Below are 61322 nucleotides of genomic sequence, written 5' to 3' on the forward strand. Positions count from 1 at the left end.
ATCATTAACAGAGGTGATCATGAATTTTCACAAGAAAATTTCATCCCCTGTTTTTATAATTTCAATTTTTAGCACTTTCTCCCCCTTTTGTCATCAAAGGGCACTGCTAAATAAATGAAAACAACATACAAAAGGCAGAATATTTGTTTTTCATCAAAACACAATGGTCCAGTCAACATACATGCATTTGAGCAAATGACAATCAAAGCTCAACTCGAAATTAATCCACTAACACAAAGTACTCAAAATAGAGCCAGATCAAAGCACAAAATAGAGCAAAACAGATCTGCAAAACAGTGCAACAAATTAATGAAACATAACAATTTCAATTCAGCCCCTTTTTTTTTCTTTTTGTCATCAAGGAAGGACCCTGCAAAAAATGAGGAAAAAACAATGCAGTCCATACTAATTCAAGACAAGTGAAAATAGTTCCTAGAATCAAGGGATGAGAGAAGAATAAAGATTTGATTTGACAATAACCACTTCCAATAAGATTTGATAAGATAACAAAAAGATTTTGATCATCATAAAATGAGAGACCAATCAAAAGGTCAAGGTGGGGTCAAAGAGATTTTGTGGGACCCATGAGAGATAAATTCTGCGCAGCCTCCCCCTTAATTACAGCTTCTCCAATACGCTTGCATTTTTATCTCGTCCATTCCTACGAGATAAAACTGAGCAGAGTTAGAATTTCACAGATTTTCAATAGAACTTAAATCAAACATTCCCAAACTTTTTCTTAGTGAACAGAATCTGTCTTTACAGAGGGGTTTTGTAAAAATGTCAGCAAATTGATCTTCAGATTTTACAAATTGAATATCAATAGTATCCTTTTGCACATGTTCTCTAATAAAAGTGATATTTGATCTCAATGTGCTTTGTTCTTGAGTGCAAAACAAGATTTTTTGAAATATTTATTGCACTCATGTTATCACAAAATAATGGTATACTATTGATCTTTAATTTGTAATCTTCCAACTGCGTTTTTAACCAAATTAATTATGAGCAACATGCAGATGCGGATATATATTCAGCTTCAGCTGTGGATAGAGCTACTGTGGCTTATTTTTTGCTTGACCACATGTTGAGTGAGCTTCCAAGGAAGCAACACATGCTTGAGGTTCTTCTTCTATCCACTCTATCTTCCGCATAATCTGCATCACAAAACCCTACTGCACAAAAATAATCAGATTTTGGATACCATAAGCCATAATCACATGTTCCCTTAATATATCTAATGATGCGCTTAACAGCCGAAAGATGGAATTCTTTTGGGTGAGATTGAAATCTTGAACATACACCCACACTTTGAACAATATCCAGTCTAGAGGAGGTAAGATACATTAATGAACTAATCATTCCCCTATACCGTGTTTCATCCACATCTTTTCCATTATCATCTTTTTCAAGTTTATTGTTTGGATGCATTGGTGTTCCCATTGGTTTAGAATTTTCTAGGCCAAACTTTTTGATAAGTTCTTTTACATACTTTCCTTGGTGAATAAAAGTACCACTAGGAGTTTGTTTAATTTGGAGGCCAAGAAAGAAAGTAAGCTCTCCCATTAAACTCATCTCAAACTCACTAGTCATGAGTTTTCCAAACTCTTCACACAAGGATTCATTGGCCGAACCAAACACAATGTCATCCACATAAACTTGAACTAGAAGAATATCATCATTAGATGCTTTAATAAATAAAGATGTGTCCCTGGTACCCCTTTGAAATTGATTTTCCAATAGGAAGGCACTAAGCCTTTCATACCAAGCTCTTGGAGCTTGTCTAAGACCATAAGGAGCCTTAGTTAGTTTGAAAACATGATTTGGAAAATTTTTATGCTCAAAATCGGGGGGTTGTGCCACATACACTTCTCTATCAATAAAGCCATTAAGGAAAGCACATTTAACATCCATTTGAAACATTTTGAAACCATTATGGGCAGCATAGGCAAGAAGCAATCTAATTGCTTCCATTCTAGCTACCGGAGCAAAAGACTCATCAAAATCTATTCCCTCTTCTTGATCGTAACCTTGGGCCACTAATCTAGCCTTGTTACGAACAACTTGTCCATCCTCACAAAGTTTATTTTTAAACACCCACTTAGTACCCGTAACTTTCTTACCATCTGGATGAGGTACTAATATTCAAACCTCATTCTTGTCGAATTGAACAAGCTCCTCTTCCATGGCCTTGACCCATGATGGGTCTTCAAGAGCTTCTTTCACATTATTAGGCTCCATTTGTGACAAAAATGCAAAGTTGCTTAGTTCGGATTGTCTTTTGGTTGAGGATCTTGTTGTCACTCTTTGGGAGGGATCACCAATGATGAAGTCATGAGGATAACCCCTCATAGACTTCCATTCTCTAGGCTTCCTTTGTGGTGTTGAGCTTTGATGAGTTTCTGTTGGTCTCACTGTTTCAGTTTCTCGTGCTGTCTCAGGAGACAAAATGGAAATGTCTCCTCCAATCTGACGAGACAATTCTAGACTGACAGATTCTTCAATTTGGGCAGATTTAGAATTTTCTTTGCTTGTTCCAGCTCCTTCACAATCTGAATCACTATATATCACAGTATTGGGAATTAAGTTAGAATCACAAAAAGTAACATGTATGGATTCCTCTATGGTTCTATGTTCTTTAAGGTAAATCCTATAGGCCTTGCTAGTGGTGGAGTATCTAACAAACATTCCTTCATAAGATTTTGGATCAAACTTACCAAGATTTTCTTTGTTGTTAAGCACAAAATATTTGCATCCAAAAACATGAAAGTACTTAAGATTTGGAGGGGTTCCTTTCCATAGCTCATAAGGAGTTCTTTTCAACCCTTTTCTAATTATTGTCCTATTCAAAATATAACATGCTGTATTTACAGGTTCAGCCCATAGAAATTTTGGAACCTCATTCTTACATAACATAGCCCTAGTCATTTCTTGAAGGCTTCTATTTCTTCTTTCAACAACCCCATTTTGTTGAGGTGTTCTAGGGCATGAAAAATTATGAGAGATTCCAAAGTCATCACAGAATTTTTCAAAGTCTTGGTTTTTAAATTCTTTTCCGTGATCACTTCTCAAATGGGCTACTTTTAAATCTTTTTCATTTTGAATTTTCTTGCAAATGGTTGAGAAAGCATGGAAAGCATCATTTTTATGAGCAAGAAAAAGTACCCAACTAAATATAGAGTAATCATCTACCACTACCAAACCATAGTGTTTACCTCCTAGACTTTATGTTCTAGTTGGACCAAAAAGATCAATGTGTAACATCTCTAATGGCCTTTTGGTTGAGATTCCATCTTTTGGTTTAAAAGAGGATTTGACTTGTTTGCCTAATTGACAAGCATCACAAGTAAGATCCTTATCAAATTTAATTTTAGGAATTCCTCTAACCAGATTTTTCTTCACTAGCTTAGAAATTTGGTACATGCTAGCATGAACCAACTTTCTATGCCATAGCCATTTTTCAGATTCAAGAGATGTAAAACATGTTACATTTTGTTCTTTCAAGTCCTCAAGAGTTAATCCATACACATTGTTGCATCTCTTAGCTTCAAAAAGAATATCCCCAGTTTTTTCACAAACAACCAAGCACACAAATTTTCTAAAAATTACTTCAAGTCCTAAATCACACAATTGACTTACACTAAGTAAATTATGTTTCAAACCATTTGACAAGAAGAACATCATTTATACAAGATGAAAAGTTTTTACCAACTTTTCCAACGGCCACTATCTTTCCTTTTCCATCATCACCGAAAGTGACAAGTCCTCCATCATATTCATCAAGCTTTATGAAGAAGGTTGTCTTTCCGGTCATATGCCTAGAGCATCCGCTGTCCATGTACCACATATTTTCTTTCCTCTTGGATGCTAGGCATACCTACAAAATAAGCTCAAGTGACCTTAGGTATCCAAATTTTCTTAGATCCTTTCATGTTAAATCATCTTCTATGTCCCAAATTATTGTAATAAAAAACAACTTTGTAAACTTTTTCACCAATCATTCTTTCACCAAAGAAACACTGAACAGGAAAATGACCGCTTCGGTTGCATAACCTACAAAACCTTGGAGTTGCTATTTTATTAAAGTAGGTGGGATCTTGAAACCTTGTGTCATTGGATGAAGAAGCTTTATCTTTGAAAGAAGGTTTCCTATCAGATTTATAAAACCCCAAACTAGCTTTATCAAAGAGTGGTTTTTGACTAGCCAAAATTTGATTTAAATTTTCAGAACTTTGAGTAAATTTGGCCAAGTCATTTTCAAGACTTTTAACCCTTTTTAGCAACTCTTCATTTTCCTTAAAACAGTTTACATATGCAACTACCGAGTGATCACTTTCACAACTTCTAAGTTGAGCTTTCAACTGCTTATTTTCTTGCACAAGATCACAAGCAGTTTCGGCCTCCCTTAGCTTATCTTTGAGAAAATTATTTTCAGCTTTAAGAATGAAATTTGTTGTTCAAGATCTTGATTATCAGTCAGAAAATATCTTATTTTTTTAGAAAGGTGATCTATCATAAGATGAAGGTCTTCATTGTCAGGGTTTTGAAAAAATACCTGATCTACATGATTTGCCATGAGACAAGGCTGTGATTTGGTCTCAGATTCTTCATCACTTTCTGAGTCATTTTTCAAGTCTTCCCATGATGCCATCAGACCCTTCTTCTTCTTTTCCCCTTTTTGCTTCTCCTCTTTCCTTAACTTGGGACAATCAGATTTGAAGTGTCTCATTTCCTTGCAGTTGTAACAAGTTACTTTGCTAAGGTCTTTCTTCATTTTCCTTGAGCTGCTCCCTTTGCCATTGAATTTCATCATTTTCCTGAATTTTTTGGCAAACAACACAAATTCATTTTCAGAGGAGTTATCACTGGATTCATCATCCAGGGGGTTAGTTACAGAAGAAAAAGAAATTCCTTTCTTTTTTGACTCTCTTTTTAAATAAGTGTTTTCAAAAGCAAGAAGGTTTCCTCTCAAATCATCAAGTGTCATGGAATCAAGGTTACTGCTCTCAGAAATAATTAACGCTTTTGTTTCCCACTCTTTAGTGAGACATCTCAGCACTCTTCTCACAAGTACAGAATCAGAATGTGTTATTCCCATAGCATCCAAGCCAACAGTGATGGTGTTGAACCGTTCGAACAGTTCATCAATGGATTCTCCTTCCTTCATTGTAAACATTTCATACTCCCTGTTTAACATGTCTATCCGAGTCTTCTTTACAATGGTGGTTTCTTCATGAGTGATTTGCAATTTATCCCATATTTTCTTTGCCGTTGTGCATCGTGATATCCGTCGGTACTGCTCAAAGATGATAGCACAGTTGAGTAGATTAACAGCCTTGGCATTTAGCTCTATTTTCTTTCTATCTTCTTCGGTCCAGCTTGCTTCAGGCTTAAGAGTGACTACTCCTTCAGCACTTGTGTTGGTAGGAAATTGAGGACCCTCTAGGATGATCTTCCATAGTTTGTAGTCCATTGCTTGCACAAAGATCTTCATTCTCCCCTTCCAATGGGTGTAGTTTTTCCCATTGAAAAGAGGCGGTCTGTTGCTTGACTGTCCTTCTGTAAGGTTATAGGATACCATGTTTGAGCCACTATTTTCTGCCATGAGGATCTTTTCTGCAAGCTCCAAAGTTTGATCTCTTTGAGACCAAGCTCTGATACCAATTGATGGTTTCAGTGGCTAAGAGAAGGGGGGTTGAATCTTAGCCCCTTTTTGCTTGATTACACTTTCTGGTCTTGGAGGAGATTTTTCTGTTTTTGTCTCGTCTCTAGCCACGAGACTTTTTATTTTTGTCTCGTCACTTGGCACGAGATATTTTTGGTTTTAGCTCCTGTGCAGTAGAAACAGAAATGGAGTAGTAGAGAAAGAAGATTACACCCAAATATATCCTGGTTCAGCTGTTAAGTGCAACGCAGCCTACATCCAGTCTCCATCACAACTATGATGGAATTTCACTATAATCATTCTGATTACAAACTGTAAAGTGCTAACCCAACTAACAAGGGGATTCCCACAGAATCATGAAACACAACATAGATGAACAAAGGAACTCTAAGACATCTATGGCTTTTTCTTTTAATTTTGCACTCTCTGCCTTTTTTCGCTCTATGGCTTTTTTATACAAACCTCACTGTTTGCCTTTTTTCCATGAGACTCAAGACATGACAAAATTAAACAGAAAAATTACAAAACAGAATACATTGAAGGAGAAGAAAATCTGTAAGCTTAGGTAGCTATGAGACTTCTGTGCCTTGCACTCTCACTTTCTTCCCTTGAATCAAACTGTGACTGTTCACTCCTTTTATATAGAAGAGAAGCCTTCACAGTTGAAACAAAAACAAGCTTAACCTATTTTCCTTCAAAATAGATCCGGTTCGGCCACAGAGAGAGAAGAGGTAACTCATGCAAGACCCAACATGCAAGTACCTCTAGTTCTTCCTTGGTCATTACTCTTCATCAATCCGAGCGCTCTATCCTTGGGTTGCTCTCCAAGATGGATTTCTGGCCCTTGATGCTTCATGATGATGATGGCTTCATCTGCTCCAATCTCTGCCTCTTCCATCACTTCGCCACTCTAGCTACTTTCTGTGGTGGTTGAGTAGAATCAGATACAAGCCATGTCTCCAAGGCTCTCCTTCTTGCTGGCCGAATCTTCTTCTTTCTTTTTTTGGTATGGAGAGCTCGAGATTACCTCACCAAATCTTACCACTTTTGGTGATAATCTTAGCCACAGCATACTTTTATTGTGTTATGTTTTCTTGCCATCATCATGATGGTCTTGAGACGTGCTCCATCTCCTTTTCGGTGAGTAGGTGTAGCTCCCATGGCTTCCATTGTTTTCTGGTTAATGACCAAAGAGAAGAAAGAGATGAGAGAGAAGAAACAATCTTGGAAGTAAAACAATTTAATGAAATAAACAAAATTAATTGAGAAGATGTTGCTTTTACTTTCCTTAGGTGGAGTAGCGTGAAGCATAATGATTTCCATCAAATCAAAGTCATATTCTCTCTCATGTTTCCAATGCTTAGCAAATTAAATTTGAAATCCATCCAAAGAGTGTGATGGAATCCGTTTGAAACATTTGAAGCTTTGTTTTCTTTGCTTCATGGTTTCGGACCATGCATGAGGATTTTTGGGCTTGTATCAATAATGGATAAAGCTGGCCCAATTAATGAAAGTGATTTCATCCATGAGCAAATGATAACATTTGCTTTCCTGATAAATTTTGGATCACTCATTGTGGATCACTAGGCATGGAACTTAGTTGGGCTTTGGAGCAATGAACTTCATTCTGGCCCAATAAGTATCACAACAATTCAGCTACACTCATCATAAGCATTAAACCAAAGTTAAATGTAATTGGACTTTCACCAGAATTTTGTTTTCGGCCCAATGTTAAAACCTGCAACAAAATTATTAATTAATATATGTTAAGTGAGAATCAAATTAATAATTTTGTATTTATTTTTTTTAAAATAATATTTAGTCATCACAAATATTAATTTAGAGTTTCCAAACTCATCAACTACAATTTCAAATAGGTATGACTTAGCACATGAAGTTGTCTTATGTATTGAGCAGGAATAAATATGAACACGAGTTTATTGGGAAGATCGTTGAAGTAGTGTTTAGGGAGATTAAACGTGTCTCTTTACATGCTGATTATCCAATTGGATTAGAGTCTCAAGTGTCAGAAGTAAAGTCGCTACTATTCTCCGATGGCTATGATGGTGTCCACATGGTAGGGATTTATGGAAATGCCGGATCAGGCAAAACAACCATAGCTCATGCAATTTATCATTTGATTGCTAATGGTTTTGAAAGTATATGTTTTCTTGAAAATGTGAGAGAAAATTCATATAAGCATGGTTTAGTACATCTTCAAAACATACTTCTTTCCAACATTTTCGAAAGGAAGAATCTCAAATCAAGAAACATTGAACATGGAATTTCAACAATACAGCACTGGCTCCAACAAAAGAAGAAGACCCTTTTGATTCTAGATGATGTTGACAAGATAGAACAATTACAAGCTCTTGCTGGAAAACCTGATTGGTTTGGCAGTGGAACTAGAGTCATCGTTACAACCCGGGACAAACATTTACTAGAAAGCCATGGGATTAAAAGAATATATGTGATGGAGAATTCAAATTCGGTAAATATTCTTGAATTACCTAGTATGATGTTTAAATGGACCAACTTGCTTGGTAGAAGCATATAGAAGTGGCAATCTTTTATCTTACCATCTCATTTCCTACTCTCAGGAGTCAAATATCAGTGCATCAGCTGGAAAGGACAACAGAGAACAACTGGGTGAAAAAAGCACTTTCGGTGATCAAATCAATGGTTCGTTGGAGCCTCTAGTTTCTGAAGATATTAGTCTTGAAAGGAGAAAACAAGCTTCTGTAATTCAAGCAGAATCAAATACAGAAGTCATAGGTTGTAATGAAAATCAAGCAGACATTTGTCATACTCATTTCCCAGAAAGAATTGATAATGGTCGAAAGGAAGTGCCAAATGAAGACAGGGATGTCGATATGGTTGAGAAGTCTTTGTCCGCTCAGTTAGAATCTTTGGAGGAAAAGAAAAGAGAACTTAAGAGCAAATCCGCGCCACAAAAGCTGAGATTGCAGGTTTTCACAACAAAGACACAGTTGGTAAGAGCCTAAGAGAAAAAGAGAAGTGTTTGACAGCGTAAAATCCTGACCGTTGAAAGGGCTAATTTGCAGAACCATGTGCAAGTCATTGGAGGGCGTTAGCATTATTCAGGTTCATGTTAACTAAAATAGGGTGGTTATTAAAGTGTATTTGTAGAAGCATATCGTGTACTATATTTACGATTATTGAGTTTCATTGACACCTGTATTTTTCATTTCTTGTTCACTTGACTGAAACAAGCCAAGATGTTGTTTTCCCTACACTATTAGCTAAATATTTTCCCAATGTAGTTGAGCTCTTGGAAAATCTTCATGATTCGCACGACTATGCTGAGGAGTTAGAACTAGATAGTGAAACTAACAACCAGTACATGGAAGAGGAACAACATTCAGCTTCCATCAATCACAAATAGTTATATGAATTTACCAATTGAGTGAGATATTCTGGATCATTTTGTTGTCGCAATTTGTACCAAAATATCATGAATCACATAAAAATTGGCAATAAGGATAGTGACGGTAATAATCTCCAACTAAAACTTGATGTAGAGAAAGAGAAAAACTAGTGTCATAAAATATGAGTTGCAAAAGAGGTAAATCAAATAAGGGAGCTACTTAGATAAAGATGTCAAAAACGTCTTTTTTAAAAGATGTTTTTTAAAAATTAAAATTTAACACATATAATCAATTAAATTGTATTATTTTTATTAAAATTAGACTAGACAAATCAGTTTAGCAAAAAAATTAATAAATTAAATTTTAAATCAGTATAAATTAATATTTTTTATAAAAAAATTACTACAATTATATATATATATATATATATATATATATATATATATATATATTAGTTTTGAAAATTTAAATTCTAACTCTATAATGATAGAGAAGAAAATGGCTAGAATTTAGAATTCTCAAAATTAATATATATATAATAAGAGTATTTAAGTCATTTTTTATAAAAAATAATATTAATTTAGACGAATTTAAAATTTGATTCACTATTTTTCGGTCAAACTAATTTGTCTTATCTAATTTTAACAAAAATAATATAATTTAAATGATTATATGTGTTAAATTTTAATTATTAAAAAATATCTTTAAAAAAAGACGTTTTCTACGTGTTTATGGGAGCATCTATTAAAAATTAAAAGAAGAAAAGTCAAGAGAGGAAAAGATAGAAGGATAGAGCCAACTAAGAAAATAAGTTATATTTATGTAAGAATGTACTAACTATTACGTTAGATTATTAGAATGTATCAAATATCTAAACCGCGTGGAAGGGCCTACCTTCTATCGACAATATATTTGACCTGTAGTTTATAGGATACCTATATAAGTTTCCATGTCAAACTTGTGTTCCATGTAATTATGTTGAAAGTCGAAACTAATTAGGAATGAAAAATGACAAGATAATAGTAAGATTGACTAACTTTTACTGAATTTGCCATAAAAAAAATCATAGAGATTTAATTGACATATTTTACCTTTTAAAAGATCACGCTAAATTGCATTCGAAATTTTAGTGACTAAGTTGAACCTTTATTAAAATATGAATGAAGAATACATCATCCGTACAAGGAAAACCACCACGAAGGTGAGGAGCAGTGTGATCTGTGAAGTGTAAAAACCTCTGATTCTTTATATATATTTTCTGCCGCTAAGTTGGACTAAGCACAAATATTGTATATTAAAAGATTCCAAGTTGCATGATGACTAAACAAGAAACGAGAAGGTAGCTTCCCTAAACCAATTGTTTTACATGGTGCATTATAAAACGAACCTTATTTTAAAAATGATTCCATTGATTTGAGACCCAGACACCCGAAAACCAAACTAACATTAAAACAGCTCCAATGGCTACTCTGCAAGAATCTGGCAACTCTTCTTCTACCTTGAAGGAATGGGAATTCGATGTGTTCCTCAGCTTCAGAGGCCCTGAAACTCGCTACGGTTTCACCGGCTATCTCCACAAAGCTCTCTGTGAAAAAGGAATCCGCACCTTCATGGATCTTGAGGATCTTATCAGTGGCAACAAAATCCAGCAAACATTTGCTCGGGCAATTGAAAGCTCCAGGATTGCCATCGTTGTGTTCTCAGAGCATTATGCTGACACTTCTTTCTTGTTGAGGGAACTTGTGAAGCTACTGGAGTGCTCTCAACGTTATGGCCAGTTTGTTCTTCCGATTTTCTATTTGGTGGATCCCGGTGACGTGCGGCATCAGAGAGGTAGCTATGAGAAAGCAATGGCGGTGCACGAGGAGCGGTTCAAGGATAAAGCACCAATATGGAGAGCCGCTCTTCGTGACGCAGCCAACTTATCCGGCTTGCATTACAAAGGGTAACTTCATTATTATTTTCTTACTTGGCATTGTTATACAGTAAATGCTAATTTAGTTCTTGAAATTGTTTCTTGATTTAGCACTAAATAGGACAAGGATACAATTTTATATTTTTTGGTCATTGAATCTAATATCGGTGGAAATTTAGGTGCAGTTAACTTAGTTTAACTTAATGTGAAGTTGATAGTTGAGAGATGATCGATAATAAATTAGTTATCATCGTGAGAGTAGATAGCTCGTTAAATAATTTCACAAGTTTGACTAACTTATCATCGATCAGCTCTCAACTATCAATTTCATATCTACTTGAGTTTTCACCTCTAATATCACATCATGAAACTATTTCACTTAATAGTTAAAGTGATTAGGTAGAATAACATGGTTAGTTTATATCTAATAATGGGCATCTTGTGCATTAGCCTGGTTGAGCACAAGTGCTCTTATATTGTGCAGGGATGAATTTGAGTATGAATTTATTGAAAAGATCACTAAACAGGTGTTAGCAATTATTAAAGAGGACATGTTACCTGTTGTTGCTGATTACCCAGTCAGACCAGAGTCCCAAGTGCAAGCTTCCTTTGATTCAGCATCATCTTTTTCTGTCTCAAGGCAATACCAATACCATGTTTTTCTCAGCTTCAGAGGCTGTGATACTCGCTATCGTTTCACTGGCAGTCTCTTTAAAGCTCTCCTTGACAACAAAATTCACACCTTCATGGATGATGTAGGCCTTCACAGAGGGAATGATATATCAAGAACACTCATTGAGGCAATTAAAGGCTCCAGGATTGCCATCATTGTGTTCTCTGAGAACTATGCTGATTCTACTTACTGCTTAGATGAACTTGTCAAGATCTTGGAGTGCCATGAGTCAGATGACCAGTTTGTTTTGCCAGTTTTCTATGAGGTAGATACCAATGACGTGCGACGACAGACAGGTAGTTATGGGGAAGCGATGGCTAAACATGAGGAAAAGTTCAAGGATGACAAATCAAAAGTCGAAAAATGGAAGCGTGCTTTGCATGAAGCAGCTAACTTTACTGGCTTTTGTTTCAAAGGGTACCTCACCATATTTTCTTTCATTGTTCTTTTATTTGTCCAGTTACTAAAATTTAAAATAGAAAATATTGGCATGACATACAGTTGTCTTATATATTGGGCAGAAAAAAATATGAACATGAGTTTATTGCGAAGATTGTTGGAGTGGTTTCAAAGGAGATTAAACGTGTTGCTTTACCTGTTGCTGACTATCCAATTGGACTAGAGTCTCAAGTGTCGAAAGTAAAATCGCTTATATTCTCTGATGGCTATGATGGTGTCCACATGATAGGGATTCATGGAAATGGTGGATCAGGAAAAACAACAATAGCTCATGCAATTTATCATTTGATTGCTAATGGTTTTGAAAGTATATGTTTTCTGGAAAATGTGAGAGAAAATTCATATAAGCATGGTTTAGTACATCTTCAAGATATACTTCTTTCCAACATATTCGAAAGGAAGAATCTCAAATCAACAAGCGTTGAACAAGGAATTTCAAATATAAAGCACTGGCTCCAACAAAAGAAGATCCTTTTGATTCTAGATGATGTTGACAAGATAGAGCAGTTACAAGCTCTTGCTGGAAAACCTGATTGGTTCGGCCGTGGAACTAGAGTCATCATTACGACACGAGACAAAGATTTGCTAGTATGCCATGGCATTCAAAGAATATATCAGCTGGAGAATTCAAATCCGGTAAATGTTCTTGAATTAGTTGGAGAGCTTTTAAAACTATCCATTTTAGTCCAAGTAATTTGAATGTCTTGTATAGTAAATAGTTCTTGTGGAGTTATGTTAATCATATTACTTACCATCTCTTTTTTCTCCTTGCAGGAGTCAAATATCACTGCATCTGCAAGAAAAGACAACACAGAACAAGTGGTTGAAAAAATCATCAGTGGCCAAGTCAATGGTTCATTAGAGCCTCCATTTTCAGAAGATACTAATGTTGATAGAAGCAAACAAGTGTCGGTTATTCAAGCTCAATCAAATGCACAAGTCATATGTCAGTTTAATGAAAACCAAGCAGAGTTTTGTCATACACGTTTTCTAGAAAGAATAGAAAGTGCCAACATCAGTTTGAAAGTGAAGGAGGAACTTGAAGTTAAAGACTTGTCTTTGTGTGCTAAGTTGGCATCTTTGGAGGAAAAGAAAAGAGAACTTGAAGAGCAAATTCGTGCAGTAAAAGCTGAGATTTCAGATTCTACAGCAGAGAGACAGTTGCTAAGAGAAAAAGAGTTGGCAATGGAAAAAAGCTGAAAGGTGAAAGAGATGATTTGAGGAACCAAGTGCCAAGGTTGAAAGTTGAGCAAGAATGGGAAAAGGTGAGAAGCTAGTATTGAAGCATAGTGATCATGGCTTGGAGAAAAAGTCATTGGAGATTTTTGGCAATATTAAGGTTTATGTTAATCAAAATAGGGTGGTCATCAAAGAGTTTTACAACTACTTTAATTTCACTGTAGTGTATTTTTAGGAGCATATCATGCACTATACATGTTGAGTGGCACTGTGGTGTATGTATGTTTCATTTCTCTTTCAGACAAAAACAAAAAAGAATGTTTCATTTCTTATTCTTTGGACTCTGACATTTCTTTCTTCAAATGAATGATTGGTCTAATGATCACATATGTGATATATGGCCTTCTATTATGTGTACTTGCGATCAGTTTTACTTAGACTTTTTCTAATATGGGGAATTTTTAGGTGGTTGTCTCTTGTTTATTGTCTTATAAACACTACTTTGGATTGTTTGGTTAAAGAAAAACGGTATCTTTTTTTTTTTTTTTCTAATTAATCATGTGTTGATAAAAAATATTACAGTATACTGTTATAGAAAAATACTGAGAATCTTAACTTATTTTCTTAATTTTTTAATTTCTAATATACATATTTAAATTTTTACTCATTTTTAATTATTAAAAAGATAATTAAGAAGATGAATTGAGATTCTCAACCATATTCTTCACTTATGTATTTTTGTACATTCCAATTTAGAGTTATATTTTAAATATGAATTGATGATATAGAGTTTAGTCTATGATGCACGGAGACACGGATACGAGACACGCGACACGCGAATTTTAAAATCTTACATGACACGGGAACACGTATACATATAAAATATAAAGTATTTTTTAGATAAACCGTAATGATATTTTAATATTTTATTGATATTAAAATATAAATTAATTTTTTAAATTACTTTTATTGTTTTATTTTAATTATATTAAGTATTTAAAATATTTTTTATTTTAATAAATAATAATGTATACTATATTTAAATTTATTTTAAGAATATATATTAAGAATAAGATCGGACACGCTGACATGTGATGGTATTTAGGTATGTCCAAGTGTGTCCAGAGAAGAATTTTTTTTTTTATTGAGACACGGTTTGGACACAGCAGACACACGTGTCGGATGAGTGTCGGTGAGTGTCGTGTCCGAAATGTGTCCGACATGCAGACACGACAACTCAACAAAGTGTCTATGCTTCGTAGAGTTTAGTCAATCTGTATACTTTTAAATTTAAAAGGATTATTTTAATAATTTTAAGTTCAAAAATGAAAGTACATATGATCTAAAGTTCAAGAAATAAAGTACAATTAATTCTGAAAATTAATAGTTTCTTATTTTTTTTTTTCAAAGTTAGGAATGAAATTCAAACCCGAAACTTTTAGGTGAGGATGAGAAGATTATGTCATCTGAGTTATAATTCGTTAGTTTGGAAATTAATAGTTGCAAATAAAATAACTAATCAAAATTATTTACAACAATAATTAGTTTTAAAGGAATACATATTTGTGGTTGATATTTGATATTTAAAATATTTATAGTTGTAAAAATATTGACAATATATAGAATATTGATTTTTTGTTTGAAATTTTGATATTGCTTGTTAACACCATAAAAATACTGGAATTTTTTATATTTAATGTATTTCTTTTTTTTTTTTTTTGGGTCTTGGATATTCAATTTTAATGTTTTTTTTTTTTGGAAACTAATTTCAATGTATTTGACTAAACATATTCTAGTCCCCAAAAACACATATTCTACCTAACTGGGCACTTAGATATTGGGCTTTCTTGTTAGTCTTGAGTCAGAACCCCCTTGATTCTCACCTCTTTGAACTATGAGGGCTTCGTGGGCCCAATGCTTCCACAGATATACTTTTGAGTTTTGAGTCATAACCTTTTTCTTTTTGGTATTTATATTAGTTTATATAAGGCATTTTCAAAATTTTTGACAAATTTTAAAATTTTTTGTTTAGATATTTTGTCATTTTAATTTTTAAAATTATTTTTGTTAGCATCTAACCTCTTTATTGTATTTTTGTACTCTTTGGATAGACTTAAAATCAGCTTTTAAAAACATTATAAAAAAAGTTTTGCCACTTGACGGATTTTAGAATATTTTCATTTCTTTATACTTTAAAAAGTAAAATTAATTATCAAATTAATTATCTGTGTAAAATATATATTAAAAGATACATTAAAAATATGTAAAACAATATGTATATATATAAAAAAGTTGATTTAATAATTATTTTTTAATACACATTGTTCTTACCGAGATGAGCCGAGGTATGGGTCGTCTTCCTTAGAAGGTAGGTCGGCCTCCAAGGCTTGATACGAATCACACCGTCGAGGAAAGAACCGGGGAGGTGGGTACCTGCAAAGGCACTCCGACGCTCAAGTCAGTAGTAGAATATATGTATGGAGGTTTTTCTCAGAAAGATAGATTACCTTTTTGTTCCTGCTCCTCTTGTTTTTATACTCGCTCGGATAGAGCCGATTATTTTCCGTAGCCGTAACTTCGGGGAAAGCATTAACTGTTTGTCTGGCGTTATGGAAATAAACGTCTGGCCAAAATAAATGCCGATTATTACAAATGCTCGGTTAAGATCATGGGCGCGTTACCGAGCTATAACTCGTAACCGTTCTTCCGGGTCATATCACAGCCCCCAAGCTTGGCCTGTCCTTGAGGAGACGGGTTGAGCTTTTGTCGAGTTATAGATCGGTATACGGAGCCCCCAGGTCAACTCGGATCACTCCGTTTTTACACTTTATAGTTAAGTTTTGGAAAATTTTATTTAATTGGGTGTTGTGCGTTGTCATCATTGTGACTTGGTTCAACTTCCAATGATCCCTTTTAACCGTTATAAGTGACATTAAATGAATGGCTCAGATTAAGTTATGGAACTGAAAGGTTTATTAAATTAGTGGCTTGGGTTCAAAACCAAACTTCTGCATAGCGTGTTTAAGTGGGGGGTAGCAGTTTTCACAGAGACATGAGTGCAAGAGGTCAGTAAATCTTCTTTGTTTCTTCCATCTGCTAGTGTTTGTTTTTTGGTTTTTCTTGAGAATGAGTGAGGCTAAGAAAAAATTGTTACCTCAAATTGGTAACGATGAGGATTACAACTGGGTTGATAAAGATGTTCATATTCGGGCTTCGTTGTTTTCGGATACTGAGAGTGTGAGCAGGGTGAACTTGGGTAGGGTTGCGAGGAGCGGCTTTCGGTTGGAACTACTGCCGTGCAGCCGTTCTGATCGTGTTTTCCACAGAAAAAATGATTTTCAAAGTTTTTATATGTATAGTTGTGTCATCGAGGAACTGCGCGTAAAACTTCCCTTTACTAGCTTTGAATGTAATGTGTTGAGGCAAATGAACTGCGCCCCTTCCCAAGTACACCCGAATGGCTGGGCTTTTATCAGATGTTTTCAAGCTTTAATGAATTTTCTTGAGATTGAGGCAGAAGTGGAATTGTTTTTTTCCTTGTTCCAAGCCAAAGGGGTGTGGAAGGGTTTGTGGATCAACCTGAATAGTACTCCTGGTTTTTGCATTTTCAAACTTTATAAATCATCCTTTAAAGACTTTAAAGAAATGTTTCTGAAGGTGAAATCTGTTGATGATGAATTTCCGTTTTATCTTGATGAGAATTTAGGGGAAAAATTCCCTATGTATTGGTGTTGCCATCCGCAACACATACTGGGTGTCGAATTCATTAACAGTCGAAATGAATGCATTATTTCATTTCTGCTTGAAATGGTTGGTAGGGGTGGTTTAATATCTGTTTCTGATTTGCTTTGCTGGGAAGAGGATAAGTCTGCTGTGATAAAGTATTTTGGTAAGGAAAGTTTGTTGACATATTCCGATCCTTAATACTTTTGATTTGCTGGTTAATTCTGTTTTTGTGTTGCAGCTGGTAGCTTTCCTGGGGTAACGGCATCTAGCTTGAGGTCCCGGTTTAAAATTAAGAATTTAGAGGGGTCCTCGTCGAACGCGGACAAGGCGGATGGTGGTGCCGAAGTAAATCAGCCCCCACCGAGGAAAAAGGCTATTGTTTTCAAAAAAAGAAAGTCGGAATTGTCCTTGCCAGATGAGGCGCAAGGTAAGGATGAAAACGTGCGACTGGAAGATTTAGCTAGTTTTTTAACAAAGCAGGAGAGATTACATGCTTTTGAGGAAAACGAGGAGGGTTCTTCAGTGTGGAGTAAGAAGTTTCCTTTTAGCGTCGTTGCCGACGAGGTGGTTCAGGCTATGACAGATATTAAACGGGTGGAAGAGGTTGGGGATATAGGGGTCGACCAGTTTTTACAGGTTCATTACTTTCTTTGTGTTTTTTTTTTTTAAATAAAATGCCTGATCAGAGATTTACTAATCTTTATTTGTTAGGTATTGGGTTTCCGATTGGCTAGTATTGGTCGTAGCCAAGAGAAAAGGCATAGGAAGGCCCTTAGCGAGGCTTCCCAAGTTTCCGAGTTAAAGGATCAGTTAGCGTTAAAAGAGACAAGTTTGACCGATTTAAAGAAGAAAATGTCTGACGTTGAAGCCGAGTTGAAGGTGGAGAAGGAATGTCATGAGAGGATTTCTGATTTGCTTAAAAAGAAGGAAGATGACTTGTCAAGTTTAAGTGAACAGGTTATCGAAGTTTCGGCCAAAATGAAAGAGATCGAGAGTAGCCGAGAATCGGATATTCTGGATGCTTTCACAGAGGGGTTTCAGCGGGCGGTAATTCAGGCGAGGTTTCTTGTTCCGGATAGAGATTTTGCTGCCATGGATCCCAGCAAAATAGTTCGTGACGGCAAGCTTGTTGATGATGAAGAAGCTGCCGAGGAAGAAGACGATAATCTGGTTGACTAATGTATTGGCGTAGGTAGCCTTTTGTTACTGTGTTTTGAAGGGTTTATACCCTGTTGTTTGGACTGATCTTTTGTTCTATTTTTTGGAAAAAACTGTTTAGATTAGGGGTTTCGTTTTCCTAATCATGTACTTCGTAGCCTCTGTTTTGGCTTATATGACAGTGATAATTATCTGAATTTGCGCATTCGTATTATAATGCGACTTTTTTGTTTTTATATTACTGATTAATCCATTAAGTTGCATAGAACAGGCCCTTTCATGAGGGAGTTTAAATATGCATAAATGAGAAAAAGTTGGTTTTCATTAAAAGCAGTACCTGTACAATGTTGTTTAGGTAAGCCAGCCTCATTAAAACCTCCACAAGCAAAAACCCTTTTGGGAAAAAATTCTTGTGGTAGGAAAAAGAGTACTGGCATGCTGCTTTATTAGCTGTAGTATTGCTTCAAAGAGTTGATGTTCCATGTGTTAGGAAGCTTGGTTCCGTCTATCTCTTCCAGCCTATAAGCTCCTTTGCCCAAGACTTCATGTATTCTATATGGACCTTCCCAAGTTGCTGCGAGTTTTCCATGGGAAGGAGGTCGGCGAGCTTGCTCTATTTTTCTGAGTACTAGATCACCAATGTTGAAGGACCTTGGGATTACCTTCCGTGCATATCGTCGGCTGAGTTGTTGTTGTAATGCGCGGTGCCTAACAGCTGCTGTTTCTCTAATTTCTTCGATCAGGTCGAGCTCTGCCTGCCGAGCTTGATCATGTTGCTCGGCCAATGTTCTTATTGAGCCTTGGGACACCTCTATAGGAATCATCGCTTCTGATCCATAGACCAAACGAAATGGGGTTTCTTTGGTCACCGAATGAGCCGTGGTATTATAGGCCCATAATACTTCGGGAACGAGCTCGGCCCACAATCCCTTGGCATTGTCAAGCTTTTTACGCAGCGCCTGTAGGATCACTTTGTTAGCGGCTTCTGCTAGTCCGTTTGACTGTGGATGTTCCACTGAGGCGAAGTGTTGCTTTATTTTCAAATTCTGCAAAAAAGTCTTGAAATTTTGGTCAATGAACTGCCGACCATTGTCGGTTACAATGTGACCTGGGATACCAAATCTGCAAATTATGCTTTTCCAAACAAAGCTTATCATCTGTGTGGATGTGATCCTTGCCAGAGGTTGTGCCTCAATCCATTTTGAAAAATAATCGATTGCAACTACCAAATATTTTACCTGTCTCGGGGCGATGGGGAATGGCCCGAGGATATCGATTCCCCATCTATCAAATGGCCAGCTTACCACCGAGTTGTGAAGATGCTCTGCGGGCATATTGATGATCGGCGAATGCTTCTGACAATTGTCACAGCTTCGAACTTTATGTTTGCTATCTTCCCATATTGTTGGCCAATAAAAGCCGGCCCGAAGTATCTTCTGGGCGAGGCTTCGAGCCCCAGAATGTATTCCGCAAATGCCCTCGTGGGCCTCGGACAAAACAAGGTCGGCTTCCCACCTGTCCAAACATTTTAATAGAGGTCGAGAGTAACCTCGCCTATACAAAGTGTTATTTAACAAAGTAAAAAACGTGGCTTGTCGCCGAAATTTGCTCTTATCCTCAATTTCCTCGGGAATGAACCCAAAACGGAGATATTGAATGTAAGGGTGTTGCCAACTGTCTTTATTGACTATGTTTAATATGTTGAATGTCTCAGTGCTGGGTTTGTCTAGGATTGACTGTAAAAGGGTGGCAGTGTGGGCTTGTGTTGTTGCTAATTTTGACAGGACATCAGCTCTGTGATTTTGCTCTCTAGGTATATGAATAATCTCGATTTTAGAAAAATTGTGTAATAATTGTTGTACGATGTCCAAATATTTTAATAAAATCGGGTCCTTTGTTTGAAAACTGTGGTTCACTTGCTGAACTACTAACAATGAATCACAATAAACTTTTAAATTATCAACACGTAAATCGGCAGCTAACCTGAGCCCGGCTATGAGGGCTTCATACTCGGCCTGGTTGTTGCTGGCCTTGAATGAAAATCTGAGAGAATGCTCGAGAGCTATGCCCTCCGAGTTCTCGAGTAACATTCCAGCGCCGGCCCCGTGAGGGTTCGAAGCACCATCTACAAATAAGGACCATTCCGGGTTAGATGTGGTTGAACATGGCTCTGTGAGTTCGGCAACAAAATCCACTAAGTGTTGGGACTTGATTGATCCTCGCGGTTGATATTGGATGTCGAATTCCGAGAGCTCAATGGCCCATTTGATCAGCCTTCCTGCTAGCTCGGGCTTCGAAAGGATCTGCCGTAGAGGTTGTCCGGTCTTGACAATGATTGTGTGACTTTGGAAATATGGTCGGAGACGTCTGGAGGAAAAAACTAAGGCCATGGCTACTTTTTCCAACATCGGGTAGCGAAGTTCGGCATTCTGTAATGACTTGCTCACAAAATATACTGGCTGTTGGTTCTTATCTGTTTCTATCACAAGAGCAGAACTAATTGTCATATCAGTAATAGACAGATATATATATACAATGGCTCACCGAGCTTTGGTTTTTGTAGAATAGGAGGCTTTGAGAGGATTTCCTTTAGATTTGTGAAAGCCATTTCACACTGTTGATTCCATTCAAAATGCTTTGTACTCTTCCTTAAACATTGAAAGAAATTTAAGGATTTGGGTGCTAAACATGGTAAGAATCTGGATAAGGCCGCTAACCGTCCCGTTAGTCTTTGAACTTCCTTTATTGTCGTTGGACTCTTCATGTCAAGTATTGCTTGACATTTCTCCGGGTTTGCCTCAATACCCCTGCTGGTGAGGATGAACCCGAGGAATTTTCCTCCTTGTACCCCGAAGGCACACTTTTCTGGATTTAATCGCATCCTGTATCGTCGGATTTGTTCGAAGATCTCGGCCAGGTCCTGGATATGGGGGTCGCCGAGCTTTGTTTTGGCAACCATATCATCAACGTAAACTTCTATATTCCGGCCTATTTGCTGCTCGAAGATCTTGTTCATAAGGCGTTGATATGTTGCACCTGCATTCTTTAGACCAAAAGGCATAACATTATAGCAGTAATTACCAGCCTCGGTTATGAAAGCTGTTTTTTCTTGATCTGTTGGATGCATTAGAATCTGGTTATAACCAGAATAAGCGTCCATGAAGCTTAAAGTACCGTAACCGCAAGAATTATCAACCAGAGTATCAATGCAAGGTAAGGGATAAGCATCTTTAGGGCATGCTCTATTTAAGTCAGTAAAATCGACGCACATGCGCCACTTACCATTGTTTTTTCTTACCATAACAACGTTGGCTAGCCACGTTGTGAACCTAATTTCTCTGATGAATTTGGCGTCGATTAGCTTTTTTACCTCGGCTATTGATGCTTGTCTTTTTTCAGTGCCGAGGTTTCTCTTTTTCTGGGAGACCGGCCGAGCTGCTGGATTGATATTCAACTTGTGTGTTATAACAGACGGATCTATTCCAGGCATATCAGCGGAGGTCCATGCAAATAAGTCGACGTTTTGTCGCAGGAAGCTTTCAAGGCTTTTCCTTTCTTCGTCAGTCATTGAGGTGCCCACAAAAGTGAATTGCATCGGATCACCAGTTAGAGAGATCTTTGTCAATTCCTCATTTGGCATAGGCCGATCTTCAAAATCGGCCCGAGGGTCGAGTTCAGCCAATACTATATTTTCTGATTTGATGGAGTTGACTTGTGGTTGTCCGGTCTTTTTGATGGGCTTTAAGCTGGTGTTGTAGCATCGCCGAGCTTCCTGGAGGTCACCATGGACTGTAGCCACGACGTTATCCGAGTGTGGTCTGTAACCACACCGATCCGAGCACAGGAACTCGTTCTCCTGAGAATCCGACCAGGTCTCCAAGATACGGTTGCAGAATATTGTTGCTCAGCTTCATTTTTTCGAAGGTGGTGAAAAATAAAACATCCGCACTGCTTCCTGGGTCGAGTAAAACTTTTCGTACTATCAGATCTCCTAACTGAATAGAAATGACGACAGGGTCATCTAGATTGGCGTCAACACCATTTAAGTCGGTTGATTTGAAGACCACTTCTGGGGTGTTTATCGTCGGCCGAGGATTGCTGGGAGCGTCTGTTACTGCTAACATGGCCCGATAAGTTCGTTTTCTGGCTGAGCTTGTGTGTCCACCTCCAGCATAACCTCTTGAAATGCAATTTATTACCCCTCTAGGTTGTGCCGGAGCTTTCTCCTTTCCTTTCGAGGATGTGCCTGCTGCTGATGTATCAGGTGTTGGGATGGTGTTTCTCTGCATGTGTCCTGTAATGAACTTGTCGAGATGTCCTTGTCTTGCCAGTCGTTCTAGGAGATCCTTAGCAATAACGCATTCATCGGTTGTGTGTCCGTGCTTTTGGTGGAAAGTGCAGTATTTTGATTTGTCAACTCCCTTTGATTCCGGATAGTTGTCAGCTTTTCGAGGAGGCCTTATTAATTTAGAGTTTAGTATCTCCTTGATGATATCATCCCTTTTTGCGTTGAACTGGGTGTATGAGTCATAACGAGGGACTGGCTTGAATGCTTTCTTGTTATCTTGGGATTTATCGTCATCCTTGCTTGCAGGCGATCTTTCTGTCTTTCGTGCTTGCCTGAGCTCTTCAACATCAATCTGACCTTTAGCCTTCTCCCGAAATTCAGCCAAGGTTTTAGGCTTTGCTACGGCGATAGTTTCTTGAAACTTGCCGGGGCGGAGGCCGCTCTTAATGACATGAAGGTGAACCTCTGGGTGGAGATCGGGAATTCTCATGGCGACCTTGGTGAATCGCGTGATGTAATCCTTCAAGCTTTCTTGCGGCCCCTGTTTAATGGTTGTCAAATAGTCCGAATCGTGCAAGTAGATTGCTGATGCGGCAAAATGATCTTCAAATTGCCTCGCCAGCTCCTGGAATCGCGATATAGAATCTGCAGGCAAAGAGCAAAACCAGTCAAGTGCAGGACCATCTAAAAATGACGGAAAACAGCGACATAAAATTGGGTCGGATGCACCGTTGACGATCATAATAGATCGGAATTTTTTGACGTGCTGCTTCGGGTCTCCTAGTCCATCGTATGGTGTCAGGGTCGTCGGCAGGGTGAATTGCCTTGGCAATTGAAAATTCATTATATCGGCCGTAAATGGTCCGGCAGAGTTGTCTCATTGTTCCTCTTCGTCATCAGGTTGACCTTCCTCGTTGTTGTTGCCTCCTCCCTCATTACTCTGAGGTGTTTCCGAGACATGAGTCGGATTCGACCGTCGCTCGTCGTTTTCTTGATGGTCGTTGTTGTGCTCTATTCGGGCGTTAACCAGCTGCGCGATTTGATTTTGCATCCTTTGATTCTCCTCCGCCATCCGTTGGTTCGCCTGTTGAAGCTCGGTCACCATCCTCATGAGTTCGAGGGTGGTGGGGGAAGGAACATCAGCCATGTTCAAATGCTAGAGTACTTTAGGGCCTTCAGCAGATGATATCTTTAAGCTTCTGCCCCACGGTGGGCGCCAATGTTCTTACCGAGATGAGCCGAGGTATGGGTCGTCTTCCTTAGAAGGTAGGTCGGCCTCCAAGGCTTGATACGAATCACACCGTCGAGGAAAGAACCGGGGAGGTGGGTACCTACAAAGGCACTCCGACGCTCAAGTCAGTAGTAGAATATATGTATGGAGGTTTTTCTCAGAAAGATAGATTACCTTTTTATTCCTGCTCCTCTTGTTTTTATACTCGCTCGGATAGAGCCGATTATTTTCCGTAGCCGTAACGTCGGGGAAAGCATTAACTGTTTGTCTGGCGTTATGGAAATAAACGTCTGGCCAAAATAAATGCCGATTATTACAAATGCTCGGTTAAGATCATGGGCGCATTACCGAGCTATAACTCGTAACCGTTCTTCCGGGTCATATCACACATAAATTGTTTATTTATTTTTTTTAGGAAAACACTCACAAAATTGCTGTGCTTTACAGTATACAGTATAAAACCGTTCACTTTTTTTCAGTACCATACCCTTAAGATTGTGCTCTGTGAATTGGCCAGAAATTTTCTCTAACAAACAAAGCTATAATTCTTCCTTGTTAGCACCTAAGTAAGCCATCTCAGTATCTCAAAGTCTATTTCCATTTTTCAAAAGGAGGTTGATCTTTTGATTTTCAGGTTTCTTCCTTTCACAAGATTTTTGCATCTTACTTGCTTGATAAAATTCCCTGTTATTGGAAGTTTCTTTGTTTTATACTATAGCTTCATATTCTAATTTTATACTGAGACATTTTGCTTATTTTTGTTTCTATCTCTGAACAAAATTGTATCATGATGCCGTTGTATTTTTGTCATGGATAATTGCCAAACAATGTTGAAGGGTATATACGATCAACCATGCTTCTTACATGTACATAAAAAATTAGCTACTTGTATAGAATGTTGAAATACAAAATACATATTGAAAAACGAGTTAAATATTACATGTGTTTATACACAATTACACGGTGGCTGATTTTTCATATGCACATAGCATTTTTAACACAATTTACCCATAATTACTCATGCATGTAGTGAATGATAAAAGCATTTTCCTAATATGTGCATTCAATTTCTTAAAAAGGATTGCTCTGAATATGGTTGAGAGTGCCAAGAATGAAGAAAACAATGCTTCCATTGAAGCAGAAAACGCTCCTTTGTTACATCTACATGAATATCTCAGAACTAGGCCAAGTGAAAAAACCCTGAAAGCTTGGAAGATTCTAAGAGACCTTGTGAGGAGAAACTTCTCTATTGTGTATCACCCTGCACGTCATGGACTGATGAGAGATGCTTTAAAACACCTCCTCAATTTGCCACCGGAAGAAGGAGTATCTTTGAGAACAATGTCAATATTACAGCAACTTTCAAAAAGTTTTGCTCAGTGGAGTTTGGACTATGACAATGTCATTCTAAAAATCAAGTCACCGGACGAGAAAGCAAAAGAGGATCTCATTAGAGAGGTCAAGGAAATAGTGACGGATGAGAAGGCTCTGTGCACTAAGTTGGCCACTTTGGAGCAAAAGAAGAGAGAGCTTGAAGAGCAAATCAATGCAGTAAAAGCTGAGAGGGACACTCTTGCTAAGAGAAAGCGAGTAGTGCTTAAGAGTGGAAAAGTGCTAAGTGAAAGGGATGGTTTGAAGAATCAAGTGCCAAGGTTGAAAGCTGAGAAAGAATTGACAAAGGTAACAGAAGCTAATATTGAAGCTGAATGGTCAAAGCTTGGAAAACAAGTCCTTGAAAGCACAAGTTTTGTTGAAGATTGGATCTAGCCATACAGCCAGGAACATGGAAATATTGCACCTTTGTGTTAGCCAATGAAGCAATACTTGTCTTCTTTTTAGGGGTAAGATAACCTTAGGAGTCATTTTAGAGACACCATTGCATTGAAACTTGAACGCAAAGAATATTTCTCCATTTGATAATATATTTTTTTAAAGAAATATATAAGAATGAAAATATCAGTACTCATGGTCAATAAAGCCTGTGAGTTTCAGCTTTCAATCTATTAGTCCATATATTATGTATCATGTATGATGTAACTGAAAATAGAATACTACTTGTGATGTAAAAAGCTAAATGCGCGACTATTAGAGTTCCTTCATACAAGAAAACAAAAAATATAAATAAAATGACCTTCAATAACTCTGCTTTTATTAGCACTATAACCATCTAGCATCATGTCAGGCTTTACTCTTAATAAACCTGACTTGTCATATAGTTAATTGGTTTGAGTTTGGTTTGTATTTTGCTATAGGCTTTTTTTAAAGTACTAAATTTAACCTGTTATTTAATCTAATATGGCTTGAAACTTGTTAAAAATCTGATAAATTTTTTTTATAAAAATAAAAATATTTATATGTAATATGTCATATTTAATATTTATAAAAATTTTTAAATTTAACAAATATGTAAAATATACAAAAGTATTTATATATTTAATTAGTAAACTTAAGTCTGACTTATTAGCATATTAAGATTTTTATAAGAGCTGGTTTGGGCCTATTTTATAATAAGCCAAGTCAAATCAGACTAAACACAGCCAAACTGCAAGCCCTTGACAGACATGACATTTTTCCACCCCTAACCACAAACTCCCTGAAACCTCTAACAAAATTTTAAAGTTTAAATTAATTGCTGTGCGTTACAGTGTAGCATAAAAACCCTTCACTAAGATATTCTAAAGATTGTACTCGATGCACTGGCCAAAAATTTTCGGAACAAACAAAGCTATTGTTCTTCTTTGTTAGCAGGTAAGGTAAGCCATCTCACCCTCTACTTCTATTTTTTAAAAGGCAGTTAATCTTTTCAAGTTTCTTCCTTTCACAAGTTTTGTATGTTAATAGCTAGATAAAATACCCTAAAAGTTTCTTTGTTTTATACTATAGCTTGATATTCTAATTTTATGCTTCTGAATTTCGATCCTCTTGAATCGCTAGATATATCATCAGGTAACATGCCATTTTATTATCTCGATACATGCATTACTTGCTTATTTAATCATTTGGTTTTTCAATAACAATGAAGATGCTTATAATCCTACTATGACTAGTGACATACATGTAATTGTAATTGATGTTAAAACCACTAAGGCTATGTTTGGCCATGGGAAACACTATCATCTACGTTTTTCTAGCTTGAAACACTTTTCTCTTTTGTATTTGTGTCCTGTTTCAACATAAGTATTTGAGGACAATATCTAGGGTGACAAGATGAAAGAGTTTTGCTTATTTTGTAAGTTTTAATATAGTTTCTAGGGTACATTAGAAGGATCTTGAAATTCATGATTCTCACAAATAGAAAGAGGTAGAGTTACTAACCTTGATGGATGGGTAAGTGTTAATATGGAGAATTCAATCATGTCTTTGCATTTTTGTCCTGAGATAATTACTCATGCTTATAGTCAACGATAAAGGCATTTTCCTAATATGTGCATTCAATTTCTTGAAAAGGATTGGACTGAATATGGTTGGGACTGCCAAGAAGGAAGATATGGAAGCATTTTATGCTTCCATTGAAGCAGAAACCACTCCTTTGTCACATCTACGTGAACCTCCTAGAACTAGGCCAAGTAAAAAAACCCTGAAAGCATGGCAGCTTCTGCGAGACCTTGTGAGTAAAAAATTCTCTCTTTTGCATCACCCTGCAACTCATGGACTGATGAGAGACACTCTCAAACACCTGCTCAATTTGCGACGGGGTGAAAGAGTTTCTTCAAGAACAATGGCAATATTACAGCAACTTTCAAAAAGTTTTGGTCACTGGAGTTTGGACTATGACAATGCCAACAATAAAATCAAGTCAGTGGACAAAAGCATTTCGAAAGCAGAGAAAGCAAACCAGGGTCTCGAAGCTAATGTAAGAAAATTCAAGGAAATAGTGACGGATGAGAAGGCTTTGTGCACTAAGTTGGCCACTTTGGAGCAAAAGAAGAGAGAGCTTGAAGATCAAATCAAAACAATGAAAGCTGAGATTGCAGAATTTACTAAGAGGAGGGACAAAGTTGCTAAGAGAAAGAGAGAAGTGTTTGAGAATGGAAAACTGCTGAGAAGTAAATGCGATGGTTTGAGGAATAAGCTGCCAAGGTTGAAAGCTGGGACAGAATGGGCATTTGTAACAGAAACTAATATTGAAGCTGAATGGTCAAAGCTTGCAAAACGAGTCCTTCAAAGCACAAGTTTTGTTGAAGATTGGATCTAGCCATCTAGGAACAAGGAAATATTACAGCTTTATGTTAGTTAATGAAGCAACACTTGTCTGCTTTTTAGGGGTAAGTTAATCTTAGGAATCATTTAGAGTCAGTCAATTTACACCATCACTGCATTGAAGGCAAAGGAAAGGATCATAGTTTTGTATATTCCTCCATTTTGGGTTTAAACTTTAAATATATTTCTCCATTTGATAGCATATTGTTTTAAAGAAATATATAAGCAGTTCTCATAGTCCATATATTATGCATTATGTAGTAATTAATTTTTTATAGTGTCTTATGTATTAATTAATTAAATTCGCACCTGAAATGGATATATAGATGGTCACCTCTTTAAAGTTTTATTCCAAACACAATGGTGGAACGATGTGATGTAACTGAAAATAGAATATTACTTGTGATGTGAAAGCTAAATAATACATGAATATTAGAGTTTCTTCATACAAGAAAACAAATAAAATAAATGGAACATTGGAATAGCCGAAGAGCTGTTCCTTTTAGGCCACAAATTCAAACAATGGCTTAGTGAGTGGTCCTACTATTTGTTTATTCGTTGACTAAAGATATATAACGCGTTAGGCATGTGACCATGCTTTAAGTCTCTATCCACAACTTTGGTTCCTCAACAAAGTCAATAGTAACTTGAGAGCTTCAACATCTGATGATAACTATCATTGTTGAAGTCTGTTCGGTTAATCAATTCATAGCCTATTGTTGCTTGTTTCTACTGTTACTTTCCGGTTGTTGATAGATAATTTATCATTTCTTTTTTCTTTTGCAATAAGCATCACTTTTGGTTCTAACTTGTGGCCATGATGCTGTATGGAGGGACTTCATCCTATGGCCGTGGATGGTCCTATGATGTATTCTTGAGTTTCAGGGGTGAAGACACAAGGAGGAGTTTCACAGGCTCACTTTACCACAGTTTACACAAAAAGGGTATCAATGTTTTCATAGATGATGATAAGCTTAGGAGAGGGGAAGAGATTTCCCCAGCTCTTCTTAGAGCTATTGAAGAGTCAAGGATTTCCATCATTGTGTTCTCTCAAAACTATGCATCTTCCAAATGGTGTCTTGATGAGCTTGTTAAGATTCTTGAGTGCATGAAAACAAGGGGGCAATTGGTTTTTCCGGTTTTCTTCAATGTCGATGCTTCCATGGTGCGGTATCAGAAAGACAGTTTCGGCAGAGCAATGTCTGCCCATGAAGTCAGATACAAGGGTAATGAGGAGAAGTTGCAGAAATGGAAGCAGGCCTTGTTTGAAGCAGCTAATTTGTCTGGTTGGAGCTTTAAAAACGGGTATGTAAACTATGTTTCTTCCCCAGTTTTTCCTTTCTCTGAATGCATTTGCTTTTTGCCATATCATGAATCAATGAAATCTGGACCAAACTCGCTAATGTTTTGATTTACCAATTTTATCCAAGTGACAATTATTAGTGGATGAACAAAATAACATGTTTTGAAGGAAGTAAATTTGTCTAAAATGGTACATGCTTAGCTTTCAATTTAATATCGTGGTGAACAAAATAAAACATGAGACATTTACTATGTAGTTATAGGGGAACTTGTGACTTGGCAGGTATGAGTATGAGCTTATTGAAAAGATTGCTGAGGAGGTCTCAAAGAAAATCAATCAAACCCCTTTGCACATAGCTGAATACCCTGTTGGACTAGAAACTCGAATATCAGAAGTGAAAACTCTGCTGCAAATTGGACCTGGTGAAGATATTCGTGTGATCGGAATCTATGGACTTGGAGGTATAGGTAAAACAACGATTGCACGAGCTTTGTACAACTTGATTGCAGATCAGTTTGAAGCTGCAAGTTTCCTTGCTGACATAAGAGAAAGTTCAAATCAACGTCAAGGTTTAGTACAACTTCAAGAATCACTTCTGTTCGATATAGTTGGGGACAAGAACATTAAGTTGGGAAATATTTATAAAGGAATTCCTATTATAAAGAAAAGATTATGCTGCAAGAAAGTTCTTTTGATTCTTGATGATGTTGACAAATTGGAGCAGCTACAAGCATTAGCTGGAGGACGAGATTGGTTCGGTTTTGGCAGTGTAATAATTATAACAACAAGAGATAAGCATTTGCTAGCTGCTCATCAGGTTGATAAAACATATGAAGTAAAGAAACTAAATCATGGAGAAGCTTTTGAGCTGTTCATTTGGAATGCTTTCAAAAGAAAAGAACCTGAGGCAGGTTATATGGAGATTTCAAACCGTGTTGTGCTCCATGCCGAGGGGCTTCCGCTGGCACTGAAAGTAATGGGCTCAAATTTGATTGGAAAAACTGTGGATGAGTGGACATCTGCACTAGAAAAATATGAAAAGATTCCTAATAAAGAGGTTCAAAATGTACTTAGAGTAACCTATGATAATCTTGAGGAGAATGAGAAAGAAATTTTTCTGGATATAGCATGTTTCTTCAAAGGGGAGACAATGGAATATGTTGAAAAGACACTAAAAGCATGTGGTTTCCATCCGAAATTCGGTATTGGTGTACTTATTGATAGATCTTTAGTAAGTATTGATGAGTACAACAGATTGAGAATGCATGATCTGATTCAAGACATGGGTAGAGAGATTGTAAGAGAAGATTCGCCTTTGGAGCCCGGTAAGCGAAGTAGAATATGGTATCATGAAGATGTTATTGAAATACTTACTGAAAGCACGGTAAGGGCCATCTATGTGACGCTATTCATATTCTTTTGTTTGAAAGAATTTACTAACATAATTCTCAGATTCATTATTCTAAAACTAGCTTACTTGTGCTTTGATACAAAAGGGGACTTACAGAATTCAAGGCATGATGGTGGACCTTCCAGATCAATACATGGTACACTTGAAGAATGATTCCTTCAAAAAAATGAAAAATCTTAAAATTCTCATAGTTCGAAATGGACAATTTTTTGGAAGCCCTCAAGATCTTCCAAACAATTTAAGGCTGCTTGATTGGATGGAGTATCCTTCATCATCTTTCCCATCTAGTTTCCTTCCAAAGAAACTTGCTGTGCTCAACTTGTCGCGCAGCCGTTTCGCAATGCAAGAGCCATTCAAGGTGAGGTTTCTTCACTCGAGTTTTCCTATGTTTCTTTCTCTCTGAGCATAGAACTTGAAGTTGCATTCTAATTTATTTATTTCGCTTTGCAGCATTTGGACACACTGACATCTTTGGATTTGAGTTACTGCGAAGTTTTAACAAAACTACCTGACTTTTCCGGAGTCCCAAATTTAACAGAACTAAATCTTGATTACTGTACAAATTTGGCAGAGGTTCATGACTCTGTTGGATTCCTTGAGAAGCTTGTTGAGTTGAGGGCCTATGGATGCACCAAGCTTAAGGTTTTTCCATCTTCGATCAAGATGACATCACTGCAAAGTCTTATCCTTAATTGGTGCTCAAGTCTCCAAAGTTTCCCATCTATTTTGGGAAAAATGGACAATCTGATGTCCATTTCTATAGAAGGAACTGGTATTGAACAATTGCCTCCTTCCATTGGAAACCTTGTTGGGCTTCAAGAATTTAGCATGACATCTTGCTTGAGTCTCAAGGAACTGCCAGAAAGCTTTGATATGTTGCAAAATCTTAGGAACCTTGATATCGAAGGATGTCCCCAATTACGAAGCTTCTTGATGAAATTGAGAGAATCAGGAAAGTCTAGTCCTACCTTTGATAATGTGAAGTCTCTTAATCTCGAGAACTGTGGCCTTAGAGATGAAGATCTTCCCACAATTTTCTATTGTTTCCCAAAACTATCTTTATTAGTCCTTTCAGGAAACTATTTTGTAACTCTTCCAAGTTGCATTCAAGAAATTCAAAGCTTGGAACTACTTCACTTGGACAGCTGCAACCTACTCCAAGAAATCCCTAGCATTCCTCCCAATATACAATACATTAATGCAAGAAATTGCACATCATTGAGTCCAAGGTCATCAAACTTATTATTGAGCCAGGTTTTCCACTTTATTAAATCTTTTACATTTTCTTTTCTGTTGTCACCCATTTACACTTTCTTTTGTGTTTTTTCCCCCTCTGTTGTAGGAAATCTTTGAGGCTTGTGAGTTACAGGTTATGGTGCCTGGAAGAAGAGTTCCAGAATGGTTTGATTACTGTGCCAAAGGAGAATATCTGACGTTTTGGGCACACCAAAAATTTCCTGTGCTTATTTTTTGCTTTGTTATTGAAGTAGAGGGTGGTGCAACAGAGGATACTTTAAATTGTGAAGTCCAGTTCTCTATAAATGGTGAAGACATTTATGAAATGGAAATGCCACAATGCTTCTCAAAAATGGTCACAGATCATGTGTGGATATATGACTTACGAACGCATCCAACCATCCAGTGGCACAGTCTTGATTCATATCTAGTAGATGACTGGAATCAGCTTGAGATTTCATGTGAGAAAATAAGTGGATCATCAAATATGAGTGTGAGCTGGTGTGGAGTTCATATATGCAAACAAGAAGTTAACATGGAGAATATACTATTCACAGACCCTGAACTTGATTTAGATTCAAACACATACTCTGAGGAGATCGAGGCTGATTCGAATGCTACCAGTGAAGAAAGCACAAAATCAGTACAAGATTTCTCCAAGAATTTGAATGATAACTGCTGTGATTTTGAAAACACGGAAAGTTGTGACACGATCAGTAGACAAGAAGAGGAATGGGGGGAAAGAAGTAAAGGAAAAGAAAATAGTGAAACTGCATCCCACAATGACATTGATCAGAGTGACAAGAAGATTTTAATGCATATGCAACCATTGGAAAGTGTTACTGAAGATCCAATTGCTCCTGTGTGTCTTGAGGTCATTGATACTGTCAAAGGTAAGCCTGAATTCATCACAAATATGCAATGTGTGAATAAGTAATGATATTTTCGTATGTCTTGGGAAGCTTGCCTTTTAGAGATATGAAAACTAGTTCATATTTGCATTAGATTTATATACCAATAATCTACCATAACTCCTATCCATTGATTGTTTTACCAATTCCTTTTTAACTTTCTCATGCAGTAGTAGATTATGGATCAAATACAATAGTTGTTGATCATGCAGAAAAAGTTCAACCGAGATCCCAAGTCAAAAGTTTTGTAGAGATACCAACTGTAGATGATGTAGAAATGGAAGCATTTTATGCATCTCTAGAAGCTGAGACTTCTGTTCTTCGTCTCTCCAACACCACCATTGATGTTTCCAAATTTGCCAACAGAGTGCCAAGTGAAGCGACACAAAATGCATTAAAGACACTACAAGACTTTCTCACTAGAGACTTTTCTCTTCTTTTGGGCCCGGATGAGTACAATGCCATGAAAGCTACCTTAGAGTACCTCACAAATTTACCTCCAGGAGATGGGATTTCATTGGAATTAAGATCATTGGTTATAGAAGTTTCAAGGCACTTCAACCATTGGAGTTTGGATTACACCAATGAGAGCAAGAAAATAGAGGCTGCCACAGCTAAGCTGTTGAAAGTTGATGAACTAGAAGAGAGTCTTGAAGCTAACAAGGCGCATTTTAGAGAAGTCGTGTGCTTAGAAAATGAGTTGAGAAATGAGTTGGAATATTTGGAGGAGAGAAAGAAGGAGCTTGAAGAACAAATACATGCCATTAAAGCTAGCATATCTGCTTCTGAATCAGCAAGGAAGATGGTTACTTATAGAAAGAGAGAAATCTTTGGGGAAGCAAAGATATTAAAAAATCAAAGGGATGAATTGAAGGAGCAAGTGTCATGGTTGAAAGATGAGAAGGAATTGGCAAGGAAAATTCAGACAAATATCAGAGCTGAATGGTCAAAGCTTGGAGAAAAATTTAACAGAAAGTTAAAGTCTGAACTCTGATTTCACATACAAGTTGGATGTTTTGATAGGACACTTCACACTATTATCTGTCTATAAACTAACTATAATAAATTATTTATTGACTAGATCAAATCAAAATCAGATTTCTAATTCTTTTCATAAATATTTTATTAAATAAAATTAATTATAATTTTTTTTAATTTAGCTTAATTTTAGAGATTTTTTTATTAGAAATTTTTCTTTTATTTTAGGTTAGTATTTTTTCTTTCTTTCTTATTTTCTAGTTATTTCTATTTATCTATTTGTAATATATAAAAGTAGATAGATAAGTTTATCCACATTACTTTTAAGACATGTTTCTTCTCCTACTAATGTTATATTAGTAACATTACTTACTTAGCAAAATTTAAGAATCAACCACTCAATTTTTGCCAATCAACTATTATTTTTAAATCAACAAAAAAAATATACAAAAAAAACTAAAAACATTGAATTCATATTCCTATATTTATTATATCTTACCGTTATAAACAATACAATAAATTTATAACTCTAATAATTAATTTCTATAAATAACTCATTAAATGTAATAAACATCCATATTAAAAATGTCATAATAATATTATTAATTATAATAAATTTTACGTTACAAATATTCAAATTCCATGTTATTTGAGTCTCTTATCACTATTCCTTCAAATAACATCAAATTTAGTACAAAAAATTTATTTTCGATCTACACAACATCTCAAACTTACTCAATGGAGCATCATTTTTTGGACAATATCACCAAACAAACAGATAATTGGTTTATCAAAGTTTGCGTAGTTCGTCTATATAAAATATTAACACCAAATGAATAGGAGCCTCTTTGCTTAAAAATGATTATATTAGATGAAAATGAGACAACTACATTCATGGCACATGTAAAACACCACAATATCTAACAATAAGGTAACTCTATATACTTTTCATAATCTCATCTATTAAATTATTAATTATTAATCCAATATTTATTTTAGATCAAAGTGCTACAACAATTTTTGTACTATTTGATGGCAAAAAAAAAAATTATTCTGCACAACTGATTCAAATCTAATGACACTCCAGAAAAGTAATGATATTGAAGCACCACCCCAATTAAAAAATTTGTGCAACCTCACACTTATATTTGAAGTCAAAGTAAATGATTTTAATCTTAAAGAAGGTTGTCAACAATATATTGTTACCAAAATATTTGTTCCAATAAAAAATACTGAAACTCAACACTCATTATAACAAATAAAACAGGTAATACTAAAAAAATCACTAATTTAAGACATCATTTTTATTTATAATTTAAATTATTTATTGATTATAGGAACCAACTTTGCCAACACTAATATCATCATACGGAGATCACATACCCATTAAGAGAAGACATACATGCAAAGATGGAATAAACAACACAATAGAAAGTGCATACAACTCAATAATTCATAAATAACATGCCTTCACAAAAACCTACGACAGAAAGAAGAAAGCAACAACTCTAACAACAACCAATAAAGAAAAAGGAGGACGAGCGCCATATAAGAAGACTAAGTCCATCCATTAAAACAAATGCAAAAATCAAATCGCCAAATAAAAATGTCACTTTGTACAACTCTAACATCCAAATCTTTTGTACTACAAATTATTTTAAATAAAATACCTTTCAAGTTTAACTTTAGTTTACACATATTTAATTTAATTCTACAAAATATAGCAATTTTTAATATTTAGTATATACTATCATTAATTTACCGCCTCGCACGATGCGGGTCTCATTCTAGTTTCTGTAATTCCTCTACAAAGAGGATGATTCCCTGTACATTTGATAGAATAATATATTCAAATACTTTAACTTGGTATTAGAGCAGGATCTCTGTACTGTGCCTCTGATTTATAGTTATGGCTGACAGCTCAGTCATTAATCCTGAACAGAAGAAAAACATCACTCCTACTCCATTAGATTTAAAATCTGAGCAATGGGTACTAGTTAGTGGTGACTCCCATTTAGTTCAGATCACCTCATTTCGACTCAATGGGTCAAAACTACATTAGGTGGTCTCAATCAGTTCAGATGTATATTCGAGGAAGAGGGAAGATTGGATATCTCACCGGTGAGCAAAACCAGCCTAACATCACTGACCCACAATATAATGTGTAGGTTACCGAAATTTCCATGGTGATGACATGGCTGGCGAACTTAACGGAGGAGGATATTAGTAGTAACTACATGTACTATACCATTGCCAAAGAATTGTGGGATAGTGTCAAGAAGATGTACTCTAATCTTGGGAATAAATTCTAGATTTAGAAACTTACTTTAAAAGCTAGAGAAATTCAACAAGGGAGTGACAATGTCACCAAATATTTTCACACATTGAAGCGGGTGTGGTAGGATCTTGACCACTTCAATAACTATAAGTGGAATTCAGCCGCTGATGCCAAACACCACCAACAAACAGTGGAAGAAGAGAGGATATTCCAATTTCTTGTAGGCCTCAACGTGGAGCTAGATGAAGTTCGTGGCAGAATTATTGGAAGAGCAATCCTACCCTCAATTGGAGAAGTATTTGCTGAAGTTAAAAAAGAGAAAACTCGTAGAGTTGTGATGATGGGAAAAGGTAAGACTGAACATGCTTCTTTAGAGTCTAATACATTCTTAGTGGCACATGTTGCACTTAAAAGTTCATCAAATCAGAAGCACACTTCCAATCTTTGGCGTGACCACTGCAATAAACCTCGTCACACCCGAAAAATCTGCTAAAAGATTCATGGAAAATCAGCACATCTTAAAGACAGCAAATATGGTCCCAAAATACATTCTACCACAACTGCTCATAAGGCTGAAAAATTATCATTGAGTAAGGAACAGGTTTAGCAGTTCATAAGGATGTTAAATTTCAGTTTTGTGTCTAGTACTCCTAGTGGTTCTTTGACTCAAACAGGTAATTTTAGAATTCGTATGCCCCTTAACTGCACCTCAAACTTGAATGCACCATGGATTGTCAATTCAAGTGCATTTGACCATATGACCAGCCTCTCTCCTTTATTTAAAACTTATTCTCCTTGCTTTGAAAATGAGAAAATTAGAGTTGCTGATGGTAGTTTTTCATCTATTGCTGGAAAAGGTACAATTAATTTGTCCAAAAATATTGACCTAAGAAATGTCCTACATGTACCAAAATTTTCTTGTAATCTTCTCTCTATTAGTAAAATCTGTAAGGATTCCAATTGTGCTGTGACATTTTTTGACACTCATAGTATTTTTCAAGACCGGATCTCGGGAAAGATGATTGGAAGTGATAAGATGATGGATGGACTTTATCATTTTGAGGATATTTTGGAGGATAAAATAGCTCAAGGATTTAGTGGTATAAGTTCTATATCTATAAAAGATCAAATAATGCTCTGGCATAAAAGACTAGGACACCCTAGTTTTTCATATCTCAAATATTTGTTTTCAAGTTTATTTAAGAATATTGGTTCTTCCTTACTTAAATGTGAAAGTTGTATTCGTTCAAAGAATCGTAGAGTTCTTTATTACTCTCGGTCTTATTATGCATCTAAACCTTTTCACTTGATTCATAGTGATGTATGGAGTCCATCAAAAATAACAATTCAATTAAAAAAAATTATTTGTAATTTTTATCGATGACCATACACGACTATGTTGATTTATATATATTTTTATATTTAAAAATTTAAATATTTATAAATTTGAATAATTATGTTAATATAGCAGTAGGGTTTTAAGCAAATATAGCACAACTTTAAAATAAGCTAAATTCTAAATTATTTAGCTTAACTTTTTTCAACGAAAATTATTTGGTTAAATTTTTAAAATATATTAGTAAGTATTATATTATTTACAAATATTTTTACATATTTCATATAAATTCATAGTGTTACTTGTTTCATTCTCATTTTCTATCCAGATATTTACTTAAAACTAATTTCAAATATCTATGAACTTACTTAGATTTTATAGCATTTTTATTATGATAAAATTATATATATGTTTACAAATAAAAAGGAGATTAAAAAAAATTTACCAACAAACTATAACTCAAATGTCATAATTTTCTCATATTCACTTTTAGAGATTGCAGATATTAAGTTAGAAGTGTCAAAAGTGGGATTACTTTTAGAGATTGCAGATATTAAGTTAGAAGTGTCAAAAGTGGGAACCCACGCCCTCTTTCGAAGACCAGAACTTGAGTCTGGCGCCTTAGACCACTCGGCCATCCTGACACATGTTTTTAAATAATAATAATAATAATAATAATAATAATAATAATAATAATAATATTATTATTATTATTATTATTATTATTATTATTATTATTATTATTATTATTATTATTATTATTATTATTATTATTAAAATCAAAGTACACAAGTAATGTTAGAGATGTTAATTAACATGAAATATTAGAGTTTAGATAAATAAGCTATGTTAGAGATGTCGAATTTCAATTATATCTATAAAATATTATGTGCTTAGTTTTGAAGTTAGTCGAATTAAATCCTTTTTTATTATGATAATGTAAAAATAATTATTATTATTATAATAGTATAACACTACTTTTTATTATTATTATTATTATTATTATTATTATTATTATTATTATTATTATTATTATTGTGGGATATTGTTTTTCACTATCATAATTATCCTAAAAGATAAATAATACAATATAATTAATAGAGAATGTAAACTATTATTTATTTTTTATATAAAATATGTTTATCAATTAGTTATTTAGTTAGATATAAGATGTTCTAAAAAAATAAAAAAAAAATGTATTCGTATGTTTTTTTTTTCTCAAACAAGCAAAGACAAAAATCAAAATATCAAATATGATTTCCATCTCACATTTATAGAGAGAAGGGGATATAACTGTAATTGGTCTGTTAGAGGTTACTTCTTACTCATAACTCCTCTCATGATAACTTACTCTCAACATACCTTGTTATGCTTCTTCCTCAATTCTTATTCAATCTTCCCTTTTTCAAGTTTGGTGCTTTGATAGTTATGTGATTGTAGGAAGAATATAGAGTAATAGATGGAATTTGAGGAAGCTCATAAAAATCTTCGTGCCATAAGACTTTTGTATAGTCTTCTTCATAATAATACCGTACAATTACAACATCAATTTTCAGATGATGTAAGTGCTTTTTTTTCCTCTATTCTTTTGTATGTCATAGTTATACGGTAGCATTGCTTTTTTTTTTTAATTGTGGTTTCTTATTCATCACTTTCAATTGTCATAAAAGTTGATATTCTTCTGTACTAATTTCATTGTTATTTTATTTTTGCAGTTGATTGAGAGAGCTCGTGGTTTGTTAAAGAGTTTGCTAGATGTTGCTGTTGTAAGTGTTTTTCAGACACATTTAAAGGTGAAGTTAAGATAGACTGCATCACAAACTGCACCATGACAGGATGATTTTGTTAGTTTAATTTTGTTTTCTTCATACTTATTTTTTTCAGATAATAACAACACAATCAAATGTCTCAGAAACATCACTCGATCAAGGAAAAGATGTGACACCACATAAGGAGGAAGACTTACAGAAGAAGTTGATATCTGAGATAGAAGAAAAAGATAGCATCTCTAATAATGGAGGAGAAAATAATCCAACACAAATTAGCTTATGTGAGAAAATTGATTTGGTTAGTGCAACAACAACTATGCCTATTGAGTATAGCAAAGAGAGTACTGGTGAAGACCATCATAATAATGGTGATGAGTCCAATGAAGACAAGAATATACCACTGCTGAGTACAATTGATGAGCTTCAATACAATTCTAGTGATACCGAACATGTTGAATCCTCAAATCAGAAGGACTTTTGCGATGATTTGCTTAGTGCAATGAAAAGAATTGAATCTCGTATGTTTGCTTTGCAACTTTGCTCAAATCTTGTAAGTTCCACAAAGAACAATGCAGATAAGCAAAATTTGGTCCAAGTAACAAATCTAGATAGGCCTCGCTGTATCAACTGGCCACAGAAATGGGGAAAATGTGGTAAGAAACAATCCAATGGCTCGGTCAGAAGCTGATCAAAATCATGAGAAAAAGAGTCTTGAACATTCTTATAGACATCTGCCAGTGAAATCCACAGCTTCCAGCATTGCAAGGAAACAACCACAACCACATCAGATGGTGATAAGACCAACACTACTGGATCAAAGGTACAGTGGAATTAAGGTATTCTCCCATAAAAATAGAGAAGGGTCTGCATTACACAGAAAAGGATCCCATAAGGAAAGGGATGAACCACAAGACAAGGATGATGATGAAGTTGAGGAGTCTAGTTCAAATAACTATCAATCTTCTTCTAGCTGGACCTCACAAGAAGTAAGTGCCAATGGTAGTGGTGGTAACAGTTCTGAGGACCACTCCTTGCAAGGTGAGATAGAAGTTTCCACATCAGGAACTATGGTTGATGCATCATATGAATATAGTTCAGAGGAGTGTGATAATAATTCTTATACATCTAATGATAATTATAATTATAACTCTTTGAATAGCTCTGATAGCCTCAAGTCTGGTAGATACTACAACAAAATAAAACCTGAGAAAAAAGTTGGAGGACTAAGGAAGCTGAAGAACAAGTTGGGACTAATCTTTCACCACCACCACCATCATCATCACTATCACCATGATAATGATGATAATTATGATGATGATGGAAGCATTGACTCAAAGAGGAGGCAAAGACACTCTATGTGGAGTAACTTGCAGAATGTCTTCCACCATAAGAACAAGCATCATGGGATGATAACGAATGGAAGCGATGAGAAGCCAAGGAGAGGAAGTGTTGTTGCAAGAGTGACTCACAAGAACCAGGTTGGACAGTTTCACAGGCTTGTGGAAGGGCTCATGGGACACATGCGGCATGCAAAGAAGCCCAAGAAACCTCACAAGGTTGCTGTGAAAGGTTCAAGGAATGCCCCACATGGACATAGAAAGAAGAATCCAAATTGGTGGAAAATGCTACAACAACACCGGGGAGTGAAGGTGAAGAATAGAGGTAGAGTTAGAAAAGAGTTCATAGGCCAAAAATCACCAAAGATGCTTACTTAGTGTGAGTTTGTATGCACATTTGGATTTTATTTTAGTGTATATAGAATTTGAATATGGTGATACAAAATTTTGTTTTAGTGTATGTGTATGTACTCATGGGATGGTTGTTGAAAGCGGTTTCTGTCCCTTTTACTGGTTTCTTGAATTGAAGTTGGTCTTGTTATAATGTATGTGCAATGTAGTTCTGTATTTTGGCTACTAATGTTTTGGTAATTGAAGATTTGTAATGGTTGGTTCTTGCTCTTGCTCTCTCACCTATGGTGCAATTTGTGTGATATGGAAAACACTGTTAGCAACACTATTACATGTATTATATGGTTAAGACTTAAGACCTTGAAAATTCATTTCATTTTTGTTTGTTCTAATACTAGTAATTGTAATCATTTACAAATTCATATTTAAGTACTATGAATATTATTTAAAGAGAAGTACTAGGGCATCAAGTTTTATAATTTATAACTATTAAGTAGTTATTATTAATATTTTTAATGGTGTGAGATTATATCTAATAGTATAAAATTATTTTTTTTTGGTAATAAAAAGGGGCCTAAGCCCAAGGAAAGAAAAGCATTAGTTACGGTCTTGAATTACATTAAGAGTACGAGAGAGTATAATTTTTTGAATATCTTCTTATAATAGTGTTTCTAAATTTTTGGGAGCTATGCTGGCCAAATTTTAATAAAACTGCTCGCCTCTTATTCAAATAATGTTTATATTGCAAATATGACTCAATTAAAAAAGAAAAGAACTTTACAAAGATATAATATTTTAACTAAAATTGACTCATTTAATAATTTAGGCCTACAAACTATTTAAACATACTATACTACTAGATTAAAAAAAAAAGTGTAAAATCCCGTAGAATTTGTTTTTGGCTAATATTTTTAGTTATTAATTTAATTATTTTAATTTAATAATCTAATAATATATTTTTAACTCACACTTTTAAATATTATTAATTAATTATTGACTAAAAATAATAAATTATGTTAGTCCTCTAATATTTTTATAATTGATTATATGAAGATTAACTAATTTTAATTTATTTATTATTATGTTTGTAAAAAAAGTTAAGTGAATTGTGAATGTAATTTTTTTTACATTGACATACATATTCATTGAATTTTGTAATTTATTCCGATTTCTATATCTCAAATTTTTTTAATTTTTTTTAAATACAAATTGAACGTCCTATTTTTATACTTCTACAAATCAGTTTAATTTTTATTTTTCTAATTAAACGATTCCACATTTAAAAATAATACCAAACAGTTCATATTTTAAAAAAATATTATTGTCACTCTAATATAAAAATCAAAAAATATTTTTTTTGGGTAAAATCCTTTAATTTCAACCTCGGGCTTCTCAGACTAGCCCAGCCGTGATAGGCTTAACTGCTTAAGTCCTTAACTCCTAAAGGCTTATCATATATTCAGGCCCATGAGAAAGCCCAAATCATTGTATTGCAGTGTTAGGCCCGGGCTTAAGCCCGAAGGCTACATAGTCCTGCTCCCCCATCCACCTTCGTCTTCGTCTTTGACAAATCGCTGTCTCCTTTCAGCTGCTGAGGACATCGACGCCGGCAAAAGAGCTTCAACTCACTGCGTAGGAAAAACACCAAAACCCAGGTAGCACACTTCTTTTTAATTCTCAATAACAATTTTTTTTGTCGTTTCATTAGGGTTCTGTGCATGCAAATCCGTAACCCTGTTAATTGTTATTCCTTCTCAATTTTAATACATGGTTAGGAATTTTGATATGCGTTCATTTTATTCTGTGCGGGCTTCGTATTTTATTTTATTTTTTTATGTATAATTCTGAATTTAAATTGGCACAATATGTAACATAGGTCTTGTGGTGATTTTTTTTTTTTTTTTTATGGTTGAGATCTGAGTACTTGTGAAAATTGAATGTCGTGGTAATCAATTTGGTATAATGTTAGTATGCTACAATTTGGTGGGGAATTTGAGGATTGGGGAGTGGAGAGATAAAAAAAGAAAATTTCGAAGTTTGAAACCTTTTCAAAGGGTATGCTAAGGTTAAGGTGTGAAAAGATGGAAAAGGAATATCTATGAGAAACGATTTATATGTAACAGTATGACTTAGATGGTTGATAGACCAAAACGGTGAACTTCAAGTCAATGCTTTAGGTCATCTTTTGTAATGAAGCAGGATGTGAAGTTTTGATTGCAATGTACATTTTTATCTTAAACAGGTGAATTACAGACAAATATCTCAACTAGGTTTAATAGTAGCATGCGGATTTTTGTTGGTGTGTGTACTATATTGAGAAAATGTGTTTGGTGGTTCATGGTCTTTAGCATAAGTTTTCTACCTGAGATCTCTCTCCATCTTTTTTTTTTGTCAAATATTTTTGAGAAGTTTAAACTCTATTATGTATACTGATAGAACTTTTGCTGGAAGTTGAACATTCTGTAATGAGAGCACACAGCACATTATATCATGCTATCTTATTTTCAATAGTTGTGTTGTAATTGGTTTCCTGCTGTCCCTTTGGCGTTGGATTGCATATCTTACTGTTGCACTTGTAAATTGTAATTTTAGGATTCTAGCTTATGTTAGCATATGCTTTCACTCTTTGAGGATTTGTAGTGTGGGAGTTTTATGACTTTTTACCTTTGAGGATTGAGTTCGTTAACATTTGACCTTTTTGGATTCAGGAAACTGTTTTGTCTCCTATTAAAAGGTATCGTAATAGATTCTCTCTTTTCAATTGGTACAATATACAAGATCATGTGGTTTGGACATAACACATAGTGTTATTTTTGCTTTGCTAAGTGTGGTGGTTATTCAAATTGCAGGATACAATGACAAATGAGAATACAAGCAGTGTTGAGATAGATTATGAATATGAAGATTATAATAGTTCAAAGCGCCCAAAAATGACATCCAAAGTATGGGAAGATATGCAGCGAATCCAAACAACTGATGGAAGTAAAGCTCTGTGCAAGCATTGTGGAAAGATGTTGCAAGCTAATTGTGGGACTTCTCATTTGAAACGTCACTTAATGATATGCCCGAAGCGTCCAAAAACTGCTGATCATACTGAAGATTCAATGCCTACAGTTTGTTTCAGAGGTAGTGGCAGTGCCAAAGGTAAGCAGAATTTTTTCTGACCAAACATTTCCTATTTGTTATAGGCTCCAAGAATTTTGAATTCACTACAGTTGAATCTCTTATACTTGATATGATTTAAGTTGCTAATAAAAACACATTACATGTCAGTTGGGAAGTTAATGCAACACAGTAGCCATTTTAGAGTACGAGATTAGTTGTTCCCTTCGCTCGTTCCATTCATCTGAAATTTTAATATTTTGATAAAGAGAAAATCTATGCTACATCTATGGTGGTAAGTGGTAAGTTGACACAGCTCATTTACTGTGTCTCTGTTGATTACATTTACATTTCATCCAACTGAATTGTGGGGCTCTGTGACTTTGCCATTTGTACAAAGAAAACCCTGTTTGATTACATTTCATCATCATTCACGTCTAATTGTTTTTTTCCTTGGGTAGATTCTGGATTAAACACACTGCTTATGGTTCGTCCATTAAAGGTTGAACCCGAATCCCAAGTCACAATTTATTCACAGAATCCAAATATTAGGGTACCAACTGCCATTCCATCTATAGAAAACACCCCCAGTTCCATACGAGAACTACATGAGAAAAACAGTTCCAATTTGTTGCTGCCTGGCATTGAATCCCCCCAGAATGAAGAGGAACTTGTACTGAACGATGTAGAAATGAAAGCATTTTATGCTTCTCTTGATGCTGAGACCTCAGTTACATCACCTTCCCAAGATATCTCAGCCGTTACCGAATCATCGAACAGCACACCATGTGAAGAGACCAAGAATGCATTGCAAACACTGCAAGACCTTCTCTCCAAAGACTTCTCTGCACTAGTGCATCCTGGACAGTGTGGTACCTTCAAATCTACTATAGATTACCTTTCCAAGTTGTCTTCTGACGATGGAGTCTCATCAGAAATAAAGTTGTTGATATTAGAAGTTTCAAGAGAATTCACCAGGTGGAGTTGTGACTACAATGATGCTAGTAGGAAAATAGAGTCTGCCAGTGCCAACATCTTGAAAGCAGATAAACTAGAAGAGAGTCTTGAAGTGAACAAGAATCAGTTCAAGGAAGTCTTGTCGTTGGAAAATGAGTTAAGCAACCAGATCGCGAGCTTGGAGCAGAAGAAGAAAGAGCTAGAAGAGCAAATAAGTGCCATTAAGGCTAACTTATCTGTTTTTCAATCAGCAAAGAACACAGCTATTAAGAGGAAAAGGGAAGTCTTTGAAGAAGCAAAGACACTCAAAGCACAAAGAGATGAGTTGAGGGACCAAGTGCCTCACTTGAGAGATGAGTGTGAAGAGGCCAAGAAAATACAAGCAAATTTAAGAGCTGAATGGACAAAGCTTGGAGAAAAATTTAGCAAAGGCTTAACTGGGGTAAATTGTGAGGACTCGGATGGTATGGCTATTCAGATATGTCAACCAGAAAATCAAATTTAAAAATCTGATTTTGATTTTATTTCATATAGATAGCTTCCTTCATACCAACTCAATGATGACCTATAAATTGCTCTGATACTTGTTAGAACTCCAGGAGGAGAAAGCTAGTGACTTTAATTTCATGAGGATAATGGTTATGATCGTTCAATGTTTAGTTGTTTACACTGTCAAATTATGATTGATAACGGGTGTGAGCCACTTCACCGATTTCAGTTTTTTAAGTTCATTGCTTTTACTCTACTTTATAATACAAAGTCAACGTTTATTCAATCTTTTAGTTATAGAGAATATTAACCTGTCACTCGCATTCTTATTGGGGGAAAAACTTTTTTACTTTTTATAATTGGACATTTATTAAACCGAAGACACTAGACGACCTTATATATTTTTCCCCTTAAATCGTTATTCGTTAAATAGTTGTATTGTTAACAGTCAAAAACCCTCAAAAAAACGGTGATTTATATTTAATATAGAGTAATATTTCCATATTTTTATAAAAATTAATTTCTATTCCAAACATTCATGATTATTTTTTATTAACATCATTTTTCAACATTATGATCTCAATAGAAGAATTGGTCAAAGTTAGTTTGGATTTTGGACTACCCAACTAAATTATATCTTATTCTTAACAAGATTGAATCCAAAACATAACGGTATTATATATATTATAAAAGTAACAGTATTTTAAATAACTAGAATTAGGCGCAAACATTAAATTAATGATAGTATATAATAAATATTAAAAATGGCTATATTTTGTAGAATTAAATTAAATATGTGTAAATTTTAGAAATGATTTTGTAAGCAAAAAAATGTTGAGGACGGAAAAAATTTTCAGCCCCTACCTTAAGAACCAAAATCGTACTTAACCCTTAAATTTAAAAGGTGTTTTGTCAAAAATAATTTGTAGTATAAAAGATTTGGATTTTGGAGTTGTACAAAGTGACATTTTTATTTGATGGTTTGATTTTTGCATTTGTTTTGGTTGATGGAGTTAGTCTTCTTATGTGGGATTGGTCCTCCTTTTTTTTTATTGGTTATTGTTAGAGTTGTTGTTTTCTTCTTTTTGTCGTAGATTCTTGTGAAGGCATGTTCTTTATGAATTATTGAGTTGTATGCACTTTCTATTGTGTTATTTGTTCCATTTTTGCATGTATGTTCTTCTTCCGAATATGTGTCTTGAATTTATATGATTTTCTTTCTCTTTAATCTTTTGATGTGCATGCAGTTTTCCAATCTACAATAAAAAGAACAAAAATATGTAGAATTTTTTTTAAATAAGTTATTTTTAATAAGAATAATTGAGATAGTATAAAGTGAAATTACATGTTAATATTTTTCTTTGATCCACTCTGTCTCAAGTGATGCAAATTTAAAATAGTGTTAGAAAATGTTCAATTTAAAAATATAATAGATATGTTTGTGTTTGTACCTTTTCATCTAATATAATCATTTCTAAATAAAGAAACTCTTCTTCATTTGTGGATGTTAATGTTTTTCATAGACGAACTACGCGAACTTTGATAAACCAATTGTCTATTTGTTTGGTGATATTGTCCAAAGAAAGATGCTTCATTGAGTAAGTTTGAGATATTGTGTAGTGCGTAAATAAATTTTTTCTGCTAAATTTGATGTTATTTGAAGAAATAATGATAAAAGACTAAACTTATATAAATAGTTCAAATAGTATGAAATTTGAATATTTGTAACATAAAATTTATTATAATTAATAGATTATTATGACATTTGTAATATGAATGTTTATTACATCTAATGAGTAATTTATAGAAATTAATAAATTATTTATTGGGGTTATAAAGTTATTGTGTTGTTTATAACGGTAAAATATAATAAATATAGAGACATGGATTCTTATAGGTTACAAATTGAAAGAGCCTAGCAGCGGAAACGACACAAATGTCCAACACAAGAACAATATGGAAGCACTCACAACACAATGGCAGCAACTATAATAAGCAAATATAGCAAATAAAGCAATAACAAGAACACACCGAGATTTTAACGTGGAAAACCCCTTCAACGTGAGAGGTAAAAACCACGGGTCGTCCAAACCAATGAAATAGATCCACTATAATCAAATGAGGTACAAGAGAGTCTCAAACAAAGCACAAAAATGTGCATATAACCAGCCAAAATATCAATGCACCAAAGCTCACAAATAATAGGCAAGAAGATGAAATATACCCAAAAAATAGAGCTAATGTTGAAGCCAATTTCTCTTTCTGAAGACCTCCAATTAAAATCTCCACCGTTGAGAATGAAAAAAAAGATGTGAAGAATCTACAGTTCAAATTTCACATCGATCCAACGGTGAAAGAATGAGAAAACGCCATTTCAAGATTGCTGCTCTGTGTAAAAACGGGAAACCTAATTTCTCTCTTGCGAAACCAATTTCTCTTACTGAAGACCTCCAATCAACATCTCCACCGACCAGAATGAAGAACAAGATGATAGAAACACGCAGTTTAAATTTCAAGCTGATCCAACGGTGAACAACTGAGAAACTGCTATTTGAAATTTGCTGCTTTGGACAAAAACGGGAATTCTATTTTTTTCTTTCTTTCTTTCTTTCTTTTGTGGCTACTCTCTATCACTCTCAATGACCCTCAAAAACTGATTAGGGTTGTGACACTAGGGTGCAAGAATACACCCCCAAAATGTTGGGCTTGGGCCTCACAAAGGAGAGAAAAAACCCAACAAATCTCCCCCTTCTCAACTAGGTGGAGGCCCTCGCCATTCCGGCGATCAAACATGTTTCAAACTTTTCTCTTGACAATGCTTTTGTCATCATATCAGCATCATTGTCATCAGTGTGAACTTTCTCAAGTTCCAACAACTTGGAATCTAACACATCTCGTATCCAGTGATACCTAACATCAATATGTTTAGATCTTGGATGAAAAGTAGAATTCTTGGCAAGATGAATAGCACTTTGGCTATCACACAACAACACATAACGGTCTTGCTTGAAACCAAGTGCTGCAAGAAACTTCTTCATCCACAACAACTCTTTACATGCTTCAGTTGCTGCAATAAACTCTGCCTCTGTGGTAGAAAGTGCAACGCACTTTTGTAGCCTTGACTACCATGAAATAGCTCCTCCTGCAAACTTGACCAAATAACCTGAAGTAGACTTTCGAGAATCAATATCTCCTGCCATGTCTGCATCAGTAAAGCCAACTAGCAAAGGTTTCTCACCACCAAAACTCAAACTCAAGTTAGTTGTACCTTTGAGATATCTCATAATCCATTTAACAGCATTCCAATGTTCTTTACCTGAATTATAGAGAAAACGACTCACTGTACCAACCGCATGAGCAATGTCTGGTCTAGTACACACCATAGCATACATCAAGCTTCCAACAGCTGAGGCATAAGGAATTTCATCCATTGCTTGTTTCTCGTCATCAGTGGTTGGACACTGCTTGGTACTCAACTTAAAATGAGGAGCAAAAGAACTAGCAACACATTTGGCATCATTCATGCCAAACCTTTGAAGCACTTTCTTTATGTACTTCTCCTGTGACAAATAAAGCTTCTTGGAATCTCTATAACGAGTAATAGTCATGCCCAAAATCTGTTTGGCAGGACCCAAGTCCTTCATAGTAAAGAACATGCTCAACTGTTTCTTCAACTCATTAATCCTCAAAGCATTCTTGCCCACAATCAAAATATCATCCACATAAAGCAAAAGAATGATAAAATCATCATTAGAAAATTTTTGCACAAATACACAATGATCTGAAGTTGTCTTACGGTAACCATGCTTCCCCATAACAGATTCAAACTTCTTGTACCACTGTCTTGGAGCTTGCTTCAACCCATAAAGACTCTTCTTAAACTTGCACACAAAATCTTCTTTTCCTTTAACAACAAAGCCCTCCGGTTGCTCCATGTAGATCTCCTTATCTAAATCACCATGAAGAAAAGCTGTCTTCACATCCATTTGTTCAATCTCCAAATCAAGAGATGCTGCTAATCCAAGCACAGCACGAATGGATGACATCCTCACAACAGGAGAAAAGATCTCCTCATAATCAATACCTTTTCTCTGGCTAAAACCTCTAACAACCAATCTAGCCTTATATCTAGGCTTAGAATTGTGTTCTTCATTCTTGATTCTGAATACCTATTTGTTCTTCAAAACTCGCATACCCTTCGGTAGCTTCACCAACTCATAGGTATCATTCTTAAGCAAGGACTTCATTTCTTCTTGCATAGCTTCAAGCCATTGAGCTTTGCTTTCATCTTCAACAGCCTCTCCAAAGCATTCAGGTTCTCCCCCATCAGTCAACAAAACAAACTCATGTGGAGAATACCTTGACGAAGGCTTCCTCTCTCTTGTAGACCTTCTGAGTGCATTTGCAGGAATTTCCAAAGTTGGTTCTTCATCTTGATCATCATCACCAACTTCATCAAGTATCAGATCAACTGTTCCATCTTCACCTGCACCTGTATTATGCTCATTATTTTGAGCTTCAACTCTGCCATCTTCTACCATAGGCATAGAGGGAGTAATATCCAAGTCAGAAAAATCATCACTAGGCTGAACCATTGGCTTCTCCGCATGATCAACATCCTTCAATGTTTGGTCTTCAACAAAGACAACATCTCTACTTTTAGGACCTCGACTTTTGCTTCTCCCCCTAGACTCAGAAACAAGAACATCTAAATGTGTAGTCGATGTACCTTGTGACTTTCTTCTCATCTCTTCATTCAAAACACTACTCTTGGCAAGATCCATAGAGATTACACCATCAGGAGCTGTTCATACCCTGGGTCAAGCTGTCCGACCCGGGATGTTTAGCGACAAGCCGACCGACCTCTTTAGGTCAAACTATCCGACCTCTTCTCAAAGAGCTCGACCAATTGCCCGACCTCTTCTCAAAGAGCTTGGCCAACTCGCCAAAGGAGCCCAAAGCAAGCCCAAAACGAAGGAACACAGCCCAAATCTAAAGGTGGTCAGAGCCCAGAAAGATAAGGCGGTTCCCTTGAAGATAAGCTGACCTCACCCAAAAAGATAAGATAAGATAAGATAAGATAACTAACTTATCTTATCTAAGAAGGTCACTCTACGCCATTATAAATACACTGGAGCACCCAGGTATAACTCATACTCTGATTCTACTCAATACCTGTTTAATACCCTTGCTAACTTAAGCATCGGAGTCTCTTGCAGGTACCCCCACCCTCCGGGGATGAAGGATCAGCACCATCACCAAGTCCAACAAGTCGGACACGGCGGCTCCAGCCACCATCAACAAGTCAGACACAACAGCTCCGACCAGTACAGAAGATCTCGTCTAAGATCGACCTACAGTTTTAGGTAACCCTCAGAACATTGGCACCGTTGCCGGGGACCTGGAAGTCATCCCACCACCATTGCGGACAACCATGACAATGACCACGATTCAGATCTAGAGGATAGAACGCCGCACAAAAATGCGGACACTACACCAAAGGATACTCCTCAACTTAACAACGAAAAGGATTCTCCAAATGCGGGAGCCATGGAGGCGCTTCAAGACCGTTTAAAACAACTGGAAGAAAAAGCCCTACATCAACGAGAAGCTGAGAAAGACCTACAAAGGGAGATAAAGCGACGTCGGGAATTGGAGGATAAACTCCTAAAACTTGAAACCGATCTCAAGGCCAAAGCTAATCGATCCTCTCCTGAGGATAGCTCCTGCAAGGACCAAGATCCATTCACCAAAGAGATCATGAAAGCTAAAGGTCCCAAATGACTTCAAAGCTCCCGACATGACTCCGTACGACGGCATATCGGATCCAAGCCATCATCTTAGCAATTTCAGAAGTAGGAGGTAGCACACGGAGGCCTCAGATGCACTCCGTTATTCTCCATCCAGAAGGACAAAGCCAAACACGCACCGAGCCTATTAGGGATCAAGCAAGGAGATCAAGAGAGCATTCGCAACAACATGGAAAGATTCAACAAAACATGTATGGGCATACAAAGTCTGCCAACAGAGGCAGCTATCAGGGGCCTCATCAATGGTCTACGAGAATGACCTTTTAGCCACTCAATATCCAGAAAGCACCCAAACATCTCTAAACGAGGTACAAGAACGAGCAGAGAAGTATATCAACATGGAGGAAAACTCTCGACTAGGAGAGATCTCAAAAACCGAACATTCATAGTCAAGAGATCTCAAAAACCGAACATTCATACTCCTCTCGTGATAAGGATAAAGAGTCCAAGAAAAAAGAAGATCAACATGGAGAGAAGCCTAGAAAATACCATAATTACATCCCCCTTCGGGTGTCTGTTGTGGATATCTACTGAGAAATATGCAACACTGAGAAGATCCCATCAACTCGCCCAATCAAAAACAAAAGAGGTCGGACGCGTTGAAGGTCCACCTCACACCAAAGAGGTCGGACAAAGTTGAAGGTCCACCTCACACCAAAGTGGTCGGACAAGTTGAAGGTCCACCTCACACCAAAGAGGTCGGACGAGTTGAAGGTCCACCTCACACCAAAGAGGTCGGACAAAGTTGAAGGTCCATCTCACACCAAAGTGGTCGGATAAGTTGAAGGTCAATCTCACACCAAAGAGGTCGGACAAGTCGTACGTCTCACACCAAAGAGGTCGAACAAGTTGAAACGTCCACCTCACACCCCTAAGAGACATGTTCATGGAGGATTCGCAGGAGGAAGGATCTCTAAATCATCTCGCAAAAGACACCTCAAAGAGGTATATTAAGGAAGGGAGAGATGTTTGAATAGGACAACGGGGTGCAAACAAGCCTTCCGAGATTTCAAAAATTCTTGGGGCAACCACCCATTCTTGCTCGACCAAGGAAAAGTGAAAAAGCTCATATTATACCTCATAGTGGGAAGTCAGGCAATAGCCTCATCACTAGTTAGAGAAGACAAAAGTGGGCAACAACCCGTCTAATTCATCATCAAGGCTCTACAAGGGGCCGAACTAAACTATCAAAAGATAGAAAAGTTCGCCTACGCCCTCATATTCTCTTCTCGACAACTCTGCCCATATTTTCAAGCTCACACTATTAGAGTTCAGACCAACCAGCCCAAAAAAGGCATCCTACAGAAAATAGACTTAGCTGGAAGAATCCTACAGTGGGCAATCGAGTTATCCGAATTCGATCTTCGACATGAATCTCGGACAACCATCAAATCACAGTATCTGGCCGACTTCATTACAGAGTACACTGACACCCCGGAAACTCCTACAAAATGGAATCTCTACATTGACGACTCTTCAAACAAAACCGAGAGTGGTGCAGGTGTAATTATAGAAAGCGATCAGGGAAGCCAAATCAAGTTAAATAACCAAGCTGAATACGAGGCACTACTGGCTGGTTTAAGGCTAGCAAAGAAGGTAGGAGCTTACCATGTCTAGTGATTCACAAGTAGTCACCTCACAAATAGAAGGGAGCAACCAAGCTGAGGATCCCACCATGAAAAAATACCTCGGGTAATTCGGGGGACCCTGGACAAAACCATAGAACAGCTCGGACAATTCAGGGGACCCTGGACAAAAACAGAAAACAGCTCAGACATTTCGGGAAAAATGAAGTCAGACACATACCTCGGGAGCAGAATGCCCGAGCTGATGCATTTTCAAAACTAGCCAACACCAAACCAGGGGGCAATAATAGAAGCCTCATCCATACCACATTACAAGACCACAACAAGGAAGGAAAACAAACCCTCTCCTCAGAGTCCGGCGACACCAGCTCATAATTCTTTTCCTCATCCCTATCCCTACAAATTTAGAGGAACCTCCTAAGTCGCACACAGTACTCAGGGTCAGCCACAGTAACACACATTACAACTATGGAATCCAGTCAATCAGACATGCCGACCGGGATCTTAGTAGACATCTCAGCAATATTTTTTCAAGAAGACATAGGTCAACCATGAGGTTATAACCAAACAACTCGGACAAATAATGGAAACAACTCGGACAATAACAGCAAAACATCAAGTGTCAGATACAGCAGTAAAAGGGAAACCCCAGGACTCACACGAAAGTCCAGGGGCACCCTTTGGAGGCAACAACAGGGCAAGAACACAGAGAAGAAGCCGACAATCTATACCCAAACAGTCCGAACACCTCAAACAAAAGGTCAAAACAAAGCTAGAACTTTTTGTACAAAGGGAGTCAGGCAACAATGAAAAGAAACAGGAACAGCAACCAAATCCTAAGCAAAGCACACATTCTCTTCAAAGGCGAATATGCAAACTTTTGGCAAAAAGAACCAAAGTTCTTCAGATCAAAAGGAAGCTTGGGCTAAAGAGCTCCCACAAGTCCTATGGGCATATCGGACAACTCCACACTTCACCACGGGGGAATCACCCTTCCGATTGACTCGCAGAGTGGAGGCAATGAAACCAGTAGAGATCGAAGAAAGATCCCCCAGAATGATCCTCTACAATAAAGAGGTCAACTCCCAAATCCAAAGGAAAGAGCTCGACCTACTCCCAGAAGTCCGAGAAAGAGCTCAGATCTGGGAAGAAGCGTTAAAACGTCGCATGGCCTTAAGGTGCAAATGAAAGGTAGTACAGAGAAGCTTCACCAATAATGACCTCATCCCAATCCAAAATGATATCAGAACAAGTCGACCGGAAGAGGGAAAGCTAGCAACTAAATGGAAAGGACCCTGCCAAGTCACGAAAGTACTGGGGAAAGGCCACCACAAAGTGTCCGACCTCGAGGGGTGAGAGCTACCAAGGTCATGGCATGCCTGCAAAAGGCGCCAGGCTGAGATCTAAAAGATTGCCCGACCTAGAAGGGTAAGCACTAACATGCACACACTCTTATTCATATCTTCATTTTATTGTTTAAAAGTCCGCAGATTCCCTAAAAATTTTCCTACCAAGACGTCCGATTACGACAGGTCGGCTAGGTGAAAACCAAATTCACCGCCCGATCACGAAAAAGTCGGCAAGATGAAAACCAAATTCATCGTCCGATTACAAAGCGACAGGTCGGCAAGGTGAAAACCAACTTCACCGCCCGACCACGATGAAAACCGAATTCATCGTTTGATTACGACAAAGGTCGGCAAGGTGAAAACCAAATTCACCGCCCGATCACGAAAAAGTCGGCAAGATGAAAACCAAATTCATCGTCTGATTACAAAGCGACAGGTCGGCAAGGTGAAAACCAACTTCACCGCCCGACCACGATGAAAACCAAATTCATCGTTTGATTTCAACAAAGGTCGACAAAGTGAAAATCAAAATTCACTGCTCAATCAAGACGCATTAATCTGAAGCATTCATCGTCCGATTATAAAGCAACAGATCGGCAGAAAGTGAAAAATAATTTCACTGCACGGCCACGATAAAGATAACCGTCCGATAAAGGTGAAAACGCGATTCACCCAAAAGACGATCTAAAGATGCCAACTACTTTCTACAAATCGGCAAAGTTAAACACAGAATAATGTAAGAAGTTATCGAAAGCAATCCAAAAAAGAACCTGACGAGGTCTTACGGATAGCTAAAATAATAACTTAAAGACTGGCCGACGTTCAGAAGTCGGACCAAGTCAACCCAAGTTATAAGTAAACCCTGGAAAGAGGTCTGGCCAACCCTATTAAAGAGGATTACTTTAACTTAAGAAAAGATCGACCTAACGAAGTCGGTTTCCTACAAAACAAAGTTATAAAAGTAATCCCTGAAAGAGACCTGACAAAGGTCCAAGAAAGAGGATTACAAAAATAACTTAGAAGAGATCGACCTTACGAAGTCGGTCTCCTACAAAACAAGTTATAAAAGTAATCCCTGAAAGAGACCTGACAAAGGTCCAAGAAAGAGGATTACAAAAATAACTTAGAAGAGATCGACCTAACGAAGTCGGTCTCCTACAAGACAAGTTATAAAAGTAATCCCTGAAAGAGACCTAACAAAGATCCAAGAAGAGGATTACAGAAATAACTTAGGAGTCCCGACATGACAAAGTCGGCCCAAACAACAAAGTTATAAAAGTAATCCCTGAAAGAGACCTGAACAAGGTCCAAGAAAGAGGATTACAGACATAACTCAGAAGAAACCGACAAGAAGAAGTCGGACCAACGAAAGCTACAGCTTGGACCGACAAGAAGAAATCGGACCAACGAAAAGTACAGCTTGGACTGACAAGAAGAAGTCGGACCAACGAAAGCTACAGCTTAGACCGACAAGAAAAAGTCGGACCAATGAAAGCTACAGCTTGGACCGACAAAAAGAAGTCGGACTAACGAAAAACGTGCACTAAAATGGACATAGTTCCGCCCAAAAAGCCACGGCTCCACGACAAGGCTATCAAAATTGTTCAGAATGACTAAAAAGTGTTCTACGAGAACACTAAAAAGTCATCGGACAAGTTATCCCCAAGGACCACCTCGACCAAGCAGAAAGTGGACAAAACCAGAAGTGATCAAAAGAGGCCGGACAACAAAGTACCGACACTCTACAAAGATCCACAAAGGGGACAAAGACATCTCGCAACGGCTAGAGGAAGGCCAGAAATGCTTTGCTAAAAAGTACGAAGTCTTGAAAAAAGACACTACTTAAAAGGCAAAAGCACAAATCAAAACGGCGCTAAAAAGTCATCCAAACAGACTATAAAAAGGTTCCCATCAGGAACACTACCTAAAAAGTTGTTGGATTATGACTAAAAAGCCCGAGCAGTGAGAAGCAAGTCAGAAAGACTGAAAAATCCCCTTAACAAATTAAAAGGGGCAATACCAGACTCACACGATGGAGAAACTACTCAAGATCGACCAAAGTCAGGATGCTTGAGCGCGACTTCCTCAAAGAGATTGAAGCTCTGAAAGAACGATCTCGCGGAAAAATCCGAACTCAAGCAGGGGCAAAGTCATACAGGTCGACGTCAGCTAAAAGAAGAGGCGCAAGTACGACTTCAAAAAAGAACAAGCCAAAAGGTTGGGAAACAACTTAAGGCTCAAATGCGCTTAGCCAAAAAGGATACAACTCCACTCAAAGAAGGCACAATCTCAAACAGGGCTATGAACATCATCCAAGACTAAAAAAAAGGTTCTATATAAAGAACACTAAAAAGTCATTGGACAAGTCACAAAAAGCCCGGATATCAAGCCGCAAAGATAACTTCGCCAAAGCAGAGGGTTGTCAACACAAACTTAAAGCAAGGCGTGATCCAGAAGGCAAGGGTAGAAAACCCACACTACCGCTCAAAAGAGGTTGGACTGTGAAGTACCAAACCTCTAGAAAATCTGCAAAGATTGCAAAGCAATGAAGAAACAAGCAAGACAGATGCTTGAGCACGACTTCCAAAGAGATCGAAGCTCTGAAAAGCACAATCTCACGGAAAGATCGAACTCAAGCAGGGGCACTGTTCATAACCTGGGTCAAGCTGTCCGACCCGGGATGTTTAGCGACAAGCCGACCGACCTCTTCAGGTCAGACTATCCGACCTCTTCTCAAAGAGCTCGACCAATTGCCCGACCTCTTCTCAAAGAGCTCGGCCAACTCGCCAAAGGAGCCCAAAGCAGGCCCAAAACGAAGGAACACAGCCCAAATCTAAAGGTGGTCAGAGCTCAGAAAGATAAGGCGGTTCCCTTGAAGATAAGCTGACCTCACCCAAAAAGATAAGATAAGATAAGATAAGATAACTAACTTAACTTATCTAAGAAGGTCACTCTACGCCATTATAAATACATTGGAGCACCCAGGTATAACTCATACTCTGATTTTACTCAATACCTGTTTAATATCCTTGCTAACTTAAGCATCGGAGTCTCTTGCAGGTACCCCCCACCCTCCGGGGATGAAGGATCAGCACCATCACCAAGTCCAACAAGTCAGACACGGCGGCTCCAGCCACCATCAACAAGTCGAACACAACAGCTCTGACCAGTACAAAAGATCTCGTCTGAGATCGACCTACAGTTTCAGGTAACCCTCGAAACAGGAGCAGAATTGGACAATGACATTCTGAGAATTTTCCACGAGTCTGGTAAGGAGCCAAGAAGTAACAATCCTTGAACCTCTTCATCAAACTTGATGCCCATGGAAGATAACTGATTCATAATTCCTTGGAAATTATTCAAGTGATCTGTTATTGATGTCCCATCTGTATACTTCAAAGCCAACAACTGCTTGATCAAAAACATCTTGTTATTTCCAGCTTTTCGAGCATACAACTGTTCAAGTTTAATCCAAAGGGTCCGAGTATGTGTCTCTCCAATAATATGGTTCAACACATTATCGTCAACCCACTGCCTGATATATCCACAGACTTGTCTATGCAACAAAGTCCAATCATCATCAGACTTATCATTAGGCTTCTCTGTACCAAAAACTGGTTGATGAAAATTTTTGACATAAAGCAAATCTTCCATCTTTGACTTTCACAAATCATAATTAGGACCATTAAGAGTGATCATCCTACTAATATTAGTATTAGCTTCCATTGTTCACAGAATCACAAGCCCAGAAAAATACCAACAAGCTCTGATGCCAGTATGAAAGAGCCTAGCAGCGGAAACGACACAAATATCCAATACAAGAACAATATGGAAGCACTCACAACACAATGGCAGCAACTATAACAAGCAAATATAGCAAGTAAAGCAATAACAAGAACACACCGAGATTTTAACGTGGAAAACCCCCTCAACGTGAGAGGTAAAAATCACGGGTCGTTCAGACCAATGAAATAGCTCCACTATAATCAAATGAGGTATAAGAGAGTCTCAAACAAAGCACAAAAACGTGCATATAACCAGCCAAAACATCAATGCACCAAAGCTCACAAATAATAGGCAAGAAGATGAAATATACCCAAAAAATAGAGCTGATGTCGAAGCCAATTTCTCCCTCTGCAGACCTCCAATTAAAATCTCCACCGTTCAGAATGTAGAGCAAGATGTGAAGAATCTACAGTTCAAATTTCACATCGATCCAACGGTGAAAGAATGAGAAAACGCCATTTCAAGATTGCTGCTCTGTGTAAAAATGGGAAACCTAATTTCTCTCTTACGAAACCAATTTCTCCTACTGAAAACCTCCAATCAACATCTCCACCAACCAGAATGAAGAACAAGATGATAGGAACACGCAGTTTAAATTTCAAGCCGATCCAACGGTGAACAACTGAAAAACTTCTATTTGAAATTTGCTGCTTTGGACAAAAACGAAAATTCTATTTTTTTCTTTCTTTTTCTCTTTTGTGGCTACTCTCTATCACTCTCAATGACCCTCAAAAACTGATTAGGGTTGTGACACTAGGGTGCAAGAATACACCCCCAAAATGTTGGGCTTGGGCCTCACAAAGAAGAGAAAAAATCCAACACAAATTTGGTTAGATACTATTAATTTCTAATTATTGTCATTGGTAATTTTGGAACCTAATTTGTATATATTTATATTACTTGTATATTTTTTTTGTATATTTTATTTTTTTGTTGATTTGAAAATAATAGTTGATTTGGCAAAAATTAAGTGGTTGATTCCAAAGTTTTGTCAAATAAGCGATATTGCTGACATGATATTAGTAGAAAGAGAAAAATATCTTAAAAGTAACGTGGGTAAACTTATTCATCAACTTTTATATATTAAAAATAGATTGTTACATCTTTTCCTACTTCATTCACTTAAAACAATGTAATAAAATATTTTAATTGAATTTATATGCCGAAGAATTTATTTGAAATTTTTAATATTTCATGACATTTAGTTATCCTAAAATCATGTACTATAATATTACCATAATCTTTAATTTTATTTTATATTATAACATTAATTTATTCTTCCTAGTTCAAAAAATATTTTAGTTTAAAATTTTAGTATATTAATATTATAATATATTTGGATATAAATTGTATATAGAATTCTAGATTAAATTTAAAAAATACCAAAATGAAAAATGAAAAATATTTTTTCTAATCCTTCGAAAAAATGATTTAGCCAATAGCCACAAATAAAGGAATTAAATGGAATGGAATTAAAATTTAAATTTAATACTTAAATGGAATGGAATTAATAAACATCGAGAGGTTGGTGACTTCGGTAAAAAAGAAAACGAATCATTTAGTTGTGGTTTGTTAAGATTCTAGAATTGAATTTTATATACCTAAACTTTTTATTTAAAGAGGTTTCGTTAACAAAAAATATTTCATCAACCAATTCTAACTCTCTTCTAGTTTTTGTTCATCTCATCATTCTATTCCTCTCAATGCATTGTTTCACCTTTCAACACAATCTAGAAGACTAGAACCAAGTAAATAATCTCTTTATCATTTCTTTCTTTCTTTCCTTTTTATTTTTTCAACAAACATATAATATTGTATACAAATGAGTTTTGGCGTATGAAGTTTGTGAGCATGCTCGGAGATTTGGTGTATTTTTCTGCTTTTGTTAAAAGTATATAAATGTGGAAGGAATATTTTAAGAAGTTGAGGAAAGGAGAAATTAAAGTTAAGGAAGTTACGTTAGGGATGCCCCTGGTATACGAAATTCATAAAATTATTATCACATTTCAGTCTCAAACCAACCGACATCAAAATATTTTGAATAATTGGCTTAGGGATGCCCCTGCTTTTGTTATGGGTTCTTCTTCTTGAAAAATATTTTTTGAATAATTGGCTCCCCTAGATTTTAACTATAGCATAATAATAATAATAATAATAATAATAATAATAACTTCTTTTCAAAATATTTAATTTAAATCTGTAAAATTACTTTGTTGCTTTATACAATACGTATTAATATATTTGTTTTGTAACTTTATTTACAAGAACGGCTATTTACAGAAGAGAGAATACACTCCGAATTGAATAAGTTCCAAGCAAAATAGGTGAAAGATGAATCGCCCCACAGAGTGAAAACCCGGTATAATAGCTAGCCCAACTTCCTTGTATCTGAAAACGATGAGAGGATGTTAGGGGAGACTTTTTGGATAATTGACTTCCACGAATAGACTGTTAAAAGAGTGATTTTGTTCTGTCAATACAATACAGTTCCACAATTTGAAGACCTTGTATCTTCTCGGCCCTTGCTCTTTCCTTCCTTGCGCTTCGATTCAAACAAAACCTATTCAACCATTACTCATACAGTACTACATACTCTCCCAGGCCATCAGAAAAACTCACTGTTATTCACTAATTCAACCTTTCTCTTCTTCTCTCTGGTTCACATTCTTGATCAAGTTCTATCACCTCAATTTACACACAATAAGGTTGTCCTTCATTCCAAATTATAATACCATCTTTGAATATTCGATATATTTATCCTCTTAATCTGTGATTTTAAATTTAAGTATTGAGTATGTTGGAAAACTATGTTCTTTTATAAAATTATCAGTGAATTATTTTTGAAATTTTCTTTTTAGTTAATTTAATTTGACGTTGTACTGTGTTTGTAGGCAAAACATGCTGGTTCGTTGGGTTCCACCATCCGAAGGGGCCATCAAACTCAATGTGGATGGAAGTTCAAGAGGAAATCCAGGAAGAGCAGGATGTGGAGGCTTGCTTAGAGATCAAGATGGCAACTGTATCGCCGGATTTCTCAGCTATATTGGCTTTGCTGGCAGTGTCGAAGCGGAACTAATAGCCATCCGGCATGGTTTGTGGTTGGCATGGCAATCTGGTTACAGAAAGGTGGAATGTGAAAGTGATTGCATGGTGGCTCTCAAGATTATTCATGAGAATGCCGAAGACTTTCCAGAATTCGCACACATTGTTGAAGAAATTCATCAGTTCATGCTTCTTGAGTGGGACGTCACTATCTATCATATCATGAGGGAAGGAAATTCGTGTGCTGATTTTTTGGCAAAGATGGGCTCTTCTTCGAATTCTACGTTTTCTCTTATGATCAACCCTCCGCCAGAACTCACTGCCCTTCTTCTTGCCGACTCCAAGAGTGTTCTTTATTCTAGAGTTTAGTTTTATGAGGTTATAATAGTTGTTGAGCTCTTTTTTATTATT

At 36.3% G+C, this 61322-nt stretch overlaps 7 protein-coding genes across 12 annotated transcripts; 6 read left to right on the forward strand and 1 right to left on the reverse strand.

Annotated features, from left to right (window-relative positions):
* Positions 1-7553: 7553 nt before the first annotated feature.
* On the forward strand, positions 7554-8667 carry LOC130981158 (disease resistance protein RPV1-like). The gene is made up of 2 exons (XM_057904778.1): positions 7554-8153; positions 8263-8667. Exons 1-2 carry the CDS (start codon positions 7554-7556, stop codon positions 8665-8667), a joined length of 1005 nt encoding a protein of 334 aa, XP_057760761.1.
* A 1776-nt stretch (positions 8668-10443) lies between these two features.
* Positions 10444-13624, forward strand: LOC130980139 (disease resistance protein Roq1-like). 2 transcript variants are annotated; one of them, XM_057903780.1, is made up of 4 exons: positions 10444-10996; positions 11451-12056; positions 12161-12734; positions 12873-13624. In XM_057903780.1, the coding sequence occupies exons 1-4, from the start codon at positions 10512-10514 to the stop codon at positions 13296-13298; spliced, it is 2091 nt and encodes a 696-aa protein (XP_057759763.1). In that variant the 5' UTR covers positions 10444-10511; the 3' UTR covers positions 13299-13624. The 2 variants fall into 2 exon arrangements, with proteins under 2 accessions (XP_057759763.1, XP_057759764.1); XM_057903781.1 differs by having other exon boundaries at positions 10583-10996; positions 11417-12056.
* An 8340-nt stretch (positions 13625-21964) lies between these two features.
* Positions 21965-23293, reverse strand: LOC130981160 (uncharacterized). The gene has a single exon (XM_057904779.1). The coding sequence runs from the start codon at positions 23291-23293 to the stop codon at positions 21965-21967; it is 1329 nt and encodes a 442-aa protein (XP_057760762.1).
* Positions 23294-26269: 2976 nt separating this feature from the next.
* On the forward strand, positions 26270-28082 carry LOC130980142 (uncharacterized). 3 transcript variants are annotated; one of them, XM_057903783.1, is made up of 2 exons: positions 26270-26433; positions 27128-28082. In XM_057903783.1, exon 2 carries the CDS (start codon positions 27141-27143, stop codon positions 27873-27875), a length of 735 nt encoding a protein of 244 aa, XP_057759766.1. In that variant the 5' UTR covers positions 26270-26433; positions 27128-27140; the 3' UTR covers positions 27876-28082. The 3 variants fall into 3 exon arrangements, with proteins under 3 accessions (XP_057759766.1, XP_057759767.1, XP_057759768.1); XM_057903784.1 differs by having other exon boundaries at positions 26270-26428; XM_057903785.1 differs by lacking the exon at positions 26270-26433 and adding an exon at positions 26460-26626.
* A 206-nt stretch (positions 28083-28288) lies between these two features.
* Positions 28289-33896, forward strand: LOC130980138 (TMV resistance protein N-like). 2 transcript variants are annotated; one of them, XM_057903778.1, is made up of 6 exons: positions 28289-29185; positions 29466-30567; positions 30680-30952; positions 31045-31848; positions 31937-32723; positions 32912-33896. In XM_057903778.1, exons 1-6 carry the CDS (start codon positions 28698-28700, stop codon positions 33733-33735), a joined length of 4278 nt encoding a protein of 1425 aa, XP_057759761.1. In that variant the 5' UTR covers positions 28289-28697; the 3' UTR covers positions 33736-33896. The 2 variants fall into 2 exon arrangements, with proteins under 2 accessions (XP_057759761.1, XP_057759762.1); XM_057903779.1 differs by having other exon boundaries at positions 32915-33896.
* A 5834-nt stretch (positions 33897-39730) lies between these two features.
* On the forward strand, positions 39731-40987 carry LOC130983059 (protein KOKOPELLI). The gene has a single exon (XM_057907232.1). It carries the CDS (start codon positions 39771-39773, stop codon positions 40815-40817), a length of 1047 nt encoding a protein of 348 aa, XP_057763215.1. The 5' UTR covers positions 39731-39770; the 3' UTR covers positions 40818-40987.
* Positions 40988-42209: 1222 nt separating this feature from the next.
* LOC130983299 (uncharacterized) lies at positions 42210-45552 on the forward strand. 2 transcript variants are annotated; one of them, XM_057907518.1, is made up of 4 exons: positions 42211-42445; positions 43499-43524; positions 43640-43934; positions 44354-45552. In XM_057907518.1, exons 3-4 carry the CDS (start codon positions 43646-43648, stop codon positions 45352-45354), a joined length of 1290 nt encoding a protein of 429 aa, XP_057763501.1. In that variant the 5' UTR covers positions 42211-42445; positions 43499-43524; positions 43640-43645; the 3' UTR covers positions 45355-45552. The 2 variants fall into 2 exon arrangements, with proteins under 2 accessions (XP_057763502.1, XP_057763501.1); XM_057907519.1 differs by lacking the exon at positions 43499-43524 and having other exon boundaries at positions 42210-42445.
* Positions 45553-61322: the final 15770 nt, after the last annotated feature.

Source organism: Arachis stenosperma, chromosome 5, assembly GCF_014773155.1.
Source record: "Arachis stenosperma cultivar V10309 chromosome 5, arast.V10309.gnm1.PFL2, whole genome shotgun sequence".
NCBI lineage: Eukaryota > Viridiplantae > Streptophyta > Magnoliopsida > Fabales > Fabaceae > Arachis > Arachis stenosperma.

Coding starts and splice junctions, on each gene's coding strand:
- LOC130983299 (XM_057907519.1), top strand. CDS start 43,646: ATGACAAATGAGAATACAAGCAGTGTTGAGATAGATTATGAATATGAA. Junction 43,935..44,353: donor AGGTAGTGGCAGTGCCAAAG/GTAAGCAGAATT, acceptor TTCCTTGGGTAG/ATTCTGGATTAAACACACTG.
- LOC130981160 (XM_057904779.1), bottom strand. CDS start 23,293: ATGAATTTTCAATTGCCAAGGCAATTCACCCTGCCGACGACCCTGACA.
- LOC130980139 (XM_057903780.1), top strand. CDS start 10,512: ATGGCTACTCTGCAAGAATCTGGCAACTCTTCTTCTACCTTGAAGGAA. Junction 10,997..11,450: donor TCCGGCTTGCATTACAAAGG/GTAACTTCATTA, acceptor TATATTGTGCAG/GGATGAATTTGAGTATGAAT. Junction 12,057..12,160: donor ACTGGCTTTTGTTTCAAAGG/GTACCTCACCAT, acceptor TATATTGGGCAG/AAAAAAATATGAACATGAGT.
- LOC130983059 (XM_057907232.1), top strand. CDS start 39,771: ATGGCTCGGTCAGAAGCTGATCAAAATCATGAGAAAAAGAGTCTTGAA.
- LOC130980138 (XM_057903778.1), top strand. CDS start 28,698: ATGATGCTGTATGGAGGGACTTCATCCTATGGCCGTGGATGGTCCTAT. Junction 29,186..29,465: donor GGTTGGAGCTTTAAAAACGG/GTATGTAAACTA, acceptor GTGACTTGGCAG/GTATGAGTATGAGCTTATTG. Junction 30,568..30,679: donor AAATACTTACTGAAAGCACG/GTAAGGGCCATC, acceptor TTGATACAAAAG/GGGACTTACAGAATTCAAGG.
- LOC130981158 (XM_057904778.1), top strand. CDS start 7,554: ATGAAGTTGTCTTATGTATTGAGCAGGAATAAATATGAACACGAGTTT. Junction 8,154..8,262: donor TGATGGAGAATTCAAATTCG/GTAAATATTCTT, acceptor TCCTACTCTCAG/GAGTCAAATATCAGTGCATC.
- LOC130980142 (XM_057903783.1), top strand. CDS start 27,141: ATGGTTGGGACTGCCAAGAAGGAAGATATGGAAGCATTTTATGCTTCC.